Below are 72089 nucleotides of genomic sequence, written 5' to 3' on the forward strand. Positions count from 1 at the left end.
CAGGGGCAACCAACGAATGCATAAAGAAGTGGAACAACAAATAGATGTTTCTCTTCCTCACCTTCCCTCTCTCTCTAAAATGAATAATTTAAAAAATATATTTTCTTAACCAAAGGTCAAATGTATTGTCTTCTAAGTATTATTCTAGGTATTTTTTAGATTTTACATTTAGGCTATGATCAATTTTGAGTTGTGGTAACCTTTGTGATTATACAATTTGAGGCCCTCCTAAGTTAAATTAAAAGTCTTAATTTAATTATATCTAAAAACTCCATTTTGTTTTGTAAGGTAAAATATTCACAGGATTCAGGGACTAGAACACGGGCATCTTTGGAAGAGGTGTTATTATTCTGCCGACTACAAATAGATTTTTGTAAGAAAATATTTTTGGATTTTTTAATTTTATACACGTGACCTCCATGTAGCTCTAAAACAGCTTAACATGGGGAAAATCTTGGGGATAAAAGACCGAGCACTCAATGAAGCTTTACCACCAATACCTCGCCCAGTTTGTAGAGGAAAGAGCCTGGTCTTTGGAGTAACTGGGATTTGGATTTGAATCCCCAATTTTTCCATTACTCACTGAACAACAATGGACAATTTTCTCTCTACTTTCAGGTTTTTCACTTAATAATAGGGTAGCGATGCTTATCCAGTAGGGTTCTTTTGAGGACTGAAAAGATGATGGAGGTTAAATGCCTAGATAGCACTTGGCACATAAAATGTACGACAATTTACATTTCTCTCAGAAACCTTTGCTTCCGTTAGACTATATTTTCCTGGACCAAGAACATGATTTATTTATTCCTGATGCTTATGCTATCGGTTTATGTGCACTGAAATCATTAATCTTTATGTTAATATCATGGCTAAGCATATATTCGGAGAGAGGTTAGGAGTTGTAGAGCCCTAGGTCTAAATGTCAGTATGTGTTGCCCTGTGAGATCAGGTTGTTTGTTTACGCCCCAGTGTTTCCATCTCCTGAGTGAGGAGGGTACTAGGACCTCCCTACCTCACGGAGTTTCTGTGAGGATAATGGAAGTGCATGCGACGGGCTTATCACTGGCCTGAGCACATAGGCATCCTGTCCTGGGTGGGTAGGCTTTGGGGTGCAGTAATTAATTTGGCCTTTAGAGGGAGCTCCACGTAAATGAGAATCCCGTGAGGCCCACGACTAGCTACGTGATGCTTGTTTCCTTGGATTCTGTTTTTAGCAAAACTGCTCAGGAGTGATTTAAATTGCACAGATTCGCAGCCAAGTGACATTATATATGCATCTTTAAAAATCTGAAGCAGAACATTAATTTAGTTTTATTCTGGGTTAACAACAATAATCTGAATTATTTTATGAAATGCTCTTACAGTCTTTGGCAAGATGAGAAAATTTAAATAATCTCAATTACAGAGTATCTTTCAGTGGCTGACCAAGACTGTAAACCCCATAATTTACAAATATATTTTTGGCATATATATTTAGATTACACTGAAATAGCCAGCACAGCGATCATTTTTGAATCTTAACAAGCCATAGCCTTTCAAAGAAATTAATTCTTCCTGTGACAAAGATTGCTGAGGCAATAAACTATAAATGGTTTCACAGAAACAAATTCAACTAGAAGAAAGCTACAACTTTGCAAATAACCCAGAGCAGCCTTAAACTTATTTTTGGCTTTGAAAAACGGAAATATAAAACGAGAAAGATATCACACTAAACAGTAAAACCGGAATGAAATATTAATGAGTTTAAAAGAAGATACACACAGCAAGAAATAAGATAATGTAGCTCGGGCCCACGTGGCTCAGTTGGTTGGAGCGTTTTCCCATAAACCGAAGAGCTTGGTGTTAGACCTGGTTTTCGGGTTTGATACCCAGTTGGGAGGCAACCAGTTGATAATTCTCTCTCACATCCATGCTTTTCTCTCCCTTCCTCTCTCTCTGAAAGCAATGAAACGATGTCCTCAGGGGAGGGTACAATAAGAAACAGGATAATGTCGTTTTAAAACATTTCTCCTAAAGAAGTATTCAATTTTTAAAGCCACTATCTGTGAACTCTTTTTTAAAACAAAGGAAGGAAATAATTTCTTACCTGTGACACTGTGAAACTGTATTTCACTGTGAACATACATTTGCAACAGTTCGGGAAATTTTCCTTAGCACGATGAAGCACGCTCCTCAGCCTGGCCTCGTACATGATATGTAACCACTCAGGAGCTTCATTTCTCTAATATGACTTTTTCCTTAATTCAAGCCAGCATTGTCCAGTCTAAGAGCACCATGAATCACTGGCCTCCTTTCCACCAGATCCCTCCACCTTTGCCACGCCACTGGTCCACTCCCTTAATCATTAAGCCCTCTGGACAATTGGGTTCTGGTTGGCGTCAAACTACCTTAAGAACAAAGCCTCGGGCCTGTTGATCCAGGCAACAGAGTTTCAGTCAAGTTAAAGATAACCTCTTGACCTTAGTTTTGTTTCAGCCCCAGGCCCAGGGAGGAGGAAGGCCCTACAAATCACATCCCTGGGAAACCAGGCAGAATGATGCCATGGCTGGTATTAGCTACTCCCTTCCCTGGCCCCGAGCAGTCGGTAGAGACTAACTCCCTTAGTTGTCATGATTATTAATTTTTCCCCTATAAACGCACCCCCTAGAAGCCATAAGGAAGCCAGGTTTTAGAGCATTATGTTATTGGTGTCCCCAGGCTTGCCCTCATTAAATAGACCTTCACTTTCCTGTAAACTCCTTATTGGACTTTGATGCATGCATTTCCCTAACACGCTTTGCATTTTCAAAATCTCCACGTGGTTTGCTTGTGATGCCTCCTGGTGAAGATTCCATTCTCTCCACCCTTGTTTGTTGCTCTTTGGGCAGTGCTCAAATATTCCATTTTCTTAATAATTCTCCCCAAACGATCCTTCCACCCCTTCCCAGTACATTTAATTCCTTATCATGTTTCTTCAAATACATGTTCTGTTCTAGTTACTAGTTCATGGTCTTGTCTCCATGACTGAAATTTGAACTTCATGTGAGAAGAGGTTTATTTACTTCAGTGTTCTCAGACCCTCCCAGGGTGGCCATAGTGTGTTAGGAAATTATGTTGAGTTTTGTAGGCCTAAGTACACAGGGCTGCCATGTATCCATGGGCAGCTTTAAGTCTGTGAGATGAGGCCACCTGATGATGAATTAAGCACACACAGGACTAAGAGACCATTTGTCCTCTCTTTTCAGAAATAAAAAGTTGCTCATTATTATGTTCATTACCAGAAAATCCAATTAAAAATGATTTTTAACATTTTATTTATTTTTATTGAATTTATTGGGTGACATTGATTAATAAAATTAAAATTTTCCGATATATAATTCTACAATACGTCATCTGTATATTGTATTGTGTGTTTACCACCCCAAGGGTTTTTAATGTCTAAGGCAAAAGCAGAACAAGTTAAAATGACACCTCTGTTCAAGCCTCTCATTAGTCCTACTCGGGAAATCTTAGGTACAGAGAAAATATACCCACACAGTAGATGTGGAGGTGCATTGGACAAACCCCAGTTGCTAAAACTTCCGTATCCACTTCTCTTTGCTGTCTGGTGTCCACACAGAAGCCAGAGCAATTTCTCCATATGAAAAAAGAAGTCAGACCATATTATTTACCTGCTTAAGGCTCTCTGATGGCTTCTCAGTCCACTTAGAATAAAAGTCACACCCTTTTCTTCAACCTGCAGGCCCCACGGAGTCTGTGTTCTACCGACCTCACCTGTTGTTTCTCACCATGTTCTGCACGATTCACAAGCTGCAGTCACACTCTCCCTCCTTTTCTTACCTGAAGGCACATGTCTAGTCCCACTTCCAGCTTTAGAAGAAGCTTCTCTCCTGGAGAAGAGACATGCTGCCTTAGTGTTTGGGTCAACACTAAAGGCACTTCCTCAGCCTTCCCTGATGGCTGAACTAAATGACTCCTCAAATCTTTCAAGTATATCGTCTTGCTTTATCTTTATTATAGCGTTCAGCACGATCTGACTGCTTCTTGCTATTTGTTTATTTTCTGCCCCTCTCCACTAGATGGGTATAATTCTTAAAAAAAAAAACAAAAAAAAAAACAACTTTGTTCATCTCTCCCTACCCAGAGGCAAATAGGAGCTCAAAAACATTTCTTGAAAGAAGAATCAATAAATGTACTACAAAAAATCATAGTTTCAGGGATAACTACTCATTCCTTTTCATCTTTTGCCCTGGTATTTTCAAAAAATATTTCTTGAACAACTCTGGGTTAAGAACGCATTCAGGCAATGTATCTTAAATGCTTAGAAAAATTGTTGATTCATTGAAAGGACTGGCACCTTGAGTAAAAGTTGAAAAGACTCTTGGTTCTGAGGTATCCAAAGACAGGTGTGTGGATTCTGCTAGAACCAAGCAGGCATAAAGAATACACCAATTTTTCCCTGGAGTTTGGCTGACAACTAGATCAAAGAAGAGGTAAGAGGGAAGTAAGGTCAAGAAACGCTTTTCATTTTTCTTTGTAAGATGAAAGAAACAATTACATTTCTTTTAAAAATGGTATAGCGACAAAGATCATATTAATTAGTTGGAATTATCAACTAATTAATATGGTATTATCATGGAAACTTAAGATTTTTTATATCTAAGCTGCTGTGAATTACTCAGAGAAAAATTATATCTGCAGTAGGAAATGTTAGTATGTAATTAGTGTCATAATTAGGGTGAGATTGTTAGATATTTATGGAGTGAGGGGTCAGAAAGAGTTGAGTATATCAGGTGAAACTGAACAAGTGAAAAATGCACCCTGGATAAGTTTGGCGTACAGTACAAAGTACACTACTGTATTTATCCCAGACACATTGGGCCCTATGGATTGGGCCCATCCTGCTTCTCGCGGCTCTAGTAGTAAGAACCTGGGAACAATCCCTTTGCTGCCTGGGTTTATTCATTTTTAATATGACGAGAATATATGCATCACCTCTAAGGTCTCTAACAGGTCTGAAAACTTTATAATTAGTTGGAATGTTGCAGGGATTAAAAGTAAAATGCACTGAAAGCAGTAGGAAAGTGTACAAATGGGGTCTGTGAAAGCAAAATTTGTTTACTTCAAATATCTGACTGGTTGGCCTTATGTGCCACTCGGAAAGTGCATTTTATCTTTCAAAGTAGAGTAAATCAATGAACAAATATCACTGATAGGACATGCCTAGCAATTTAAGATCACAAAACACTTCCTGGTAGAATTATACATTTTGTGAATGGGAGGGACCAAAAAAATATATGATCTGATGTAGCTTTTCTTAACTGTGGAATGCAAATATTATGGGATGTTAATACATATTCTGTTACAAATTAGTTCTTTGGTTGAACCATTGCACACTGTATTTAATCAAGAGATTGTTGAATCTTATGGGTATATTAAAGGTCCTGAGAAAATCATCAGTAAACAAACCCAATTAACGTTCATCATTCATTCAACAAATGTTGATTATGCACCTACTATGTGCCGGGTTCTGTCAGAAGTACTTGGGCTATATAAATGTCAAAGAATCTTGTCCTCCTGGGGCTTACCGACTGGAGAATTTAGATGAGGAATAAACAATAAACATAAGACTAATTTATGAAATATAATAGAAAACATAAATGCCATGAAAAACGTTAGAGGAGTGTGAGAGGTATGAAGAAACTATTGTAGGGATCAAATAAGACTCCATTCAGTATTTCAGAGGGCCATCAAAAGAGGCCCTGTGGAGGAGATGACATTTGAACAAAGACTTGGCAAAGGCGAGGGAATTATATAAGTAGATAGTTGGGAGAACAGCATTTCCGTGAGAGAGAACGGCCAGTGCTAAGGCAAGAGCAGAGCTGATTGGTGTTCAGGTAGATGTGAGGGGGCTATTGTGGCAGAAGTAGAGGGAGCAAAGGGGTGGTCCCAGGAGTAGTGCTGACAGAGGGTGGGTCCGGAAGACTTATGAGCCATTTAAGGCTCTTGGCTTTTTCTCTAAGTGAAATGGGGAGCCACTGTAAGGTTTTGACCAGAGAAATAACTTGGCTTTACTTAAGCAGTAAAAAGATGGTTTTGACTGCTCTACGGAGAATAGACTATAGCATTGCAAGGACAAAGCAAGGGAACCCATTCGGCCCCTATTGCAGTAATCCACCCAAAGGGTGGTTGTGATCTCCAGGAGCCGGATAGCAGTGGGGATGGTGAACATGGCAAGAGTTTTGCATGTAGAGCTGAGAAAATTTTCAGATTATGTGTTGGGCATGAAAGAGAGAGAGAGAGGTATCGAAGATGTCTTCCAGGCTGTGAGCCTGAGGAACTCAAAGGGTGAACTTTCCATCTGCTAAGATGGAAAAGCTATGTGTGGAGCTTTTGAGGAAAGATCAGGGATTCAGTGTTGGATTTGGAATCTTCCATAGACATAAAAGTGGGGATGCTGGAAAGGCAGTTAACATATGAGCTAGAAGTTCAGGGGGGAGATCTGAGCTGGAGACACAAACTGGAAGCAATCAACATGGCAGTTATATTTAAAGACACGATCCTTGAAAAGGCCACCAAGGTTATGTCAGTAGAAAATAGAAATGGACAGAAGAGCAAGCCTTGGGGCCTCCAACATCCCACGACTGGGAAGAAGGGGAAGAACCAGCAAAGGAGGCTGAGGAGGAGCCAAGAAGATAGGAGGTGAACCAGGAGGAGGTGGTGGCCTCCTGGAAGATGACTGGTGACACTACACCTAGGAGGTGGAGGTCACAGCTGTGTCGGATGCTCCTGGCAGATCAAGTCAGGAGAAGATTGAGAATTGAACATAGATTTAGCAAAGTGGGTCAATGGCAACCTTGACAAGTGTAATTGTGGAAGACTGATGGAGTCAAAAACCTTTATGAAATGGGTTTAGGAGAAAATAAGAAGAGGAATTATTGGAGATGATAAGTATAGCACCTCTTCCAAGGATCCTGGCTGCAAATGGTATAGCAGAGAAGGTGGGGCGAAAGGAGATCCAAGGGTAATTTTTTTTCTTTTTAGATGGAAGAAATTGTCATGTCCTTGTATGCTTATGACAATGATCCAGAAGAGATGTAAGTGGGAGAAGTGGTAGAAGTCTAGGAATGTCCATTTATGATCATGGAACTCTTTTCTCTTCCTCCCCAGGTGAAACATGACACTTACTAATATACACAAGTGCCATAGAACACTTAGAAACACTTTAGCAAGGTACAAACTATGTTCAGAGAGATGCAATGGCTAGTCCTAGACTGAAGGGGTCCATTTGCCTGCACACAGCAAAGCCCAATAAGACAAGAAAGTAAGGATTTAGTGTTTGAGGTGATAGTGTTTCCTGGAGTCAGAGGTAAGCTCATGCTCACAGATCTGACTCTCCTTTGGCTTCCAGGGAATGGATTACACAGGGAAAGAAATCATTCATCATGGTAACTAAAGGACTTAGGATCATGGTCTGTACTGATTGGCTGGTAATTGATCACTGCATCTGGTCCCGATGTCAGCCATGGAGTCATTGTGTCTGATTTCACAAGGGATTTTTTCAGTGGGATCATTATGCTTTCCTAGGTCTAGAGCTAAAACACAACGGAGGCCAAGATGTTATCTTCAGTTTGATGGAAAATTCTGTCTCTGCAGATTCAGGACCTTGTTCCTAAGACTACAAGGTCAAACAGAGGCCTGTAAAACTCAAGGCTACCAGTCACAATCAATAGAGTGGGGGTGGGGACTCAAGAGGGCAGGCCTGGCTGAGGCCCACAGGTGTGTCTAAATCCACCTGGGACCCTCTGACCCTTTTTGGCTGTCACTCTTGTTGTGTGTCGTAGGAGGCGGCTGGGCACTCATGGCAGCACTCCGAGGATTTAAACAGGAGCAGTTTGTTATAAGGACCCTGGCGCTGTCCTTCAGAAACCAAAAAAGACTCGATCTTTTGTCAACATAATCAAGACATTGGCTCTATGTTGTCTTGCCTTTTTGTGTGTGTGTGTGTTTTTGGACACCGATCTTTCAGAGAAAATGCGGTTTTCCCAGCTCAGATAAAGGTCTTTTGTTGTTCATTAAACAATTCATTCATGTGTTCGTTTATTCTTTTCTTTCATTATATACCTTCGGAATGTAACACTGTGTAAGCTCTAGCTTTACAGGTAGGCAGACTCCCCCCAAATTTTTGAGGGAATGAGAAAGTTAGTTTGGCTTAGCGGGGGTAGTTAACTGTCAGTCTGCAGGATAAGAGGAGAGCAGGGGTACCATTCATACTCCAGAGCATCCAGCAAGACCCCGACCAGACCGAACAGACATCAGCCAGAGACCTCAGGCACCATGTGGAGATCTCAGATCTCCAGTGTCCTGGAGACCCCTCGCTACACCTGGCATGGCACTGACTTTTAGTTTTGGGAAGTGGGTAGATTCAGAGGATCCTAGATGTGAGGGGAGAGGACACATTAGCAGTCAGTAGGAAAACATTTACATATGTAAACAATTGCCATTGCTCTACAGGTCGTGAGAGAGAAACATCAGCCCTGAGGGAGAGGAGGCTTATGAATGAACACTTTGGTCACTGTGGGAAAAAGCCTTACATTGTTCATTGATTTTGACCCACTCACCCCCTAAAAGTGCCTCTTAGAGCAGTTCTCAATGCTTCCTCTTCTTTAGAGTCACCTGGTGAACTTTTAAAAAATATTGCTAGTTTTTAAAAATTATTTGAAAATATAACAGGGGCACATGGTTTAAAAAATAAATGAGTTGTGCAGAGGCGAGAAAGGGCACAGTTCAGTCTCCTGTCCCATAGTTCTGCCCCCAGCACCGGGCCTCAGGAGAGGTCACTTTTGACTGTTTCAAATTAAGTTTCCCAGTGGTTACAAATATGCAGGGCACTCCAGGGCACTCCTTGCTAGGGGCCGATCTAGTAGATCTCTTCTGGGCTTGGGAATCTGAGGTTTTTCAAGTCCTGATATGACCCTTTTGTTCAGCCAGAGTCAGAACTAATGTATCAGAAGGAGGAGGGAATGGATAATAATGAAGTTGTGTGTTCGTCATAAAAATCTTTGCTCCAATAGCACGGCCATGCTTGGTGGAATTTTACAACCTGCAAAATTCTCTTCACTCGGAAAACATCTTACCTTGCTTCCTTTCCTCTTCTATTTTCACATCTTTTTCATTCCTTTTCTATTTGTGTTATTATAAGCCTCTTTTTTTGTGTGTCCTAGAGCTTATCTGTCCACTGCACTCATACATTCTCTTCTTTTTACTCACATTTGGGAAGTTCAATAAATTGCTGTCTTCCATCATTGTCAAAAGAAAATGGACAAAGTGAAAGGTCATTTCAATTGTAGAGAGCAGAGTCCTCAAAAAAGATGATCAGAATTTGCTGAGAAAATATATAATCTGCTGATCAATTAACAGGATGTGTGTTTTCAATAGTTGAAAACTCAGCATATTGATTTAACATAACAATTTATATTTAGCAAAAATACTCATCATCCTCAGGAACATAAAATCTCCACACTTCTTTCTGTTTGCCAAAGCATTAACTGCATCTCCACTTGTTTGTGATCAGGATAATGCTGTATTTTCAAATAAAAATGTCTTCTGTAGGATGCACTACATCACCAGGAGTATTACATAATAGAGACAAAAACACACATTCAAAACAGAACGTGGCTTCTGCCAGACTGCTTGCTAATAATTTTCTCTCCTTATGCCAAGCCTCTGAGCATCGTGTGCCTAACACAGGTAGCCAGCAAGACGGTCTGGGTAACTGGAGCATCCCGGTCAGTTTGGTCTATTGTACAAAAACGATTCTCATTTGAGTCACGTCTGAATATTTTCTCAATTTTGGAGCAGTGTTTGTAGAAGACTTTAAGTTTAATCACTGTTTCCTTCAGTGAAATCAGGAGAAATCTCTCCTCTCCATTTTTACTAAGGGATCTATTCCTAAGAATCTACACCAGACAAAAACAGATGGAGGGAAATATTCAAGTAAAACACTATATATTTTTCCTCCTCAGTCAATTTCTTTGTTTCACAATTTAACAGCAGATTTTTCTGGCCCCCGGGATGCGGAGGCTTGGACTTGTATCAGCTCCTCTGTTCCCTGGATCCCTCCTGTTACCAGCTCCTGAACACTGCGGCTCCAGCCCCACCGATTGCTCCTTTCAAACATCTTAAACAATAAGAAACTGGTAATTGAAAATGTTAAAGTACTACTTATAATATTGTTGAAACCATCACATACTAAGGGATCTATTTCCCAGAAGGTACACAATATTGTTCCGCTGAAAATGACAAAAACAGTGCTAAGATAAATGTTGAAAATCCTAAGTAAACAGAATCTTCCCTACGTGGATGGGAAAGATTCTGCCCCTCTTTTGTGCCTTGGATTTTTCAGTGGTGCAGTGCTAGACGCAGAGGCAATGACAGGTAGTGAGTGGCATTCTGAAAAGAATAAGCATGTTCTTATAAGCCATGCCCAGGCTTGGCCCATTAAAGTCCCCGATGTGTGATCTGCCACAAGCTTTTCCCTTGCACCGCCTGGATTTTGACACCAAGGGTAGCCTTGGACCTAAGCACCGAGTAATAGCGCTTCCACCAACCTGGGTCTTTAAAAGGCTGCATGGGAAGACCCCCACACCACCTGCTCTGCCTCCCACCAGCATGCCGGCACTACCGTTGTACTGTAAATATAAGAAAGTAACTTCTTCTATTTGAACAATTGTATCTTTGCAATCTACTGGTTTATGGCAGTTTGCTTAGCTTCAAATATACAGGTTTTTTTCCTTCCTTTTTTTTTTGCTCACAGTGTGGCTTGTAAATTATTTTGAAACTTGGTGATACATGCTTCTTAGAATTAATGTCATAGACAGCTTATTCTCCCTGATGGCACGCCTACATAAATTTGTAGATATGACATCGCTAGTGATAATTAGATATTATTAGTCTGCATGCCACTCTTAGAATGTTATTCCTTCTTTCCCATTAGTATCATATAAGCTACAATTTTCAATTCCAGAGAAATGTAAAATATATACATGAAATCTTTAATCTAAGGAAAATATCAAGTTGATGAGCAAAATGATCTGAGTAGCTATAAAAGAGATCTTAGTGTGGAACAAATGTTTTCATTGGTTTTTGTTTGTTGTTTTCATTTGGTGGAAATAAAACATGTGCCTTTAATAAACTGTCATCAACACATGTTGTACACAAAATACAATGTTTCATAATTGCTTTTTTTCCTCTTTTTATTCAGAACTAGACTACAAGGTAAGAAAAAAGACACACAAACACAGAAACAGCTACCATGTTCCTGATACTGTGCACAAGGTCTTTTTTCAGGCAGGTTAAATAACCTTGAAATTTTGTCCTTGCAAAACTTTCATCAGATCCATTTACTGTACATATAGTTAGCCACACTACTGGGCAATATGAGCAGCACCTTTAGTTATTTTCTAGAAGAAATGATAACTCTACCTTGACATCACACTCACTGTAAAACAGGACATATATTTGTAAATGGCCTCATTGTAGCATTGGCCAATTTCTTTTTTATGATATTCAATATGATACTTCATTACGAATGCCCTGTGGTCAGATTATTTCAAAGCTTCCCTATAAAAACAAATATTTAATTTTGTAAAAGTATAATGGGAACATCGGGGATTTATTAAAAGCTCCTTTGACCTTTCACTTATTTTCTTTGTCTACTCCCGAAGGCGGAGTGCTATAGGAGAAAGTATGCTGACCTGGATGTCACAAAGCTGAGGGTTCATATCCTGGCTCGGCTAATTACCGCATGCGGACTCCTGACTACCCTAAGCCTCATTTCTTCCCAGTCTCAAACCTCTGAGGCTGCCAACGAGGAGCTAATATGTATAAAGTGCCTAGTATATAGTTCCTTTATTTCCTTGGGCTCTAGGATGATTCTTATTGATTGAATTAATATGATTTCTCTCTGAGTTGCATAGCAAATCAACTTGGCAGGATTATCGTGTGCTCCAGACACAATATCACTCAGAACATTTGTCCTTTGGATCTAGCTCATGTTTTATTTAAAGAGCAGGCAAAATTTCTTGATGAACTTCAATGTGTGGAATCTCAATATTAAAATATATTCAAATTCATCATTTTGTAGCAAAGGCAGTCTAATTTAAAAATCGTCTCCTAGCATTCAGCGACACACTACATTTAGCCACAGTCACCTCTTTGGGACCGATGAGTAGTGGTGTCACTCGTCTGAGCCGAAGGCGTCCTTGAGTCTCTGTAGCTACAAATCAAAAAACTTCAATACACGCCAGGACAATAAATGCAGTAGAGGAGGAATTTTCTGGATAGTTTACTCAAAGCAATACATTTATCTTCCATTTCCCTTTCCTTTCCTCCAAGTACTTAAAACTTATGTTTGTAAGAAGATACGGACATATATGGAAGCCAAGCTTGGGCAGAAAAGGGCAAGCCAAGCTTGGTGTGGTGCCGTCTGCCACACACCTCCGCTTCCTCATTTTCCCTTCAGTCTTCAATGCCCTGGGAACTGGTTTGGATACTATTTTGTTTAAACTGTGTAACACTTTTATGTTTCACTAAATAGGCATAATTGATTAAATCGGGGGCATTCTGCTGCCCCTCTCCCCTTCCTGGAGATTGGGAGGGGAGTAGTAAATACCCTCTGCTCACAAGGTTGGCTTCACTGGCAACCAGCCCGCATCCTAAAATCCTTTCCAAAAGTCACCTTATTAACATAAGAACCACCTTTAAGCTCTCATCACTTAGGAAATTTGAAGGGTTTGGGGAGCTGTGAGCCAGGAACTGTGGAAGAAAACCAGATATGTGTGAGAAATAAATATTTGGTCATCCGAGTGGCCTACTGTATATTTTCTCCTAGGTCACAATAATGAAGTCAGAAAGCTGGACCACGGGGAGCCATATCTGGAACCTAATTGAGTGATGACTGCGCATGTGCCAGAGGGTCTTGAATTTGAGCGGGATTCAAATTCTGAGACTCCATGGTTGCCGCCCTCAGGAAGAAGTGGAATGTGCTCTATATACATGGGACAAACACGGTGTCTGTAGTGCGGGGGGCACCTCACGGTGCCCACGCCTGTTGCCTCCTCCATACTCCTGCTCTCCTTTCTTCCTGACCAACAGTACCCCAGTGTTGTTGTCTGGTGCTACAGCTGTTCTCACGGCTGGTTGGGTTGTACGTTGGTCTTAAAATCTTTGGTAACTAAACTGGCATTGTTTGTAGAGCTGAACATAGGCATACCCTCAGAGCCAACAACTTCATTCCTGTGCTTTGGAGTAACTTTTGCATAAATATACCTGCAAAGATGTGTAGAAAGTTTGTAGCATTGTTGTTTGTAGAGGCAGAAAACACTGGAAACAACCCCAACATTATTAATAGAAGAATGAATCAATGCATTATGGAATATTTATACAATAGAAAATTACCCACCACTAAAAGTTGATGAACTACAGCTATGTGAAAAAATACCGATGAAGAGATAAAAATATGAAGAGAATGTTGAGTAAAAAAGAAGAAACCAAGTTGCTAAAGATTTCATACTTTAAGATATGGAACCACAAAAGGCCCCACATAGCAACAGTGATCCTGAGAAAGAGGAGCAAAGTTGGACTCAGTCTCGCTGACCTCACACTGTACTGTAAAGTAATCACACCAGCATGGTACTGGCACAAAAACAGACACACAGATCAGGGGACCAGAATAGACAGCCCAGAAATAAACCCACACCTTTATAGTCAATATTCAACAGAGGAAGTAAGCACATAGAATGGGCTAAGGATAGTTTATTCAAAAAATGGTATTGCAAAAATTGGACACATATGTGAAATGAAACTAGACCACCTCCTTACACCACACACAAGAATAAGTTCAAAATGGATTAATGACTTAAATGTTAGATGTGAAACCATAAAAATCCTAGAAGAACACATGGGCAGTAAAATCTTGGATATTGCTTATAGAAATGTTTTATTGTCTATATCTCCCCAGGCAAGGGAAACAAAAGAAAAAAATAAGTGGGACTGCATCAAATTAAAAGTTTTTGCACAGCAAAGGAAACCATCAACAAATTGAAAAGACAGCCCACAGACTGGGAGAACGTATTTGCTAATACATCTGATAAGTGTTAATATCCAAAATTTATAAAGAACTTACAAAACTCAACACCAAAACAAAAACAAATGACCCAATTAAAAATTGACAAAGGACCTGAATAGATACTTCTCCTACAAGGACATACAGATAGCCTATAGACATAAGAAAAGATGTTGAATGTCACTAATTATCAGAGAAATGTAAGATAAAACCATAATGAAATTTCACCTCGCACCTGTCAGAATGGCTATCATCAATAAATCAATAAACAACAAGTGCTGGCAAGGATGTGGAGAAAGGGGAACCCTTTTGCACTGTTGGTGGGAATGTGAGATACCTCAAAACATTAAAAATAGATCTGTCTCTCAACCCAGCAATTTCACGTCTGGGAAAATATCCAAAGTAATCCAAAATACTAATTCAAAAGAACTTAAGCACCCCTACCTATGTTCACTGCAGCGTTATTTACAATCAGCAAGATATGGAAGCAGCCCACGTGTCCATCGGTAGATGAGTGGATAAAATAACTATGGGACATTTACACAGTGAAATTCTACTGGGCCATAAAAACGAAGAAAGTTTTTATCCTTTGGAACAGCATGGATGGACCCAGAAGCATTATACTAAGTGAAATAAGCCAGTCAGAGGAAGACAAATACCATATGATTTCACTTATGTGTGAAATCTAATGAACAAACTAAACTAACAAGGAAAATGGGGACAGACTCATAGATGGAGAGCAGGATGACAACTGAGAGGGCAGAGGTTAGGGGGTGGATGGATTGAGCAAAAGGAAGAAGGACTCATGGACATGGACCACAGTGTGGTGATTGCTGGGGGGGGGGGGTGGGTATAAAAGGACTAAATGGTAATGAAAAATACAACAAAGACTAAATTTTTTAAAATTTACAAAAAGATACCATACTATCATACAAAAAAAGCAAGCAAATTTATACGATATATTGTTCAGGTATACATGCCTAGGTGATTATATTTTTTTAAAAAAAGCAATGGCATTATTAGCACAGAATTTAGGTGGCCGTTAAACTCTGTGGAATAGAGGGAAGGGATAGGAATGGGCACACAGGTGGCCTGCCTGTGTGTAAGGTGTGACAGTAAAGTTCAAGTTCTTGAATGGTTTGGCTTTGTGCTTTTAAACTTATATACATAAGTCTCTATATATGTGTGAGTGTGCATATATATCTCACAACTCATATATATATGAATATATGTATATTCATATGGTATGTGTCAGCTATGACTCAATAATGAGGACACGCTTTAGGTACTGGTATAGAACAGTGTCTAAGGCAGGAGATGTGCACAGTAGCTATTTCATGGTTTGCACGGGACGGTCATGGTGACGCCAGTGGTCCTGGTATAACTGCTGATTGCATCACCTTCACCCTCAAATTGGCCTGATCGCAATGATAAATTATATGTTTATGCTACAGTTAAGTAACAAAACACAAGATGCAAAATAATGTTTATCTCCTGCTTCAGTTTATATAAGATGAACTATTCAAAAAACATATAACTTATGTTTTATGTTTTTAAATATATATATATATATATGACATATGCATTTAAAGAACAGACAAAAGAACCAGTGGAAGCCGCATTTTGAAAAGAGGGTCCTTTTGAAACAAAATACTTGGGAAATAGGCATTTGGCAAATGGATAACAGCAGATGCCTGCAGAGCAGAATCAGGTGGTTGAAGGTAGGGAAGAGAGACTTACTTTTCTCTGTAAACCTTTTGTCCTATTAGAATTTTGTGCCTTATCCACATATCACTTATTTAAAAAAGCAATTTAAGACAACAAAATTCATTTCCAATGTAATATGAGTCACGCCATGATAGTTATTACCATGATAGCTTTCATTTATTGGGCTCTTCCATTGTATGAAGCACGGTTCTAAACGCTGTATATACGTTAGGTTAATTCTCACATCAAACCTGAGAGGGTACATAATGCTACTATTAGCTGTGTGACTTGGGAAAGTTACCATGGTTTTCCTGCAAAGAATATTTCTATTTTATCCTATTTATACGATTCTTATTCTTGCTTATTCTGTGATGTCCTCATATATTAAATGTTGAATGTTTGCTGAGTTAGTAGCTATAGTAGTAAGTGTTCTGGATTCAAAGTCCTGAGCATTTTTTCTTGCCCAGCTAAACTTACTACCTATGCAAACCTCAGCAAGCCACTTTGGCTCTCTGAGAGACCCTGGTTTTTTCATTATAGAATAGAAACAATGTTTACCTTCTCATTTTATAGGCTGACTGTAGGATCAAAGGAAGGCATACAAATGGAGATAGGCTGCGAACCGGAGTGCACCGTGAAAATACGAGTTACTATTATTATTAATGACTGAGTGTACACTTCAGTCAGGAAAGTCATAGATCAATAAAGATATAACTGACGACAATTTAAAAAAACATTTTTTTTGCTTTCAGCACAAGTGACATTTCCTCATTGCTTGTTACTTTATATAGTTGATAGTTTTATGCATAGCAACAGCCTGGAATGGATCAGCAAGAACATAATGAACATACTTTAAGCAGGAAATGTCAAAGGATCTATGTCTCTTGTGGGCTAAGCCTCGATTAATTCAGGAGGTGATTTTCTCAGTTGAAGAAAAAGCCAATGACCTTAGACTTTTCTTGTACATCAATACATTTGACATTTGTTGCTAAAATGCTTAGATAAGCCATATTTGTGGCTTTTTCTTTTTTAAGAGAGCCCTGGAAATATTATACAGTATTTATTTAGCTTTATTCTTTTGTCTTCTGCATAATTTGGGAGCAGCCTCTATTCTTCCTCCAACTCCACCTCTTCCTCCTCCTTTTTTCTTCTTCCTTTTTTCCTCTTCCTCCTGGTCCTCCTCCTCCTTCTCCTCCTTCACCAACATCTTTTTTTTTTTAAGGAACAAAACAACTACAGTAATTCCCTCCCCACCCTGTTATTCACAGGGTATGTGTTCCAAGGCCCCAGTGGATGCCTGAGACTGCACACAGTATGAATATATATGTGTGTGTGTAATGGTGTGTGTGCATGTATACAATGGTGTGTGTAGAAATTAGAGAAATGAGGGGACAGACAAAATTTATAGCTTTGTTGTTTTTACAGCTTTGTAAAGGTACCTGGCAGACTTGCCTATAGTTTAGTTTATTTTCGTTTTCTTGGCTCTTACAATAGTTGAAACTCAGAAACATCTTCTAGAGACTTTTATCTCATTGGTGAAAAATAATTCACACAATTCATAACACCAACGGGCTCACACAGCTCTGTTTTTTTTTCACAGAAATTTTATTTTTCTCTCCCTAATATCCTGTCCTCCCCGAGTCTTGCATGTAGCCTTTTACCTTCCTGTGAGTGCAGCTTCCCAAGGGGGAAGGAATGGTTGAAACTGTGGGGGAAGATATGCACTGCAACCCACGCGAAAACCTTTATTAGTTTCTACCCAGAGATTGAAAAAATGCCAACTAAGATATGTAATCCTATTTTCTTAGCAGAAGCAGGAGCATAAAGCAAGAAGGTGAGCAATGCTTAGTACACCTGCAGCCTGTTGGAATTCAACATTTCCTCTTATGTAGTGGTTTCACTGTTCCCACTTTGCTCTGACCCTGTACCCAGAGCTCATTGTTTCAGTCGGCAGGAGCCTGCTAGGCAGCAAATTCTGAGTGTGGGTTTTGGATCTCTACTTGAGATCCCTTGGGAATCTTGAGGCCAGAGAGTTTAACTGCTCAGCAAAAGGAACCACAAATTTCCCCTACCCAAAATAAATAAACAATAACAAAACCAAGGCAAAACTTCAAGCAATAATAGTAGCAACAATTAAAACAAAATGGGCAAAAGCATGTTTGTTGTAATGGAAAAAAAATACTTTTTTTAAAAAGATTTTATTTATTTATTTTTAGAGTCCCAGGAAAGGAAGGAGAGAGGGAGAGAAATATCAATGTATGGTTGCCTCTCGTGCATCCCCTGCCAGGACCTGGCCTGCAACCCAGGCATGTGCCCCAATTGGGAATTGAACCGCGGCCGTTTGGTCCGCAGGCGCATGCTCAATCCACTGAGCTACACCAGCCAGGGCAGGAATTACTTTTTTTATTTTGGGGTTTTTTAACAGATTTTATTTATTTATTTATTTATTTATTTATAAATGTTTTATTTATTTATTTTAGACAGAGGGGAAGGGAGCGAGAAAGAGAGGGAGAGAAACATCAATGTATAGTTGTTTCTCGCACATCCCCCACTGGGGACCTGACCTGGACTGCAACCCAGGCATGTGCCTTGACTGGAAATTGAACCGTCAACCCTTGGGTTCTCAGGCTGGCACTCAGTCCACTGAGCCACAACATCCAGGCCTAGATTTTATTTATTTTTATAAATAAATAAATTTATGTATATATTATATAATATATATTAAAGATTTTATTTCTTTTTGGAGAGAGGGGAAGGGAAGGAGAAAAAGAGGAAGAAAAACATTAATGTGTGGTTGCCTCTCACATGCCCCCAACTCAGGCATGCACCCTGACTGAGAATCGAACCAATGAGCCTTTGTTTCCCAGGCCCATGCTCAGTCCACTGAGCCACACCAGTCAAGGTGAAAGAAGTTCCACTGAAAGTCAGAAAATCTGGATTTAATTGCCTACAACAAGTACTCCCCAGCCACGGGATCGTAAATTCTCTAGTGTCTTACTTCAAATCAGTTCATTTGGAGTACTTGCCTATTTCTCTGTACTCCTTGTGCAGATCGAACAAAGGTGTACCTCAGGGGTCAGTAAACTTTCTCTATAAAGGACCAGAGAGTAAATGTTTTAGGTTGTATGGGTGACTACGGTCTTTGCTGCAACTATCCGACTCTGCACCTATAGGACAGAAACAGTCACAAACAATATATACACCAATGAGTATGTGTCTGTGTTAAAAACAAAACAAAACTATATTCATAAACATTAAACTTTTTATAGATTTCACATTTCAAAAAATTCTAGTCTTTTGCCTTTTTCTCCAAACATTTAAAAATGTAAAAAACATTCTTCGCTCCCGGCCATACCCAACCAAGTGCCGCCCTGGATTTCACTCACAGGCTGTAATTTGCCGACCCCGGTGTACATTAAACCACTCGATAAACTTATGTGTGTGTAAGCAGCTGCTAACTCACGTAAGATCACTGTAGAATATCTGAGAGACGTCTCAGTTCCAGACTGGCTCCCCTCTGTCCCCCCACACTGGGCAAGATGACTGCTGGCCTTCTCCGCAGTAATACTTCTCCGCAGTATTTCAGTGTTGTCCCCAAGATCATTTAAGAGGGGTCTTTTATTTTTTGAAAAAATTATCCAGGTGGGTGATGTTGGTTAATAAGCTCACACTGGTTTCAGGGGTTCATCTCCATGATACATGATCTGTACACTGCATTGTGTCCGCCACCCAAAGTGACGTCCCCTTCTGTCTCCAAGTATTTGATCCCCTTTACCCTTTAGTACCCCTCACCCCTCCTTCTGGTAACCACTATACTGGTGTCTGTGTCTGTGAGTTTTAATTTTATAGTCCACACATGGTCAAAACCATATGGTTCTTAGCTTTTTTTTTTTGACTCAGTCATTTCCCTTAGCATAATATTCTCAAGCTCTATCCATGGTGGCACAAATGACAGGATTTAATCTTTTCTTAAGGCTGAGCAGTGTTCCATTGTGTGTGGAAGATGCAGCACATGAATAATACTGCAATGAACATTCAGGTGCATATATCTTTGCAAATAACTGTTTTCGAGTTATTTTGGGTAGATACTCAGAAGAGAGATTGCTGGATCACATTTTAACTGTGTTCTTCATTTTTTGAGTAACCACTAAACTTATAGATCTTGGTTTTAGAGAACATTTTATAAATTTTGCCCCAAAGGTGGGAGAACTAAAGGCAAAAGTAAATGAATGGGACAATAGCAAACTAAAAAGCTTTTGCACGGCAGAAGAAACCACCAACAAAACAAAAAGCAACCAACTGAATGGGAGATATTTGCAGATATCTGACCAGGGGTTAATACTCCAAAATATATAAGGAACTCCTACAATACAACACCAAACAGACCATCCAGTTAAAAGATGGGCAGAGGACCTGAGCAGACACTTCCCCCAAGAAGACATACAAATGGTCAATAGGTATGTGTAAAGATGTTCAACTTCATTAGCTATGGGGAAATGCAAATCAAAACTGCAATGAGAAGACCACCTCACACCTGTTAGCATGGCTATTACCAACAAAACAGGTAAAGTGTTAAGGGGTTGTGGAGAAAAAGGAACTCTCATTCACTGCTGGTGGCATATAAATTGGTACAGCCACCAAGGTTATACTTTTAAAGGGAGCTACTGGCAATAGGAACTGGCAGATATTTTCTTCTGTTTAAAAAATCATGGGAATTCCCAGTTGTATTCTCTATGGAAATTATTTTTGTATGATCAAGTGTTATAATAAAAAGGCAAAGTAACAAATAGCTTTCCCACTACCATTAACTAAAGAATTAAAAAAAAACAACTTTAATGGTCCTAATTACCAAAATTGACTTATCGTTGGCTTTCTAATCAGTACTATACTTGAGAATTATTCATTTCAGGGTCTTTCTATAACCTATCAAGAAACATGAGAAAATAATTTGAAATATTCTTCTTGAATACTATTATAGTCTTTTTGTATCATATTTCATGCTTATTTGAATTAATACAATTAAGTTTATATTTTCTACCAAGGTTATAATGAATTTGAAGGTATGTATATGTACCTTTTTAAATCTATCCAAATAATTATTTTTAGCTTTTGCTGAAAGGAAAACAACATTCTACTTAGTACCAAATAAAACATAAAGTTAGTCAATGATATTAAGGTTTCTATGAATATTTAATGTTATATTTGAAATATAAGTAAGTATGTTTCCCTCCCTCTTCTACCATAAAGCACACACATTTGACCAATGGGGAAGTTCAGGTCCGAGTTAGTAAGAAATAGCTCAAGGTCACACAGATTGTTAGTGGCAGATCTAAAGGCAGAACTCGTGTTTCCTGAACTCTTCATTTTATCTATATCTAAATGCCTTACATGGTAACTCAAAACCGAGTGCAGGAGAAAAAGGCATTGAGAGAGAGAGAGAGAAAGAGAGAGAGAGAAAGGTAGAGAGACAGAGGACAAAGCTAACATTTATTGAAAACACTATGTAACAGGTACTTGTATATATGGTTATCTATTTTTATCCTTATAAGCATCCTCTAAGGTGCTAAATTACTATAGCTATCTTATTGTTGTGGAAACTGAGGCTTGGTTGTAGGGAGAGGTAGTAGAATTAAATAAATAGCTGAAGAAATATCCTCTTCTCTCACACTTACCTGGAGCTGTATACTCAGAGGGTGGCCCTGTGAACAGCTCAGATACTGTTCTAATTATATTCATGTCTGTTTACATTCAGAATGGGGTACGATGAAGGTGTCAGCTGAACCATTATATATTTTGACCTTTAACAAAAACAGTTTTATATGCCTCCACCATCTGATAGGCGTGATGCAAAGTACTGCTTAGCAGGCTTCCACTATGACATCCAGGGCACACTGACATACAGCCCTCATAGTGGAGCTGATGATTCCAAGCGGAATACCCAAGCAGCTCAGATAGAGCAGAGCAAGGGTCAAGCCAATCTCCTGGCATTAGTGAGGTGGGCTGAAAGGCCAAGTGCACCAAAAAAGCAACACTGGGTCTCAGGGGCCTTGCTGGTCATAGTTCCTGTCTTAGAAGACGGGCCGCTAATGGCAGAGCCAGATAATTCTTAGCAAGCCCCTCCTAAGTGCGGTCTTGACAGAATGCAGCTATTGGCAGGAGTGTGAGAGGCAGCAAATGCTTGTGGCTTGTTCTTGCTCTGACTGCAACATTAACTTGCCTTAACCTTTTACTTGGCTGAGTGCCTGACTCTCCTTAGAAGAGATGCAATTATGCCCTTGCCCTTTTTCAAAATTCTCTCCATGTCACTTTGTAGCGTGACCGCAGCAATGTCACACCCGATGACGGGGGTCTGATATGAGTCCTAGCCAAGGGTGTCATTACCTGGAGAGGGTACAGAAATGTAACTGTATACCGCTGCCACCCCAAAAGTGATTACTGGTTCGACACTCAAGCCAAGCTGCAGGGCAGAACAGAAAGTGATGACTTGTCCACTCAGGGGTTTCCCAGGTCAGTTAGAGGGGCCTCTGAGGATGGCCCTGTTCTCTCCCTCACAGCTCCCGTACGGCAGCTCCTCATTCCCAAAATGCAGGGAAAACCCAGGGGTCTGTCTCACTCTGTCTCTCTGTCTTCACATCCCTATGTTTTTGTCTCTCCCTCTTATTCTCCCTCCCTCTAAATACTATGAGACCCTTTTATGAAAAGAAAGTCACCTGTTTAGAGCCTTTTCTGGAAGTTTTTAATCAGTCTTTACTCGTATAGGGTCCTTGGTGAGAGGTTTTGATCTGTGTATTACATTTTACCACAGCTGAACACTTTTTTACTGTATTTTCTCCTTTGTCTGAGATTCTCATTGAACTAATTCACCTTATTTTTGCTTCTGTTCCTCATCCATCAGTCCATTCCCCCCTCCATCCGTAAACATTTTCAGCTTAGCGGATACACGTCAGGTTCTGGGAATGAGAAGCCGTGTGATGCAGTGGTTAACAGCATGGTTATTGGAGCCAGAAGCCTGGGCTCCAGTCCAGGATTATCCACTTACTAAATATTACTTTGGGTTTTCTAATTTCTCTTCAGCTCAGTTCTCCCATCATTTAAACAGAATCTACCTCAAAGAGTTGTCACAATTAAATGAAATGATATCAAAAGACCTGCACAGAGGTGAGCACAGTAAGTATTCAATAATGTGAACTCTTCTTAGTAGTGATCTATGAAAATTGTTCATGGTGTCCTTTTAAATGAGAGCCATGAGAATAGTTCTACAGCTAGGCCATGCTTGAAGCAAAGATGCTTTCCTTGTTTTATTGGAGGATGTTCTAACAGCTAAACTGGCCCTCTTATTCTCCAGGAAAATCACGTGGACCTGCAACTGATTGCCTCACATCCCAGGTCTCTGATGACAGAAACCTCAGACAAAAGAATGTCACCCTCTTCTTATTTTCCTCTCTACCCTGCAAATTATATGCAGCCCTAAAGCTCTTCCAGACTGGGTAACTGAGTTCTTTCTTCTCTAGTTAATCCTTACGTGAGGACATTCATAATACCAACCAAACCCTCCAAAAGTTAGGCCATTCCTTTATGACATGCACATTCAGGATTTCTTCTAAAACATACAAATAACTTGGATCTTGAAAAAAAATGAGTCCGTCATCATTCCCATCGAATCACAACACACAGCAGGCCTAGCAGGAGAGCCTGGCGCCTTCCTGTCGGGCTTTCTGTAAGAAACGGCAGTAAACAGCCTGCTCTACCCAATGCAATCCCCCCTACACTCCTGAACTGGTCAGGATCCAATCGGAAATGTTTGGAGATGATTCACCAGGGAGTGTTTCATTTCTCCTGCTACTAACACCAACAAAGAAGGTCGGTAGAATGGGCACCATCTTCAATAGGGCTTGAGAGAGGAGCTCGCTGTGCCCCACAGAGGAAAGCCTCTGCCCACAGATCAACTCGGTGGACACTCCTGTCCTGCCCGTCTCTCTAAGCATGCCAGACAGATTAAAAAGTCAGAGATGATTTTTTATTAAAAAATAAAAGTACATTGTACACTCGGACAGGATAAGTGTCCTCCAACATAAAGGAAAATATCCCCAGCTATTTCATACATGTTCCTAAGGATGAGTGGCTGAGGGTCATGAATAGGCCAAAAACCTTTCAGAGCAAATCATGTAGGGTCATTTTCTCTCGTTTCTTCATCTTTTTCTCCTCTTGAGAGAGCATTTAGGGATTGGAATTCAGTCCCGTGAGTAGAGCCTGTGTTGATGACATCGTCAGTGGCCTGAGTGACAGTGTTTGCCTTCTCACTATCGTCCTCCTTCAGGCCTCGCCCCGGTGTTACTGCCCTCTGTACACGTCCCTCCCCACAATGCACTCAGTGGTCCCGGTCCTTTTCCTTCGTTTTATTTATCATCAACTCTAACTATTCTCATATTTTATTATTTGACTCATATCACTGTATCCTCCTTTAGATTAAAACTTGGGGATAGAGAGCTCCTGGTTTTGTTTATCCTACCTTTGCATTCTATCGCCTAGTAAAATCTCTAGAATAGACTAAAGCAGTCAGTAAAGTTGACTGAATAAATGCAAGACCCCATAAGAATAAATTTCCTTCAAATTATATTTTTATTTTGCCCTACCACAACTATCTTTTAGATATTGCTTCATCTCCACCTAGTCCTATTTCTCATGGAATGAAACTGCCCCAGGGGTCTGGCTGAATCCTGATTACACCCTTCCTCTCCCATTGAAAAGTCTAAGAAACCATCCCTTCCCCCCTCATTGTAACACTCCCCTGTGCTCTGCCTCAAGTGAGCCCAGGTAAAGCAGGTGCTATGAGTCAGCCACAATGAATGCAAACCCCAAGCAGTTAAAGGCAAGGAGCTGCATTATAGACAATTCTGAAAACTGTTAGCTTCTAAAGCACTAAAAATCCTCTCCTGAAGTTCAGTTATTCAAATATAAATGTAAGCATGAGATGGTTTGCATAGTATTAGAATGTTTTAAATAAAGTGAACTGCAATAGTCACTATTTTTGTGGTTTTATAAGTAATATAAATGTAGCAATAGACTATTGACATTTGAACTAGATATCTGTGCTTTAGATTACTTGGGCATAACTGTGAAGGTCACCAGAAAGTATTCACTCTTAACTTGGATAAGAATGACTACCCATATGGTGTTTTGAGGAATAAATAAATATACAGCAACACCTAGCACTCAAAGCAGATATGCAAGGCACTTCTCAAGTGAAAGGTCCAATTCTCTGACCAACTTCTTTATTTCAATTAATGAAGTCTGTATCTGAATTCTTGAATCTGAGTTCTGTTTTTTAAATATGTCCAATTAATAATTTTATTTAAAAATTTTTATTGTTGTTCAAGTACAGTCATCTCCATTTTCCCCATCACATCCTCCCACCTAACCAATCCCCACTTCCCACCCCTTGAACCTGCCCTCTTTGGTTTTGTCCATGTGTCCTTTACACAAGTTCCTTGATGGCCCTTTCCCTTTTCCCCCTATTATCCCTCTGCACCCTCCCCTCTGGTCACTGTCCGTTTGTTCTTTATCTCAATGTCTCTGGTTCTATTTTGCTTGGTTGTTTGTTTTGTTGACTAGGTTCCACTTATAGGTGAGATTTTCTCTTTCACTGTCTGGCTTATTTCACTTAGCATAAATCTCTCCAGTTCTATCCAAGCTGTCACAAAGGGTAGGGGCTCCTTCTTTCTTTCTGCTACATAGTATTCCATTGTGTAAATGTACCAGTTTTGGGGGGGGGGGTGCCTGAGTTCTTGAATTGGGAAGTTATAACAACTTTCAGAGTAATCCCACAGGCAGATATAGATCTCCTGACCATTTATAGTCTCAGAATTCAACACTAATTCTTCCACCTGGTAACATTATAGGTTTCTGATCACTTAAACATGCTTTCACGCACTCAGTTTAACATGACAGTATATAGAGAAAGAAGGCGAAATAGTTATCAGAAAGGTGCCATATACATTCCTTCTGTTCTGAGGAGGGGTTGCTTTGAGCTTAAGATGGAGAAAACTCCTCACCCTTCTGCACGCATGACAAAGTGAGTTAAGGCAAAAGGTCATGTGGCTGCCTCATCCTGCCCTTCAAAGAGACAGAACATGTTTCTATGCTGAGCTTGATCTTTAGGCTCTGCTGGTGAAGGTCATGTCTGTCCCCCACTACATTCACATTAGTGGTCAACTTTATCTGCTTGATCTTGGAAATGCCTATGTGGTACCACCTCTCAGCTTCTTCCTTCACTCATCTAGTTCCTCATTTTGTTGGCCACTTCCTATTGCTTCCCAGCCAGCTGTCCTGATCCACTTTTCCTATTGAGTCTCTACTCCACCATCTGCGTTCTCTTTCTNGTGCCTGAGTTCTTGAATTGGGAAGTTATAACAACTTTCAGAGTAATCCCACAGGCAGATATAGATCTCCTGACCATTTATAGTCTCAGAATTAAACACTAATTCTTCCACCTAGTAACATTATAGGTTTCTGATCACTTAAACATGCTTTCACGCACTCAGTTTAACATGACAGTATATAGAGAAAGAAGGCGAAATAGTTATCAGAAAGGTGCCATATACATTCCTTCTGTTCTGAGGAGAGGTTGCTTTGAGCTTAAGATGGAGAAAACTCCTCACCCTTCTGCACGCATGACAAAGTGAGTTAAGGCAAAAGGTTATGTGGCTGCCTCATCCTGCCCTTCAAAGAGACAGAACATGTTTCTATGCTGAGCTTGATCTTTAGGCTCTGCTGGTGAAGGTCATGTCTGCCCCCCACTACATTCACATTAGTGGTCAACTTTATCTGCTTGATCTTGGAAATGCCTATGTGGTACCACCTCACAGCTTCTTCCTTCACTCATCTAGTTCCTCATTTTGTTGGCCACTTCCTATTGCTTCCCAGCCAGCTGTCCTGATCCACTTTTCCTATTGAGTCTCTACTCCACCATCTGAGTTCTCTCTAAAACTGAATTCTGTTTACACCTTAATTTTTTTCAACATTTCCTTCATTGTCCATAGAATTTCAATGTATATAACCATGACATATAGTTGTCTCCTTCCCCAATTTTCACCATTTGCTCCTACAATATAACTGTTTACAGCTTTCATCCTTCATGTAAACCTCACCTCCCTCCCTTCCCCCATCACAAATTTTCTCAAGGACCACCTTGCTAGCAGGTTTGGGAGAGATTAAAGGTGAGTCAGTGTATACCAGAACCTGCGCTTCTGCTACTGTAGCAACTATCTGCTGCTCTTCAGTCTGGTGCAGACCTTCAGCTGCTCCCCTGAAGATCACGGACGTCTGGAACAACCCCCCTTCTCAAGTGCTGGCGCCTCTCCATGTGGGCTGCGGCAGTGGGGAAAGTCTCAGGGGCCTGCCCTTCTCTTCTTCTCCGCCCCATCCTTAAATTCCCTGTGGCTCCACTAATATGAGGATGTTACATATGGCTAACTTGTATGAGAGATTTGAAGGCGTGGAGAGAGCACATACAGAATAATGAGAAACAGGGAACAGCTTAATATCATCAAACACGTAACATCAACGATCTTCCAACTCCTTCAGCCATCTTTACCACCAGGAATTTGTCAATGAGCATGCTTTTCCTTCTGAAGCCTCTTGCCACTCTCCTGGGCCCCCTTCCTCTGCTCTGCTCTCCCTCTATCCTCTTCCTCACTGCCTGTGACCTACCCCCAAGTTCCTCATTGTTCATCATACAGAGTCATTTTACTTTCCACTCGCTTTCCCAAGGAGGAGGAGGGGGTCCAGCGTGTGAGCAAAGAGCTACAAAGTGGGCCCACTTTGAGTTACAAAAGAAAAATGCCTTTTTAAAAACCAATATGGTTTACCTCGGTGAGAAAATAAATTAGTAACTTTTTACTAAACTGTTTTCCTACTGCAGTTGGGTAGAAGTCAACAATAAACCAACTCCTAAGAAAAATATAGGCCTCTTGGCAAATGAGAATATTTGATTATTAAACAGATTATATTTTTCCTCTGATGTATCATCTGACACAAAAACTAAACTTATAAAAGCCCCAAATGAAGAGGAAGGAAAACTGATGAAGTATCGTTCAGCACAAACAATGCCGTCTAGCTGCTGGATAAATTATTCATGGTAGCTATTTATATGGTGTAATTCCTATACTTACCTGACAAAGTGCTGACGAGCTCTTCTTTCTACTATATTTTCCTCAGTCAACTTATTCAGGTCTGAGAAAACAGGTAAGAGAACAGTGAACTCTCTCTTCTTAGAAATTATTTAGATTGTGCTTGTTATTCTAAGTTCTAGACCCCCCAAATTAAATTATTATATTTACAGGAAGGAAGAGCCTCATCTACTTGGCTCCTTTAAAGGGCGAGAGTATAAATGGAATTAGGGGGCAAAGTGGGTCATCCAGCCCTGCTGTATGATTTCACGAACCCCTGAATCATAGGCCTGGCAGGGACCTGGCGGTCCACCTCCCTGCTCTCAGCATGAAGACATGAGCTGTACCAGCCCAACCACTGGTCCCGCTTTTATGGCCCCAGTGAGCAGTTCCCTCATTTTGCCTCATGACTCACTCCACTGTAATAACCCAGGATATCAGGACAGGCTTCCTGATGGGAAACTGAATTCTTCGTATTGCTTTCTTATCTTCTTGTATTAACCCAGGCAGGTCAAGAGAATGAATTCATTATTTGCTTGTTTTCTCCAATTAAGATTTATTTTACTTTGATTTGGGGTTTCAAAACTTTTTCACAGTCACGGAATAGTTAAGCACATGGGCAAAAATCCTACCTCAACAACTTACTTGCTGTGTGACCTTGGGGCAACACAGATTCATGGTCAGATGTCTCAGTTTCATCGTCAGTGACACGGAGGTAATGATAGTAGGGTTCTTAGGATTAAATTAATTAGGTCATATCTGGAAAACCCTTTTAATCAATGTTAGTATATAATAAGTGTTACAGAAATGTATGTTAAAGAGTAAAAAGCACATTTAGAAGATACAAAAAACAGTTAAAAAACAACAAAACACACCAATTCCCGTAACCTTGCTTTAGAGATAACTTCACATTTTAATGTTGTCTTCTTATCTTGCGTATTTATAAATCACTTACAGAGCCCGTAATTTGGATGGTGCTAGATTTGAGAAAAGGTTCTGTATCATCAACTTCTTCACTTAATGTTACTTTATGAGCATTTTCCATATCCTTAAAAATATCTGAAAATTATGTTTAGTGGTTTTACAGCCATCCATTTAATGACCCATTTCAATGATCTCCTTATTGTTGAGCTATGAGATTATCTGCAGTATTTCACGCGTTTGGCTAATACAGCAATAAATATCTTTGTAAGCAAACTTTCACCCATCTTCTTGAATATTTCTATTCTAAGCCTTTCTGAAGTACAATATTGGAATAAAGGATATTTTGAAAATACCTGGTACATACTAATAATTTGTGTTCCAGAAAGAAATGTATCAACTGATGCTCCCATGAAGAAATATATATAAGATAGTATCTCTCAAGACAACATTAAAATTGTTTTTTAAGGAAAAATGTTCCCTATGATAAAAATTATGAATCAAAATTTTTAATTTGAGTTTTTGATTTCTAGTGAATGTTCCACATATCATCTGTTAAAAACTAGTGAGTTTTTATTGAGTTACTCCTTACCCTTTGGCTGTGCAAGTAGAATTCATTATTCTTTGATGTTTTCCCTTGGGTTGTAATTTCTAACTTGAATCTACTTCATGGCTGTCCTTTGGAGGGTTTTTTCCACCTTTGATTTGGTTCTTTCCTTAACCTATAAACCAGAATAACAGGCTACTTACATTTGGCATAATAGAAAAATTTATCATGTTTCTACTTATCAAGTGGCCAGTACAAGTTAGTGCCCTGGAAGTACCATGGAGGGCCTTGCCCTGGCTGGTGTAGCTCAGTGGATTGAGCGCGGGCCTGCAAACCACACCCAAGTACCATGGAGGTAAGAGAGGGTTCTTGCTCTCCCCAAGTTTAAAGTCTAAATGGAAAGAAAACTCAAATGCATGAAACAATTAGTGATCAATATAAAGCAAGCTACACTTAGTGAATTGTGGAATACAGATACTAAGTGCTATGATCATTTAAAGAAGGGAGAGATCAATGATGATGTCAGTGAGGTTGGCCTTGGCAGATGGAAGGACAGGCAGTTCAGGTGAAAAGAACTATGAAGTAAATGACAGCCTTGTCCAGACATAAAGAAAGTGGATTTTTGTGTCTGACTTGAGTGGGAAATCTCAGCTCCACCATTTGTAGGCTTTAATCTTAAGCAACTATATAAACCAGTCAAACTCTGGGTTTGAATTTCAGCTCTGCCACTTACAAGCTGTGTGACAAAGTTAGTAATTTAACAATGCCTACGGTAAACCTATGTGCTCACGAACAATAATAGAATAACCAGAGTACTTATCTCACAGGATCGTGGTGGGGATTAAATGAGTAAATGTGAAAGTGGGGCCTGGCCCATTGCAAGCACCCAATAATCAATAGCTTTTATCATTGGCATCAATTTAGTAAATTACTCGTTAACATGAGGCACTAATGATTCTCTACCAGTACAGATAGCTGTGGGTGGTTTAATTGAAAACTGAATAGATTCATCTTACAAAGGAGAGAAATAGACTGGAATTGCAGGTTTTCTCTCATATCATAATGTGCATTTTATATTTTGAAATGGAATGCTTGGCTCTTCCCTCAAGGTCAATGTATTGTTCCTTACAGTCCAGACCCATAGACCTCCCTTGCTTTGGACTTGAGAGCATGATGCTTCTGTGCCAGGCTCAAAGTCAGCTCTGATTTTTTAAAATCATTTTTAATTTTTTAATTACAGTTGACATACAATGTTATATTCGTTTCAGGTTTACAACCCAGTGATTAGACATTACATAACTTACAAAGTGATTACCCTGATAAATCTCATACCCATCTTATACTCATACATAGTTATTAGAATATTATTAACTGAATTTCCTATGCTGTAATTTACATTCCCATGATTATTCTGTAACTACCAATTTGTACTTCTAAATTCCTCCACCTTCTTTACCTGTCCTTCCCTACCCCACTTCCATGTGGCAACCATCAAAATGTTCTGTATCTATGAGTCTGTTTCTGTTCTGCTTGTTCATTTATTTTGTTTTTTTTAGAGTCAATACTTGATATATGTATATTTACTGCCATTTTATTGTTCATATTTTTAACATTTTTTCTTCTTCTTAAAGAAGACCCTTTAACATTTCATGTGATATTAATTTGATGGTGATGAATGCCTTTGGCTTTCTCTTGTCTGGGAAACTGTTTATCTGTCCTTCGATTCTAAATGGCAGCTTTGTTGGGTAGAGTAACCTTGGTTGTAGGTCCTTGCTTTTCAAAGCACCTTGAATATTTCTTGCCCACCCCTCTGTCCTGCAAAATTTGTTGACAAATTAGCTGACAGATCTTATTGGTGCTCCCTCGCAGTTAACTAACTGCTTTTTACTTGCTGTTTTTAAGATTTTCTTTTTGTCATTAACCTTTGGCACTTTAATTATGATGTGTCTTGGTGTGGACCTCTTTGGGTTCATCTGGTTTGGGATTCTCTGTGCTTCCTGGACTTGTATGTCTATTTTTTTCACCAGGTTAGGGAAGACATTTTTAAGATCAAATTCAATACTTGCACATCCTAAATAAAATATGTAATTAGCTGTTCTAAAAATGGTAATGTTAATGAAGTGGTAATTAAATAAAAGAGTTAATTAAATTACCAATTAAATACAGAAGTGCTTTATTAGCAACACTAAAGAAGATGAAGGGATTTAGAAAAATCAAAACAGAGTGAAGAAGTTTTTATATATACATCCCCCCTTTTTTAAAGAGTTTATTTATTTATCTTTAGAGGGGCAGGGGAGGACAGAGGGAGAGAAACATCAATGTATGGTTGCCTCACATGTGTCCCCTGATGGGAACCAACCTGCAACCCAGGCATGTGCCCTGACTGGGAATCGAACCGCTATCCTTTGATTCACAGGCCCGTGCTCAATCCACTGAGCTACACCAGCCAGGGCTACTGGCTACACCCCTTCTTTGACACTCCCCCCTTCATAAGGTAGAGCCTAGTTCTTCTCCTCTATTGTGGGCTGGACCTAGTGACTACTTAGGGTACAATACAAGTTACAGTGCTTGACTTCTGAAACTTGGCTATAAAAAACTTTGCAACAACCTTCTTACTATCTAGCATCACTCTTTCTAGGGGAACCCAAAGCCATGTTTTGAAGAAGTCCAGGAAGCCCTGTGCAGAGGTTCACGTGGTGAGGAATCAAGGTCTTCTGCGAACGAGCGCCAGCACAAACATGCCAGCTGTGTGAGTGAGCATCTCAGAATGGAACCCCCCACCGCAGTTGAACCTTAAAATCCTACCACCACAACCAGTAGCTTGACTGCAACTTTATGAGAGACCCCAAGCCAAGGCCATGTAGCCACCCTGGCCCCAAATTCCTCACTCACAGAAGCCATGAGATAATAAAAGTTTATTTTTGTTTTAAGCCATTTAATCTGGGGTGATCTGCTAATTCAGCAATATATAAACATCAATTGAATATGATGTAAACTGAGATTTTATCATGCAATACTTAACCTAACTCACTTGAGGAAAAACAAGCCTTAACCTCAGTTAATAAGAGGAAAACTTTGGTAAGCAGAGATGAAGAAAATAGCTATGAAAAGCAAATACCGAACAGAAAATGGACTACAAGCATATCCTGCATTTTGGCAGAGACTGGTTAGCTATTCATCAAACCCTTTTCTTCTTTTTCCTGGATGTACTGGTAGACTACATTTCCCAGCCTCCCTTGCAGTTAGATGTAGCAATAAGATTGAGTGCTAACTGAATGTGAAGACATCTGTGCTGTCTCTTTTTCTGTCTGCTGGCTAAATGTTGACAAGCAGAGTGGGCTTAGAAGCCACACGATGAAGATGACAGAGCCTCTGTCAGGCTAGACTCCTGACTGACTGTGGAGCAGATAGCTCCCTAGACTGGGCTGATAGAGAATGACATCCTCAATGTGGCTTCAGAGTTCTTCTTGAGCACCATAGTAGCCAGTGTCCCCCAGAGAAACAAAACTAATGGGGGGAGAGAGAGAAAGGACGGGAGGGAAGGGAAGGGAAGGGAAGGGATAGAGGGCAGGAGGACATGGATGCTCTATCTTAAACAGAGAGCAAATCCACCTTGAATCTACCTTGCTGTTACCGAGGCCCTCCACCTCTTAGGTGATGCCCACCCACACTGGTAAGGGCAATTTTCTTTACTCAGTCTTCCCATTCAAAAGCAAATCTCCTCTAGAAATATCCTTTTAGACACGTCCAGACATAGTGTTTTACCAACTATATGGGCATCACTTAGCACAGTCAAGTTGACACATAAAATTAACCATCAGCTTTATCCACCCACCAGATTGGGGAGGAAATTGAATAAAGGCACAAAGATTACTTCAGATAGGAAGTGACACACGTCACTTTGCTCACATTCCATTGGCAAAAATTGGTCCTTTGGTCCCACCTACATGACAAGGGAGCCTGGAAATGAGTCTCTAGTGGTGCCATTGGCTGCCTAGCAACAACTCTACACAAAGGAACTGGGGCATGATCTTTGGGGGCTCTGCCATGGTCTATCCCTTCTCACACAGAGCATGCTCAACTCCCAAGGGGGTGACTCAAAGATCTATCCACATATTGCCTCCAGCTCCAAGTCCAAGACCTCTGGGATGTGCAGTCTTCTTCACAAGGTCTGGATGTCTCTTTCTGCAATCTGAAAAACTATGAATGAAAACACAACTTATACCTCACATACAATATGAAATGATAGAATGGGGACATGAAAACCACAAGACATCACGTTGATCAACAGAAATGCTGAAATTGTCAGGCAGGCATTATTCAGTCCTATTGTCCGGGGGTGAGGGGTGGAATACATTCCTTGACTAGCCTCTGTTCTTCTTTTTAGAAGAAACTGACTTGTTCCCTGTTCCTCAAGGTTCCTGTTCAAAGCTCTAGGATTTCTTCCTTGTCTTATATTCCCTGTGGCCTCGTCTAAAATAGATATTCAAAAGTATGCCCTCCTTGAAGCCTGTTCAAATTTTAGGCTTGCTTCCTACTAGTAAAAGTTTTGGGGCCCAAATGTTGTTTTTAAGGCTCAAATAGTCAAGGCTTCTTAGGCAATGAGATTCCTTCCAAAAGTTGGGCTTCTGTACTACTAGCTTTCATCAGTTTCATGTGCCAATAACCATACTCAAAACTGTCCTGCCTGCAGCCTGAATTGTCTCTTCTCATGTTGACCCCTGGCCTCTCTTTAATGATGTCACTTTTGAGATTATCCAAATCAGCTGTGCTCCTAATGTCCCCTTTCACATGGGCTGTTTCAATAGTGAAACTTGTCTCTCGACGTCTTAGCCTCTATTCCTGTTTGGATCTAGCATCATGGGTCTTTCCCAACTGCCTCTCATTCTGTTTGCAAGGAGGGAATTCATTCCTAAGCTCAACATTTGTATGAGCTGATCGAAGGCAGGTCCTGGCTCTGCGCTCTTCCTTCCCGGGTGCTCTGATTTCCCCGCTGTGGATCTACGGCAGCAGGGCCATCTAAGCATGAAGGAAAAATGAGTTCAATTTTGGCAACTGTCCTTAATGTCATCTGTAGTCCAGCATGGTTAATTTTGAAAATTTGGCAGAATTTGGGCAAGTTAAATAAAACTCAAATGTAAATTTTGTAAGCACACAAACTCCCTGGTCTGGATAAATGGCAGTGTTACCAAGTAGAATCATTTCAGTTAAACACTATGGATATATATTATTCATATATATATTTTGGCAATCTTCATATATGTATGTATGTAGGTAGGTATGTTTATATATATGTGTATATATATATAAAGATTTTCAACCAAATAAAAGGATTTTGTTAGACTTCTCTATGACCAAAATCTTCTATTGAAAAGATAACTTTCTGCCACAGAGCACGCTAATGATTGCAGCTATGGCCATTCAAGGTCTGGAAGATTAGGGTATGAGATATTAGCACATCATAACTCACAATTAAGCAAAAGATAGTTTATATCACATACAGGGAAATATAATTTTCTTTCTTGGACATACCTATGATGGTGGGAATGAGAGACCTCCAGGTGAATGGTTTCCACATTGATGATGATGGTGATGATGATGGCCCAACTGAGCTATTTGCCAGCCAGTAGCACTTAGTCATACCTGAGTTCCCAAAGTACTTTCCAAAACCCAGGTTCTGTAGTTAACAAAGCAATCCACTTAAGATAATGAGTGATCTAATTAATGCTAGAATACCAGAGAGGATTCTCTCTCCTCCTTTGTTTCATTTATCTTAAGGTTCCTCAGCAAAGGAAACAGTATTATCCCTATTTCACAGATGGAGAAACCATGGCTCAGAGGGGTTGACATGAGCGGAAGAGCCGGCATTGAGATTTCAAGTCATTTGTCTCCTGGTTCAGAAGCCCCTACTGCGCCTGGTGTTGTGAAGAGTAAGCAAGACACTATGTGGAAGCAGAATGTCTGGCGCATAGTAAGCATTCAAACGAGACTTTCTTTCCATCTTTGGGTTCCTTACATAAATCCTATGAGAACTATTGTGCACGTAGGACGAATAACTACATTTTCTTTTCTGCTCCAAGGAAAATTGTCAGCAGAAGCTTATCTGAACCTAAGTGGGGGCAGTGTGTAGGACGGCTGTGAGTTTTGATAGATTTAATTTGGTTTTATATTTTGAGAAATGGCCATATTACCCAAAAGCAAAATATTGGTTTGATTTCTTTATCGAGTTTACTTCTCAAATCTCTTGACTATTATTTTATTTTATGAAATGATAAATACAAAATAAAATAGGTAGTATAATTTTTTTTGCAAGCAGGGTAATACTCTTTCTAACCTGGAATAGATATGTTTGGGGTGAAGCCGTCCTAGGCTTTAACCCTTTCTCCACTGCTATTAGTTGTATAACTCTGGCTAGTCATCTAATATTCCTTAGCTTTAGTTTTTCATCTTTAAAATGCAGATAATAATACTGGTCTTGCAGGCAGGCTGTGAGAACTAAATGAGTAAGGTATAAATTGGATAATACAGAGTAAGGGCTTACGCGAGTACTTCCTTCTAAAGGCATTGGTATTGGCTTATTTTAACCTCCTAATTTTTATAATAAAATAATACAACAAAATCATATAGCTTATCTTAAGGAAAATTGCAATCATTTTCCTATTTATGTGCTTTTTTAAAAAAAGATTTTATTTTATTTCAGAAAGGGTAAGGGAGGGATAGAGAGAGAGAGAAACATCAATGACTTTTAAGGGTCAGGTAGCAAAAGACTAGAAATGTAGCTCATTCTGAATAATCAGAGGTGGTTTAAAAAAAAGTCTAGAAAAAATATGTATTTAGAAAACTAGATCTCATTTCTTTAGAGTAGATAATGTTGATCCAATTTTTGTTTTAAATAAATGGAGCAATATTTGGGCCTCACTTCAAATTGTCCCTTTAGAATTCTCAACCTTAATGGCACTTATACATAATAAGGATACCATTTCTCTTAATAATACAGATTATGATGTGCCCCTCAAATGAAAATGGAAATCGATATTAGATTAGAAGAAGTTTAAGAGCAGGGCATAGCTACTTTGGTATCTATTTCACGCTGAAAGGCTTTCCAGATTTTTAGTTGTGTTGTTTAAAATATTTATGCATTTTTCCACATCATTCAAATCTTAGTCTAAGTTCAATACTAAGCAATTTACAGAAAGCCAAATTGCTTTGACTATTTCATATAAAGTGAAAAACCTTTATAATTTACATTGTTCAATGATAGACAGCAAGAAGAATCTTATACATGAATCAGGGGTAAATATTACTTTTATTTTTTTGAAACATAATTTCAATATAATTTAAAAAGACCAAAGGAGCATCACAAATTCAGATTTAAATCAAAGTTAACACAATAAAACATCTTAATGGTTTTATGTTAAAATGATGTAACACACTTGCTATTAACATGTAAGTCATCAAATGCCCTAAGAAAAATGCCCATAACCTTTATAACTGCCCTTTTACAATAGCAAATAACACATAATCAACATGGAGTTGTTTTTTCCTGCTTTGACAAGAAAAGGAAAATTATAAGCACAACAAAAAGCACAAAATAAAAACTCAGTCTACCATCTGACAACAAGCTATCTTTGCTCTCTTGTGCCACAAGCGCTCGGAGGCTGACCAGGAAGTGGGACAGCGGCTGTGGGAGGGTGAGGCTGGCTGTTCCAGAAACATGGGAGACTGACTAAAACTTGGATCAAAGGAAAATACTGTCTTCTTCCTGTATTTCCCTGAAATAAAATAACAGTTCATGGTAATTTCTAAATATGCCCGACTCTATGACCTTGAACTTGAGAGGTTAAAAAAAAGTGTCACACATTTGTGGGGTGCTGAAGAACCAAGACATATCTATGCAATTATGGCATCTCATTCAGAGGTTGATTCCAAATTCCTCATTCATGGCCCGTGAAACACTTCTCTTGTCCTTAAAGCCAACATTAAGGCATGCCAAGTTTCCTATAAGAAAACCAATCTAACGATAGCTTTAGATATTACAGTTCTGTAGTGATAAAATATTCTCCTAAGACATACATAGACTCAAGTGTACAGAAACTTGCATACTAACAAACACAAACCACAGGAACACTCTTAACTATGAGCCACGGATTTTTGAAATCAATTTTATATATTTAAAATAACTTCTCTTTACAGTGCCAGTGCAAGAGTCAGGCAAATTATTTCCCAAAGCTTATGCTCATAAAAGTTGGAAGGAGAGAGTATTATAAAGTTCTGTGAACCAGAAAATGATATAGCTGAAAATCAGCTGAAGGACAATGTGTTAGTTCTTATGAATTCTTTTATACTGGGAAAAGCCAGTGAGACTTCATTATAATTCTTCTCATTATAGTCATTCTTTATGTCCAATTCTTGGAAAGGTTAAACCCCATTACAGAGAACTGCAAGGATTTGTCTCATTCCTTTGTCAGAGTGGAAGATAGTAGGTAGTATTAAATCTTGCCGGGGAGGTGAACCACTGCTGAGGTTGTGAATCTCTTTTGTCAGACCACATCATTGCGGTAGCAGTAATTGCTACAATGGAATCTGACCTTCAGGTGGAAAAACCTTCTCCTTTCAGTTATAGAGAACATTTTTTCTTTAACTTTAGATGATTAATCCAGGTGAGGTTTTGCATGTGCCTGTCACATCTGAAAGATGAAGGCTGAAATGTTCAAGTGCTCTTGCCTAACATTTTTACTTGTCACAGAAAAGTAATGAAATGTAGAGTCGCTTGGCTTCAGACTCTTAATTCCCAATATTCAACTGGCATTAATGCTCACTCATTCATTTATTCTTACACCTGGAGGCAAAGGTAAGGCACAAATAAATTTGGAAGGGCAGTCTCTTTGTCTAAATTTGCACCTTGAAGGACTTGTTCCAGCACTGGTCCAACTTGGACCCTAAAACAAATAAGTATGAGAGGGATGGACTCAGATTATTTTAAGCAGAGAGTAAAGCAGGTGAAACTGATATCAAGGCAGTAGCTAGGGGGCAGAGCCAAGGGGCGCAGCGGCCGTGGGTAACAGCACCCACAGGCACCAAGAACTTCGTGGGTCCACGCTGTCCTGTGTTCCTCTAACCTGTAAGTCAGCTGTGAAATGGCAAGTCTCGGGAAAAAACATTCCCCTTCTGAGAGGGCCAGTACGTCGTATGACATGGTCTGCTTCAGGAGCTCCAAGTGGCTGGAAAGGACATAGAACGTCTCACAGAAAACACTTCCACTCTGCCGCAGACAGTTTTAGGGGCCCTAAAAAGGGACAGTTTATTGAAGTCATTAAGAGAATTAAACTGTCCATCAGCAGCGCATAGAGGTGGAGAAAGATGGCTTTCTTTCTGATACTCACTTCATTGGGCTGCACTGTTGAACAATTAGGAAAGTGACTCTGAGTTTGGTTTTCTAAAACCTGAAACATAAGTTAAAGATCTAAACGACAAGCCTTTGAGAAAAGAGTTCTGTTTTACCAGGAGCTCACAATAAAAACTCTTATAGATAACAACCAGCACCATATTGAAGAGACAGATATAAGGTCATAAATCTCCATGAAGGATTCTAGATCAGCACCATAGCTATGGTCTGTTCAATGTCTGTAAAGTTTATCGCCTGACCTTGCTAAAGTACTTCCAAATACATGTTTCAAGGCGCTCAAAACCCTCTGTATCCGATTGGAAACCACATGTCTAAAGATAAGGTCTTTCAGTTGCCTGCGTTTCCATCCCTTTACATTCCAGGGACCTTCACCTTGAATTCAGGCACTGACAGGACAGCCTAAATGCAGCTTGGAAAGAGCCACCCAGAGGATTTTCTGAATGGGCTTCCTTGATCTGACAGTCTGCCTTCCTATGACTAGAACCTTAAAATAAAGGCTGAAATAGGCATTTACTTGCTACATTTCCATTTTAAAATTTTAAGAAAGAAATGTGTTCTGACTTGTTAAATCTTTTTCCCTCTGAATATTTTCTTGTCCTAATCTCTCTGGCCTAATCTCATTACACACACGCCTCCTTTACATCACATCAGAACTGTATATCGTTTGGCGGCACCGCAAAATTTATTAAATGCTTCCAAATGAAGAGCTGAAAAGCTTTAGTTTTTCTCCTTTATCATCAGTTTTACAGAACTGAAAAAACATCCCAACACTTGATTCTTAAATTTGTCTGAAAATAAGATGAAAATCAACCCACACAATTAATTCAGTTTAGTTTGTGATTTGGCAAAATTAATCTTGTTCATCAATAAATAAAAACCAAACTCTGCGGATCCCACTTAGCTTCTACGAATAAACATGGGGTTTTAAAATGTGTTAAAAGAAAAAAAACAGCTCCGACCTACTCACCCAGCCAAGCCATACATCACACCCTGATTGCCTCAGCATCAACCAAAGAGGGCCCTCAAGCAGGCTAGAACTTGACAGTTGATAAACCTTTAGAACATGAAATTTATACCGCTGGTAAGCTGGCCTCAACACAAACCGCAAAATGAGACTCACGATACAACAAAGAATTTGTTCAAAAAGCACAAAGAAGCAGCAACAGAAAACAGAAATCGTCTGTACATTGTCCCAATTCCTTCTGAATCAATAACGGTCTGTCCTATGGCTTTATCTAGCTTCCTCTGATGGCCATATATTTCTCATTTTTACCTAATAGCTCCTTCCCATAGCCATCCTCTCTATTTTTACTAGTCTCTGATCTTCCCTTTTGTGTTTCCCCTTAACCCTTAGTAACACACTGCATACTCATCACATCTACCTCTGACACCCACAAGAGCTCATTCACATAGATATCCTGACTCACACACTCTGCCAGCCATAGTCACCCACATATTCCACCATCCATAATAACAACAAACACTTCAAACATTAGAATTAGGCATTACAATCTACAAAGAAATCGCTTTCTCACTGCCCCGGGCCTGCCCTCCCACCCCAATTCCCAGCTCCAGTCCTCTTTGAGAATGACCCCACTGATCACCGTAACTCAGTAATGGAAGTTACAACAGACCCTCCAGCACGGAGTTAGAAACACCTCTGGGAACAGTTGCAGAATACAAGATGTTTCTGAGGCTGCATTTCCTAACCCCTTCCTGAACCATTACCCTAGGGAGATGGTGTGTTAGTGCAGACACTGGATGTCTTGCAGATTGTGGCCACATTGCCCATCAAGTCTCTCATAGAGCTTCCTGAGGCCAGAGCTAGTTACTGAAGGCCTGGATCTAAGGAGCTTAGCAGGAGGCCTGGAGCACTGGGATGAGGGGTGCAGTTCCCACTGAATCATTCAGTGTATTTAATATCTCCTGCCCCGCCCCCCTTAATTCGTTGGCTCTGGTCTTAAGGACTGCTGCCATCTCTGGGCAATAGCCTGCTGCGTGAACTAGAGCAAGTGGTGCAGGCTTCTAGGCACAGTCTGCAGGTCTAGCTGCAATTGTATCAGAAGTTTTCTCCAAACAACAACAAAAAGTCACGTGGGGTGTTCCTGAGCCAGTCATGACTCAGACCTGCCTCATGTTTGCATGTCTGGAGGTACATTAAAAATGTCTCACGCTTCACCTCTCTCATGTGAGAATCGGGACAGACTTCAAGAGCATGAGTAACCAGTATCGCAGCTAAACCAGGAGCAGACAATGAAATTTCTATCAGCAACTAACTTGACTTCCTCTAGAAAATGGGCATGTGACCCTGGCTGATACCTGGCACTTCCATTATGGGTTAAATTCAGATTGGCCTTATAACGATTTATATAACTTTCTTTCCCTAGAAAGTCTATTCTAATGACTCAGTTACCACTTGTGAGTACAGGAATAATTTTAAGTACAACAAGCAATTTTATAGGTTTTCAAATAATCGGTATCCTCAAGTTTTAAAACATTTAAAAGCAAAATCCTGTATTTTAGCAAGTAGCCAAATTATAGAAAGAAAAAAATTTAGTAAGAAAATGGATAATAACTGTTGAGAATGAAATACAAGCCTTATATGTGATTAGTGCTTAAGTTCTTTTTCACCAAACAGGTGACTATAATCTATGTGTGGGAACTCCTAGTGTCCTAAGAACAATATCCTGTATCTTGTCAAAGAAATCCTTTGTGCATCGGGCTGCTGGAAATACTTGGCTACTTAAGTAGAAACTGATTACAGATGAATCCGTCTCAGCTCCTCAGGTGTAGCCGGCTGTGGCTTCCTAGCGCAGCTCACATGGCTTTCTTCTAAAGAAAGAATACATGGAGAATGAAACACTCACAGGCTGTTGGTTTGGGGCATAAACTTTTCTTGCCAGGCAAACAAACTGCGCTGTTAATTTGAAGAAATGTGGTTTGTTTTTTGTTGGTTTGTTTTCTCATACAAAATACCAAGACAGACTCTCTGGGAGTTCACAACCAGAATTAACTCTGAATAGCCAGAGCATCTTCCTCTACCAAGGACAGTTCCAGGGTGTTTTCATGAGTGCTGGTTTTCATCCTGAAGCTGAAAGACCCATAGAGTTTTGCAGACTCTTTGGAAGAGGCAAACCTGTTGCGACTATACAGCTCTCCTTTCCACATAGACATCATGAGCAGACAGGACAGAACAACACCCCCAAGAGTAAGCAGGCAGAGCCCGGCAATCACACACCGGTCCAGGTGGGCCCCCAGCCTGGCGCTCTCCTTCTCCAGGCGTTCCATCTCCCGGGCTGCCACGGTGTTGGGATCCACAGTCACTTCCCGTGGGACAATATAAGAGATGATCACCAGCAAGATGCCAGTGACCAAGAACAAGATGGCGCTGATGAAGCCATAGTCTACTGACTTCCCTGAAGATGTGGCTTCTGAACTTGTATCATCTTCATCGTCAGATATCAAGGAAATGGCAGCCTCGTGGGACCACTCATTGGAATTTCCCCAGTCAAGGTCTCCCGGGTGATTACTCCCTTTTGCTGAAGGGGAGCTCTGCTCCAAGTTAACATTCTCATCCACATAGGTGAAAGAAGTTTCCAGTTCCTGGCTGCAGCAATTGCAGACTTTCCGTTCTGCTACTTGTGCGTTCCCTGAGGTGAGAGGTCCTGGTGGGAAGGAGTCTGGCTGAATAACACTGTCTTGCAGAGAGGAGGTGGATGATGGAGAAGGGCGAAGTTTACAGCCTTCCATCTCGGCTGCTCCTGGTGTCGATGTACAACGTCTCTGGCAGCAGAGAGCAGCTTTGGAGGCTGCCGCATCTGCCTGGCCAGCGGGAGACCCTCCTGAACTCCAGCCCACAGCATCACACGAAGCTGCCTGGCTGTTCTTCCGAGCAAGATGGTGGAGTTCCATCGGGGCTACTCAGACATCCCCCAGCAGCTTCCAGAAATTCTGCCAATCACATCAAAAAACACTCAAGCACCAGGAGGGCTGCTGGGGAGGCCCCCATCTCCTTAGCTGTCACAGTATTGACACTGCAACCCCAGGTCCTCCTAAAGGGGTAAGAGAAAGGAGAGGACACCTAGTGTCAAGAGAGTGTGAAAAGGGCAAATCCTCTGACTTATCACAGGGATTAACACTAGGAAACTTAGCTCAGGGTAGAAAAGGTGCGTGGAGGAAGTAGCAGTGTCTCTGAAGAAGGCATTGCCGTCACCAAGCCAAATATATCCAAGGACTCACACATTTCTGTGACAGGATTTCTCAATGAAAAAGCAGGTTTCCTGTATAGAGACAAACGAGAAAGACAGGGAACTTTTTTAGCAGAACTGCTGATTTTCTGGAGAACCTGGGGAACCTGGGGAAGCACAGACTTCTCAATGATTCAGTTAAATAAGTGTTTACACTCTCTTTAGTTCAGAACAGATTCTAATACAGATTCGTTTCAGAGCATCACCACGGTGAATGTATATGTCACTATCAGTTGGGGTTTCCTGGAGCTGGGGCTTAGCATTCTGACTGCGCAGCTCGGAAGTGGGTGAAAGAAGGCAGGCTTAAAATCAGCCACCCCTCCTAACCTGACACTGCCAACGTCCGATGACCCTAGTCACCCAGCCCTGTATTTGTAAGACCCTAAGCTTGTTCATTGTACTTCCATTCTTAGCCCATCCCCTTGCTACTACAGGAAGGCAGCATGTTCTAGACCCAGAAGTGTGTAGACAACATACTTCATTTACTGTGTGATCCCTGCAGATACTATGGGCCAACCCACTGCTACACACACACACACACACACACACACACACACACACACCTGCCTGCTCCAGGGCAGGTCAGCTACTCCTTCCTGCTCACTGAGTGAGCGTGAGTCTGAGCTCCTCTCCTTCTGCACGCTTTGCTAACACAGGTGCACAGGACACTGGCCATCCAGAAACTTTACAAACCCAATCTAGAAGTAAAATGACAATAGAAGACACATTAACCCACAGAGTCAGGGTTCTGTAGAGTCAAACAGGGGAGAAACTGTCTCTGAGGTTACCTCTGGAACTTTGTATCCATGACATCTCCTCATCCAACTGCAGCAAGGGACCTTCCTGGGACAGAACTATGAAGCTGAGCAGAAAACCATCTGCCTGTCTTTCTCTGCCTCTGACATCTTTCTGAGGATAAAAAATCCACTTTCCACTATCACCAAGGAAAGAGGTTTCAAACAAGAGCACTTTTTATTTGATTCCAAGCCCAGGATAGTAACTCCCATAAACCACAGGTGAGGCTTTTGGGTTTGCTATGATTTACAACCCACAGCTCCAAGAGCTGGTAACACACACAGAAGCGCAGCTAAGGCTCACCTAAGGTCAACAGGGCAACTCACTTAAAATATGGGAGAGGGAATCCACATGTTTTCTGCTATATATCAGTATTTTTTTATTAACCCACTTTCCTCCCATGATTGGAGTTTCTCTGCATCTAAAACAAAACCAACGAACCATACACCAATTGCAAGAAAACCGTAACTGAACCAGAGCTTTCCTTTAGCAAGTGGACAGATCTCTGCTGCAGGATCCTTCAATGAACGAAGCGATGGTATCGGTTTGATTACTGAAATGAGAAATCTCACAGGTCCCTTAGACACTGGGAGCTCTGATTAACCTTTTACACGATTAACTCATCACACTGGACTACTTCGGATTAAATCATAAAATCGGCAAAGTCCCTTAGGGGACTTGGAATTTTTCATACAGAGGGAGAGAAATCGCTACTTAATTCCCTGGTCCTACGTTGATCTTTCCTTCAAAGAGAGACTCCGCTCGTTCCGTCGGCGATACACTGGCTGCCTGGTGGATCCTCTGCAGCTCCGTGATCCGGGGCTTCCACCCTGGATGGAGAATAGATAATCCCAGGGGGCCAGCTAAATCTAGCCTTCCGACCCCTCCCTCTCTTCTTTCGGGTTTAAGAGCGCAGGTGATAAAATTGCACATCAAAGCGAGGGGACAGCACTTTTCCTCCTCCGTCTGCTATCGATTAAGGGCAAGAATAGCCGCACTGGAACTAACTGACCCGGGCGAGGCTGGTCTGGAGAGGAGGACCGCGGGATCCGTCCTGCGAGCACCGTTGCCCCGCAAGCACTGGGCAGCGGTTCCCTGGCGGCATCAATCAATCCATTCCGGGTGAACTCCTGCGCTCTCGGGAGGCACCAGGAGTCCGGCTGCGTTCGCTGAGTAGAGACCTGAGGCTGGGCAGGCACCTTGGGCAGGAGTGGGGGCGCGCTCCCCTGCTCCTCGGGGCTCCCGGGGTCTCGCCCTCGCCCCTGCGACCCTTCCACGCTCACTCTCAACCACTCACCTCCTGCCTTCGCCACCCAGTGCGGCTGGAGGACCGCGCGCTTGGCCCCGCAGGGCTCCTCGGGGAAGTCCGCGATCGCCGCCCTGGCACTTTTGCCACCGCACGCCACTGAGCTCCGCGCGGTGGGCAGCGCCCGCCGTGCAGCGGGCGGGGAGGGGCGGGGAGGGGCGGGGCGGGGCAGGGCGGGCGCTCCCTTTGCTGAGCATCCCGGGAGATGTAGTCCCGGGCGGGGGTGCGGTGGGGGCTCCCTGCCTCCCTGCCTCCCAGCCTCCCTGCCTCCCTGCCTCCCTGCCTCCCTCTGCTCTGTTCCCTCTGCCACATCCTCCTTTCTGCCTTTCCCTGTACTTCCACACTCCTGCCTCGCACTTGAGAAGAAAGCTCTGGCTCCTGAGCTCCAGGTGGGGTGCCCCAGGCTCAGGTGTTGCCACAGGATTATGGGGGAAGGCGTCTATATTTTAGTTTCCCACTGTTTGCCGGGCAGTAGGCATATCTTGTCTTACTTAATAGTCTGAGCAAATCTTCGAAGTGGGTTTCATTAATCCTCATTTTACAGACGAGGAAGGAGAATTAGAGGAATTAAGTGTCTCATCCAGGGTTACAAAGACAATAAATAGTAGCGAACAGTGTATCCAGGAAACTGTTGCTGAAGTCATTGCCTTGCCCACAAAATCAGGAGAAATGAGGTTATGGAGGATAGGAGCTTGTTCTGTTCACTATGCATCCCCTGTGCAGAGGGCCCGGTATTGTCGAATTGCGAACAATACTGATACAAAATACAATGAACATAAATAGTACTTACGCCAGACTCTGCTAATCAGTTTAGGAACAGGTACCCCTGCTTTTTGAAGGTCCACTTAATGACACTTTGATTTTATGAAAGACCTGCCCTTAGCGTCTGTTTTCACTAACTGAAAGGAACCTGACTTTTATAAAAAGGCGAAAAGGCAGGATAGTGGTTGCCATTTGTTTGCAGCAAGCAGCTATAAAGGCAGTTCGCCCTGGTAAGTGAAACAACGTTGTGCAAGTATTATTTCTACTTTATGTAGATGCTCTGTTTATCATAACATTCCTTTGACTATGTTAGTGTTAGCTTAGGTTTTAGGTTTTATTTGGTAGGTTGTTTTGGAAGTCTGGAAATACTAAAAAAAAATTCCCGTGTAAATTAATGGTAATTGCTTCTTCACTTTATGCCATTTCAGTTTATGAGAGGTTTCGTAAGAACGCTCTACTTTTCCCTGGTGGGTTAGGGTGGGTGCACCTGTACTAATTAACTCACTTATTGGTCACAATTAATTTTTAAAGTCCTGTAAAAATCCTTAGTTTCACAGGAGAGAAAGCTGAGTTATGGGGAATCTGAGTAATTTGTGGAAAGTCATACAGCTAGTACTCAGCGGAGGTGGGTCATGAACCTCAAACTGAACCAATAGAAGGACAAGCAGAAGGAAGAAGAGAGAGGAATGGGAATAAAGGAAATCTGGAGGTTGAAGCTTTTGAGTGTGCCTCCCAGGATAGGACAGAGGAACTTCTTGGGGTCATCAGCCTCTTTTTAACCAGAGTAGACTGCCGCATCAGAGGAAATGTGTGGTTTGTGGATCATCTCCTAGTTTTCAGCATCACCTTTGCGAGGTTATAGGACTATTGATTGCTTCACGCTAAGGGGAGCAAGAGAAGGATGATAATATTTATAACACTGTGCTCTTTGTGAATGGCTCACGTAAATTCTGTGGTTGCTTGCTTTCAAGTGATAAATCAATCTTCTATAATGATGATTTTTTTTTAGTTTTCCTTTATATTCATCGATTTCACAATCTCATAGTTGCAGCAACTTCACAATCCAGCTTCTTTAAAATCTTTTCCCCCCTGTGTCTCTCTTTTAGCAAGTCAGGCCCATTTACTGTTAAGCATGATACATATTACCGTTTCTGCGCCTTTGCTCATTACACTGTTCCCCAGGGAGAATGTCCTTCCTCCATTTCCCTGTTCTCTCCACCATTCAAGGACTATCTCACTAAGTCACGTTTACAGAGCTGTCGTCTGTTCTTAGTACTATACGCCTACATTTAAAAGGGAGCACAAAGACACCATAGGGTACCTAGAAGAAAGCCAGTAAGAAGCTGAAGAAACTTGAAGTTACGTTGGACAAAGAAACGCTGAAGGAACTTGGGGTATTTGGCCAGAAGAAGAGACTTAGAAGAGACAAAAATTAGCTTTAAATCATCTGAAGTTTGGAACATAGAAGAGACATTTTCTATCATGATTAAAAAGGATAAAAGCAGAACCAATGACAAAAGTAGTATTTTATTCGTTTTCATTATTATCTTTAATTCTGATACCAGCTCTATAAGGAATCCAGCGTTACGGTGCCCATTCAACAGTGTAAAAATCGAGGATTCAAATGCTGTCCTCTGTTTCCTAAAGTATGAGAACTGATAACTAGCAGAGCCAAGATTCTAACTTGGGCCTGTCTGACTCCAGAACCTGGATCTCTTCACTACCGTGCTGCACTAGCAATGTTTCGTCGCCCTTTCCACAGCAGAGCATACATCCTCAGGAGGTGATAATATTTATTGCCCTGGGATAAACCCAGGAGGTTGCTCATGCTCACAGTCCTGGTGCTGTGGCTACTTCAGGCCTGAAAGGATGGCTTGGGGGGCCAAGGGAAGGAATCAGCCAGCAGATCTGTGATGCACTGGAACCCCTGAGGAGGCCCAACACAGGTAAGCTAATTTGGGCCAGAGTATGAGGAAGAAGTTCTTGTACTCCTTATATTCCAAGTTCTTAGAGTTCAAGTTCTGGATAGCGCTATCACATCTAATAAGGAGGCTAAATTGGGGCTGAGCATAAGGAAGAAGTCCCAAGTTCTCTTTCAAGAGCTTGGAATGGGATGTCTCATGAGAGTGAATTCTGTATTACTGGAGAAGATAAAAAAGAAGAGCCATTCATTAGTGATGCAGTAGAAGGGATTCATCTTGGATTAGAGGACGTTTGTAGTTTGCCTGCTGTTAGCTCTTTCACGAAGCCCTTGTCCTCCAAGCCAGCTCCCAAAGAGTCTGCCTCTGATGAACTTTGCTAGGACTTGTCAGCACCGATTTTTTAAACTGTTTGTCAGCCACCACCTTGTGACTTGACTTGTACATCTAGGTGACTACTGCATATTGTTTAATTTCTCACACATTTGCTACACAAATGTGTAATAGCAATTGTGAGCTCCTTAAAGTCAGTTTTCATGTGTTAAATGTCATATTTCCTCCTGTAGGTAGTGCACTGTTTCTATTGAATAGAGTGAAGAAAATGACAAGACTGAACTGATACTAGAGATGATTATTTACCCACGTTATTTTCTCTTATTTCCTGTTTCTGTCAGGGGTGTCCAACCATGGGCTACATGCAGCTCAGGATGGCTATGAATGCCTCACAACACAAAATCATAAATTTACTTTAAAAAATTTTTTTGCTCATCAGTTTTTGTTAGTGTTTGTGTATTTAACACGTGGCCCAGGACTCTCTTCTTCTTCCTGTGTGGCCCAGCGATGCCAAAAGGTTGGACACCCAGTGTGCATAATATACTTCCCTGTCTACATATTCTTGAGCTTTAAAAATATCAATTCCATGACAACATACTACAAAATATCCTTCAAGATCTTGCAGAAAAAGAATAAATGTGAGCTGATTAAGCTCCTGAAAAGAAAGCTCTGCAAAAAAAAAAAAAACCACTTGCTGAAATAACTTTATCTCTTTCTCTTGTAAGTCCATGTCTAAAACTTCCCTCAAAATCTGACCCAAAGACCTTTCCAAGAGCCTTTCTTGTTTAACATCCCCGAAATCATTTTACTTTTCTAACTGACATTCTACTGTCATAACGTATTTCTTTTATGCTCTCACTTTACATCTATGGAAGTATTCTGTGCATATTTTATACTGCTGCTGCTATGTGGTCTCTCTTCCAAGATAAAACTTAAGCTGCTTGAGAACCAATATATTCTTTCTGTAACTTTAAATCATGGGCATGAAATGCTAAAACACACAGGCAACAGTGGTTCCTCATCCTGTGCTTACAAAATGATTGACACTAGTACAATGATGGTATTGAAGTGTATGTGATGATGTTGAGCCTACATAATTTTCAATATGTCTCATTTTTTCCTGGTATGTTTTGTGAGAGGTGGGAGGAACAATCATGATTAACATTAAGTTAATCAATGGAAAAAGAGTCTGAGTCTGAGTCTGAGAAGTACATTTATCATGTGAATCAGAGATAGTCTAGGGACGTTTACTAATCATTTTCTTATAATGATGATGGAGGATGCTTTTCGGTTTTCTCTCTTCACCATAATAATAAGGATTGATTGTCAATAAATATCCTTGGTAGATTTCGAGTTATCAGGAGAGGTTAGGCTGTGGGGAGGGGAGAAAATCATTCTTATAATTGGCTGGTTACAAGTTCTGTCATGTAATAGGAATGGGTACAAGGAATAGGACTCCCTTTGTGCCCCAAGCTGGCTCTTCTAAATGATGGAAGAAAGCTAAAATAACTGAAATTTAGAGTAATGAAGACCTCATTTACTATCAAAATTTTAGGAACAAAAAGCACATTGCCAGGTAGACACATTATATAAATAAATAAAGTGGCTGGATTCAGACAATAGGGGTGAGGAAAGACTGGCCAAACTAAGAACAAGTGCTTTCCCTAAAGTGTCCCCTAACTGCACTACCTAATTTTTGTCTGGAGTGAATTCAGACATAATGAAAGTCAGATATCCCAATTTTATTCAAAAATTCAAAGTATCTTACATTTAATTTTTTAAAAAATTTAAATTTGTTTAGTTCAAAAAGAACAGAACTATAGGAAACATTCATGTACAGTAAAAGCAGACTAGGTGATTTATATAAAATATATATTGCTTATTATGATTTAAAATATCACAGATGGGAAGAAGCAAAAAGAGAAGATGGCTCAAAATTTTCCTGTGCAAAATGGATTTTCATGTTGTCCACATTTATTGTAGATATGTAGATAGATATTTCAGGATAGATTCAGGTGGGTTTTTTGGTTTGTTTGCATTTTGTTTGTTTTGGTTTGATTTGAGTTTTGTATGTTTGTAATTTAGAAAGCTAAAACTTTGCATAAATAATATATTTTGTAAAATCACCAGTGGGATCTGAGGAAGCACCCTGTGGTCAAACACATTGATATCTTTTTCAACAAAAAGCATGGATATGGATATTTGCACTAGTTTGGATAACAAAAGAGTGTTAGCCAGCTTTCATAAGTTCTGAGTTGGTTTTGCAGCAAAATAAGCTTACTACAAATTAATAAAAACCTTTTAGTTTTAAAAGTTTATTGGGTTTCAGATCATAAGTCAGTGGTCATGGTCCTACATAACCCTTGCTTTTACCTTCTCACCAGACCCTTATGGTCATGAGGAGGCCCGGTCATGTCTTTGTGGTTAAATGCAGTGCCATTGTTTGGCCTGGGATGGACTCAGCTGGGGTGGCTTGTCTCTGTTCTGTGGCGGTGTCCCATCTTTCAGCTGACCAGACCAGGCTAGTTCACAGGGGCAGCAGGTTTCCAAGAGAGGGCAGGGAAGCATCTAAAGCTCAAAGCCAGCCCACCGTTATTTCTAAGGCATTATTTTGTTAAATTAAATCACTAACCTAACTGAGGTTCAAGGGATTAGGAGAATTGACTCTGCCGCTTGATGTGAAGACCTGCAAAGTCACATTACTAGGGATGTAGAGCAATTAGGACCATAAAAATTTTTTTCATTGATTTGAGAGAAAGAGAGGGAAAGGGGATGCAGAGAGAGAGAGAGAGAGAGAGAGAGAGAGAGAGAGAGAGATTGGTTTGTTTTACTTATGCACTCATTGGTTGATTCTTGTATGTGCCCTGACAGAGGAACAAATCCACAACCGCAGTATATCTGGATGACACTCTAACCAACTGAGCGACCCGGCCAGGGCACAATTAGAACTATATTTGCAATTAAGTTTCCATTATCATAAACCGATGAGTCTAAACTTAAAGTGGGAATGGGTGGAGAACTAATGCTGTCTAGATCAATCACATATTCATTGATTGCTCTACCAGTGTCAATTTCCCACCATTCTCTTCTGCAGCGATACCTGGATTTCCCTCTAGATTACCATCTTTCCCTGTTGTGCAGCACCTTGGCGGTTTGGAGGCAATTGACGCTACCCTCTGCTCAAAGTCGCAAACCAATTAATTCTAATCGTATCCCCTTAGGCTATAGCAATTGGTTAAGGGAAAAGAAGGAACCAGTCCTAAGCCAGACAAACATGGCACTCCTTTAGACACAGTTGCCTGAAAAAAATCAACGTCAAGTGCAAACTTTTGGTCAATGGTTGAGGAGGGAGGAAGCATGTAGTCCCTGTTTCTGCTTAGAACTGCAAAGTAAGTTAGCCTGAAAAAGCTGACGCACAGCAGGAGGGAAGAGACTCAAGAATCACAAATAGAATGAAAGTCAGAGTTAAACTGAGCTGAATTTTCTCTTCCTTGGAGCTTCTTGATAACTGGAGTCAACAAACTGCCAGATTTAGTTGGGTTTTCTGATATCTATGAAAGCATCCAAATGTGACATATTTTCATGCATTTTTCTATCTCATTAGACTCCTTGAGGTATCTACCTCAAGGAGGTTTAATTTATCTCAGACTCCCAGGTTTGAAAATAGCGCTTGTTTCATCATAGGTGTAAAATTAGTGTCTGGTTAAGAACCCTGTATAATCTGAAACCTGCTATAACATAGTTTTCCTGTATGAATGAAGTAGAAACAATATCTATAAATCAGGAGACAAAAGGCAGTAAGCACACACCAACTTATAGAGCTCATTCATATTTATATTGAATATATACATCAATTGATAAATGAAAAACTTAACCATAAAATCTATCATCCCATGTAGCTGTTTGCTAAAGTTATATCTAAAACAAAAGCTACAAATAAATGCTTTTTTAAAGAAAAATTAAATACACACACACACACACGCACACACACACACACACACACACAATACCCTTAACCAAAAGGAAGGAATTGTTTCAGAACAGGCAATTTAATAATTTTTATGGTTAATGGGTTTTAGAGTAAGAATAAGGAAAGGAAAATCGGCACCAGCAGAACTGAACAGGTTCGTCATGAAATACCATGCACATGGCTGTCCCACGAACAGCGTTCTTCTTTTGTAAAATGTACGAGCAAGCTAAGCCTAATCACCCAAGTCCTTAATAACGTTTGACTTCAGTGTGCCTGGTAAAGGGAATTTGGCTATCGGGCAAAGGTCGTTGCGCAACGTAACTAGAACGGATGCTTCACTAAAAGCCGTGTGGAGTGTTAGTTCTGTGAGGCAGAGCCAGAGCCCTGACACAGTAAGAATTCTGTGTTCCTTTGATCGTAATGGGAATTAGAATGTAATGTGTGTCTCAGCCTGCAAGATAAAACCCATCATTTTAAAAATCGAGACAATCAACTTCAAGCAGCCGTAGAAATGAAGGCTAAATATTAGGAAAAAACACTGTAATGAACTGTAAAATATGTAATGAAAGTCTGTCACTGTGAAGAATCAATGTCACTGTCACATCTGCTAAGCTATGACATCCATCTATCAAAAATACATTAGAAATAATTAAGTGGATCATTACAGTATTACTCTATCTCCCTCTCACTGTGGGGGCAGACTAACTCATTAGCAAATTCTGTTAACCCCAAAGAGTTCTCATTGGGTTTTATGCATATTTCTTAAGTTATATCAGATGACACTATTACATGACTTTCTTCAAGATTTATGACTAGAATAATAAGAACAGGTGCTGTCTTCAGATAACACCAAGGAAAATGAAATTTCAAATTTCAAATACAGGGCAACTTAATTTGTCTACCATTTGTTTAGCTGTAGTTGGGATTTTTCTGGATTATGTTGCAGTCTGCACATCACATTTATCGCTTCACACATTTAGTGAAATTGATTGCGCGCACCCTCTGGTCAGGCACTATGCTGAATGCTGGGAATTCAGACAGAAGGGCACACAATCAACATTTCTATTTTCAAGTTTGTCCCAACCGAATGCAGGCTAGCTTGTAAAAGGAAACATCTCCCTGATCTTTTCCTCCAACCTAAAAGTGTCAAAGAAGAACCAGTGTTTAGTCTGCAAGCAATTGTTCTTGCGCATTAACTATCTCGGAGCTCACTCACCTCCTCACAGGATGCCTTAAACTTCTCCAGAACTTAACCCAGTGGCTCCGCTGAATCCCATTAGACACCTGGCATTCTGCTTAGTGCAATGTGCTGATGGTCTTCAGTAACCTGAGAAGTTCCTCTCCCCACGTCTTGTCAACAACATCGAAGATCCAAATTCTCTTGAGGGAGCGAAGGGAAGGAACTACCTGAAAATCAACAGAAATTGGATGTCCATGGGTTTTTGAGCTAAACCAAAAGGGAAATAGTTGGTACATGCTGTCATAGCAATGGTAACTAAATGAGGGACTCCAAAGTAATTCTTCCACCTAGCTGTGAATTAATGGTGAAAGACACTGTCACAGGTCTTTTATCCTCATAAATATTTTACAGTGCATGAGCAGATATGCCTGCTATTTCTCTTTTAATTGAGCTAAGAGAATTCGGTCACTGGAGTGGGTTAGCACGTCCAACAGCCTCAAGGGAGTTCCCTACTATCTCTGCTACCCCCCCAAAAGCTGACTTTCAGTGGTTTGACTATTGGGGGAAGGGGAAGTTGATTTCAAATTAATGCCTATTTTTGGATGTTTGCATAAATGTGGATGATGTTTTTAAAAGAATCTTATGTTCGGGAGATAAAATGATTTATATTTGGAAATGCATGATCTAGAAACATGTAGGTGACATTGCCATGAATCTCAGACCTGGAATCTCTTCTTTCTTACTCCTAGAAAATAAATTGAAGATGAATTTTTACAGCCCTCTCTTGAATCACTTAGGTGCTGAGGAGCTTTAGTCTTGCTTCAGCGCTCCCACAGTCCTCTGCACGTGTCTCTGCAATCACATTTACCACATTATTTGACAGTTTCAGTTCCCATTTTCCCCACCAAAATGCTAGCGCCTGTAGAACAGGGAATATGGTTTATTCATCACAATATCCCCAATGCTTAGCATCATGTGAAAAAAAAAACGTCAAAGCATATTGAATAAGAAAGGGAGGAAGAGTGGGGGCATGGTACGAGGGGGGATAAGAGAGAGGAAATATTGAGGAGAGGAATATAATAATATGTGGAAATATTTTAATAATGTGATGGGAGACGGTTAGCAACTCTCCACTGTAACATCTTTGTGGTAAAAATCATCATGTTTCTTAAAACCTTACTATGGTAGATTTGTCAAAGAATAAAAAACAGTCTGGGGTAGAAAACAACTGTAGTAAGCTCAACAAGGTTATTTATTATGAAGTCTCAAAAATACCATAAAAATAACCATATGAGTTGGGCTATTACTATTTAACTCAACATTTATATTTCTTTTTTTTAAATTTTATTTATTTATCTTTTAGAGGGGAAGGGAAGGAGAGAGGGAGAGAAATATCAATGTATGGTTGCCTTTGGTGTGTCCCTTGCCGGGAACTGGCCTGCAGCCCAGGCATGTACCCTGACTGGGAATCGAACCGCAATCGTCTGGTTCTCAGGCCCGCGCTCAATCCACTGAGCTCCACCAGCCGGGCGACATTTATATTTCTTGTGCGGAAGACACATGGTCACAAGTTTTCTTCAACCTGNAACTGTAGTAAGCTCAACAAGGTTATTTATTATGAAGTCTCAAAAATACCATAAAAATAACCATATGAGTTGGGCTATTACTATTTAACTCAACATTTATATTTCTTTTTTTTAAATTTTATTTATTTATCTTTTAGAGGGGAAGGGAAGGAGAGAGGGAGAGAAATATCAATGTATGGTTGCCTTTGGTGTGTCCCTTGCCGGGAACTGGCCTGCAACCCAGGCATGTACCCTGACTGGGAATCGAACCGCAATCGTCTGGTTCGCAGGCCCGCGCTCAATCCACTGAGCTCCACCAGCCGTGGCAACATTTATATTTCTTGTGCGGAAGACACATAGTCACAAGTTTTTTTCAACCTGACCGAAAGGTAGGATTTTTACCCATGAATCTGAGTGGGGCTGTGTCCTGTTACTAACCAATTAAATGCAGCAGCGATGACATTGAGTGGCTTTGGGAGCTAGGCCAAAATGGTCATGCAGCTTCTGTCCTGTTTGCTGGATAGAACCCTTGGAGCCCTGAGCCTCTAGTCAAGGGGCCTGACTCCTCTGAACCTAAATATGTAAAGCTGTGTGGATGTGCTCGGTGGGCATCCCAAGTGACCTGCTAGCAAAGAGCTCCCATCAACTGTTCTCCTGCGAGTGAGTCGTTTGGGAGAGTCGGGCCCAGTGAACCTTCGTATAAATGCAGCGCAGACATGGACTCCAACTGCCCAAGAGGCTCCAAGCAAGACATGCCCAGCTGAGGCCTTCTTAAATTTTGACCACAGAATTGTGAGTAAATTAAAATAGTCATTTTTTATCAGCTTGGGTATTAGCATATTATTTTTACACAGCGAATATTAGCCAGAACATTTCCATTCATGGAACCTCTAAATCAACACTTACTTAAAGCTCATAAGACCATGTTGAATAGCATTTCTCAGATGTAAAAAGCAAGTTTAAAAGAATTTTGATTTAAATTTTTTGAAAAAAAAAACCTGAATCTAAATAGTTTTGATTCGTGAAGGAGAAAAGCTGAATAAAGGGGTATATTGGTCATGGATATATCTTAAAAAGTTTGAAATAGTTGAATATTTGGCACAGGGTTTATTGACTTAAGGAAGCAAACTGGGATAAACTTTTGATGAGCCCCACTAAACTGGGGGCTCATCTTATCTTTAAACATTTGTAAGACTCATAATAATAGTGACAGTAAGACACATGTGATGGATAAGCAAGGTGGGGCGGGGGGACAGGAAAACTTCACAAGGGAAAAGAAAGCCGGGAAATATTTTACATAAAAATCAATTTCATTCAATCAAAATCAATTTCAAGCTATTTCATCCATCAAGCAGAGATTCTATAAGTAATGTAAAGCAGGGATTCCTGATGGTAATCATTAAGGAATGATTCTGGTACCAATACTTTAAAAGACACCTACAGTCCCAAAGAGGAGAGGTTAGCCCTCAAAAGGAGGGCCTGCTCAACTTTTAAGCTCCGCAAAGTCTTCCTGTTGTCTTAAGAATGGCTAAGGCTTTTTCCTTTTTTATTGCTTTAGCAGTTTAATACAGAGAATGTGGCCCTTACAGACACTGAAAAAAAAAAAAAACCTCTCCTTGGCAATCCTGGATCTTAAATGTCTTCTGAAGTTCGAAGTACCACACAATATAGTGAATTCTAGAAGTGAATGAAGCATGGCTCTTTCCTTCTGGGGAGAACATTAATTGTGAAAAGGAAAGTTCAGGACATTTGGCTTATGTGAATTGGCAGAAAGCTAAAGTTCTCTGGGGAAATTTTAGTGTATTGCAATAATTATAACTGTCATAGCTCAGATTTTGCTCATGTCATGTACTAAGAAATGACATTGCAAAGATATTCAAAGCACTCTGGAGCTTTTGGCTTCTTCAGTCTTTCTTGCTATCTATTTCTCACGTTTCTTTGGGCTATCCTCTTAACTTTTTTCAGTTTTGTTCCCTGAGGTTTTGAAAATAAAATTTTATATTTTTTTAATTTTATTTTTTCAAAGTATTATATGTAGAGAAATCTTTGCAAAAAAAGTAACGGTAGTGTTAAAATACATAAATATGAAATTCCCTCAATCCCCTGGTCTTACTTCCAAAGGACAACTGCTTTTTTAGCTTGTATTCTAGATATTTACCTTCATAATTCAAAAAGTATGCATATACTACATTTTCTTTCTTCACCAACAAAAATGTTCTATTATGGTATAGGAGGATCTCACTCACAATTTTTCCTCTCTTCCCTGAACTATCACCCCCTCTCAGTATACAGGAGCCTCCCCTTATTTACAGAGGATTAGTTCAAAGACCCACAATGAATGCCTGAAACTATGGATGATCCTGAACTCTGCATATGTATACAAGGTCTATCCAGAAAAAATCCAGCCGTTGTTAATATAACAAGAATGGTTTGCACAACATCCATGTAACCTGGCACCCAAGGAGAGTGGACTGGAATGTACATGTGTGAACAATGACAACTTCACTGTACTAGTCAGTGGGAACAGTAGACAGTATTGGGTAAGCAGGTGCACTGTGGGTCCATTATATTCAAAATAACTGAGCAAGTAGAGCTTAATTTTGCATTAAGCTTGAACATTTCTCCACATAAACTATTTGGATGATTCAGTAGGCCACAGTTATGGGCAACTGGTGATTGGCCGCTTCATCACAATACAACTGCTCATGCATCATGTCTCATGCAGAGTTTTTCTGGCAAAACATCAAATCACCTAGGGGACTCGGCCCCCCTGCAGCCCAGATTTGGTGCCCTGTGACTTCTGGCTTTTCCCACAACTAAAATTACCTTTGAAAGGGAAGAGATTTCAGACTGTAGATGAGATTCAGGAAAATACAACAGGGCAGCTGATGGTAATTGGGAGAAATGTGTGAGGTCCAAAGGTGCCTTACTTTCAAGGAGACTGAGACGTGACTGTCCTATGTACAATGTTTCTTGTTTCTTGTATCTTCTTCAATAAACATCTCTATTTTTCATATTAGATGGCTGGATACCTTCTCAAAAGATCTCATACTATGTCTTCTTCCCATATCATAGACATACATGTCTATGATAAAGTTTAATTTATAAATTAGGCATGGTAAGATATAACAGCAACAATTATAAAATAGAACAGTTCTAACAATATACTGCCATAAAAGTGATGTGAATGTATTCTTGCTCTCAAAACAAAGTTGTATTCTTTGTTTTGAGCAAAAATGTATTCTTGCGCTCAAAGTTTATGGTGCTGTACACACAATGTCAATATGCTGGACAAAGGGACGATTTCTGTTCCGGGCGGGCGGGAGCAGGATGGCTTGAGATTCCATCAGGTTACTTAGAAGTATGCTCAATTTAAACGTTAAATTGTTTATCTCCAGAATTTTTCACTTAATATTTTAAGCAGCTGATATCTGGTAATTGAAATTGAGGAAAGCAAAACCACAAGTAAAGGGGGACTACTGTATTTCAATTTTTAGTTTAAAGGATATTCAGTGTTTTCACTGTTTTGACTACATAAGTGTTGTTTATGCTGTACCAGGTAAAATACTATGATGCTTTTGATTTCTTATGTAATTCGTTTCCCCAGTAGCTACTGAATTCTTAAAATCTTGTTTGTTTATTTTTCACTTAGTCTGTCTTTGAAGTTCTGACTAAGCTTTCTTCAGTTTCCAATAGCTCTTTAAACTGCCTCTCAGTACAATTTTCTCGACAAACATGTCAGATGAGTTATTAGTTACAGGTACTTTCCAGGAAACAATTTGAATGCTATGATCTGAACAATTTGCTTCCTTAGCCAAATAAACGTGTTTTATTTTTTCCTGGATTTTTTATTTTCATCTTTAGAATTGTCTTTGCTTCTCCCCCATATCTCTTGTATATTTTTTTAGTTTACGTTCAGCTGTAAATAAAAAGTAAAAGAAAAGAAAAAAAAGGAAAACTTTTTTTAAAAAGTGAAAATAATTGCTTAAGTAATGAAAGGTCGTTTGTGTGTGTGTGTGTGTGTGTGTGTGTGTATGTGTGTGTAAGAAAAACCTAGTAGTAGACAGTCTGGGTTTCTGCTGTGGCTTCACATGTATCTAGTGCCCAGGACCCTATTTTGCTCTGCTGCCTTACTTAGTATGTTGCTTCATCATAGATCCAAGAGCGTGTACAATGGAATATTGTATACTCAGCCATGAAAAAGAATAAAATATTACCATGTAGAACAGCGTGGTTGGACCTGGTCGGTATTATGCTAAGTGAAATAAGTCAGACAGAAAAAGACAAATACTGTGTGATTTCACTTATGTATGGAATGTAAAGAACAGAATAAACAAACAAAATGGAAACCGACTCGTAGATGCAGAGAACAGTCTGATGGTTGCCAGAGGGGAGGGTTTGGGGGGCTGGGTGAGAAAGTGAAGGGACTAAGAAGCACGAATTAGTAGTTACAGAAGAGTCACAGGGATGCAAAGCACAGCATAGGGAAGGGTATAGTCAATAATACTGTGATAAATCCTTATGGTGCCAGGTGGGTACTCAACAATGTCAAGGGGACCACTTTGTAAAGTATGTGAGTGTCTAACCACTAAGTTGTACACCTGAAACTAGAACAAAGTAATGTTGAATGTGAACTGTAACTAAAAATAAAATTTAGAAAACCACTTTTTTCCTTTTCTTGACAAAACCTAGTTCCTTGGCTATGTCATTTTAGGAAATAATTATTTTAGGAAATAAATTCTTTTATCTGAGTTTCAGCATCCCCATCTAAAGTTGGGCATTGTATTATCAAATAAAAAAATAATGATATTGGAAGGCAACTACCACACCTGCCATAATCAGCCTCATTGGACGGGAGTGGGAGGAAACAGGAATGTACAGAAGGAGAAGTCACACCCTGAGGTAGGCTGAGTGACATCTTCCAGCCAACTCAGGGGAAGCTTGGGAGCTTATATAGCTCATCAGAGATGTCCCTTTGGAGTCCTAATAGCTGGACCTTTATGTCCTTTCCTCTGTCAGTCATTAGATAAGAGTCCCTCTGGGAAGCAAATGGTCTTGCGTGAAGCAGATGGTCTTTAGCTACAGCAATCTCTGAAGAGGCTGACAGCTGTGTTTGACAGCCCTACCTACCTATGTTTTATCCTACAAAAGAGCACCTCCATTATTATCACCAACCACCTGAGACTAGTGTCTTCAAACTATTTTAAAGTCTCGGTGGCTAAGGGAAACATGAATAGGCCTGCTTGAGTGCAAGTTCAAAGCTGGATCATTGAGCGAATACAAAGTAGTACTGACGGGGCCTATCTCAGAGTATCCCTAAGCTCTTTGGGTGTTGTAGAAATGTACGACAAGATCTGCATCGCCTTTTTGTGAGTATTTAAGAATGCATGCTTTTAATACCATCACTTCAAATCTCTTGGCTGTTCTGAACACTGGAGTTTCCTCCCTGGCAACCAGAAGACAAACTTGATTCTAATTTTAGTATCTTCCTAACAAAAGGCCCATGTTTCCATCCTAGCCAAATCCTTTCTTGATATGTTTAGGGAGGGCCCCTTTGATGCCTTTATATTCCTGCACATGCACAGCCATGCACACGTGTATAATGAAGTGTCTTCACCACATGCTCTACAAAGCCTGGCCACATACCCAAATCCTTCATGCTGTCCAGATGTTTCCAGGGGTCACCATCCAAGTGTCATTGTCCACTTTTCCCGGTGTTATGAATCTAGGTCTTGTTTCTATTTGCTTGATACGCCATTGCCCAAATTCTCCCATTAATTCTGTTTCCTCCAACATGACAGAAAATATCAGTTGATGGGAGAAAAGAAATTTTGAATATTTATAATCCCCAACTCTTTCACCTCCTAAATTGGCTGGGTCCTAAAGAAGACCCTCCTGATTATTCAGAGGCTTAGTAAATGAAGATATTAATAAAGATGGTGAATGAGAAATAAACAGAGAAGAATTATTCTAATAGACTTTTCCAGTTTTGCAGATGAAAGGGTCCCAGGCACCACTGTCCTACGGGAAGAGTATATCATGTCTGTGGGCTTCAGAAAGGATGGCCCCCTGAGTAATAGCCCTGGATATATAGCTCGTGTTGCTAGGGAAGAGGTAAATAAACATTCATGAGAACCAACGGTCCTTTTAAACTTCAGACACTACTCTGAGGGAACGTTTTATGGCTGGAAAGGAAATCAAGGCCCTGAAAGAAAATTCATGAGGGAAGAAGTCTGAACTGGTGACTTAGGTTCAGTATCTAGACTTGTCTGTGTGTTTCTGGCAAGGGCTGTGCAAGGTCCAGGGTTCTAGTGATTGAACTACCATCTTGGAACCCAAATCATGGGCACCACTATGATCTTTTCAAAGCTGGAACCAATTAGGGAATCACTGAAGCACAGGATTTTGTGGAACCTATGTTCAACATCTACAATGTCCTCTACAGCGTTGTGGTAGAGGCAAAGCGATGTTGGCAGAAAGCTGGGCTCTCCTGGCCAACTGATCTGATTTTTATGTTTTCTATGCTTAAAGTCTGAAAAAAAAATAGACTCTTTTGCAACAATTAAAGTGTAAAAATTCTTAAATAAACTAAGGACGTGATGTAGCTTCAAGGAGAAGACTCAGCTTCCTGCTTTTTTTAACTATTTGAAGACCGGATTTATTAATTTAAAAATCAAATAAATGTGACTGTGTGCACTGAATGTTCATGACCCCCATCCACCTCCCCACCACACACACACAACTTTCTTATGTTGTAGCCCTAATTCCCAGAGTGGCTGAACTTGGAGATGAAACTTTTTGGAGGTAATTAAGGTTAAATGAGATAATGAGGTCATAAAAGTTGAACCCTGATCTTACAGGATTCGTGTTCTTATAAGAGGAGACATGAGAGAAATCTCAATCTCTACGTCTCCCTCTGCCCCTCTACGTCTCTCTCTGCCCTCTCATTCCTTCCGCAGTGTGAAAGCACAGTGAAAAGCTGTCAAGTCAGGAAGGGAGCTCTCACCAGGAAACAAATTGGCCAGAATCTTGATCTTGGACTTCTGGCCTTCAGAATTGTGAGAAGATTAATTTCTGTTGTTTACGCCACCTAGTCAATAATATTTTGTTACAGTAGCCTGAGCCCAGTAATATGGTGATCATGTTGGCACTCCACACTAATTAAATAGTTCACAATATCACATGAAAATAATGAAGAACTTTTTCTTAATTGGTTAGAGGTATACTGTGAAGTTGAGCAGGAGTAACTGTATACAATATCACAAGCAGAAAATCAGAAGGTTATTTATAATGCTCCCAGACACTCAAATGAAAGTTAAAAATTCTGAGTCCCGGTTATACAGGTCAGTTTAATGTTGCATACAGTTGGCCATCTGTTACCTTTGGCTAACTAATACGACGTTTTGAAAGGTCAACCAGAAAACAGGTAGATTTCCCTTGTGGTCAGATTTTACCATACAAAATCCTGCAGTTATTTTTAAAACTCTATACCTCTCTGTGATGATATCCATGCATGACAATTTTTGTAAATGTCTTTTTTTATTAGGTAAATAAAAGGTAAATGGAATAGAAAGTCTATTGAAATGAATAGTCTCCAGTTCAATTCAAGAATGACTAAGTAACTAAAGTGCTATGATCATTTAAAGGGATGTAATGCTTCTACTCTAAGAGGTCATTAACACATCTATTACATTACGATTTTTTTCTTTGTAAATTAAGCTGGACTCTGTCTTTACTTACTAGCTAAAAAGGTCACTGTTAATGATGAGGACCCGCGCAGAGTGAGGGGACAAATGCCCCTCCCTCCAGATCCGCGCAGTGGTTCACTGATGTCTGAGCAACAGTACCTCCACTTCTCTCTCTCTTACCTTAGTGACACGCTGAGAAAACAGAAACACAGTGAAAAGATTTATGGAACTTGGGACAGGTTCTTATTTGTTTCCATAAGCACTAGAAGAAGACAGTTTTGATTCAGGTCTGATACCTTAGTTATTTGGAAATCTGAAGCACCCAAATGTATCTTTTGGCCAAGATATCAAAAACTGGGCTTTTTTTTTTCAGAAAAAGAAAAGCACTAACACATTCCTCTGGAAAACATGTAACTTGCTGAATTCTGTCTTTGTGGCAAGGTCCTAGATCTGAAGTCGAGTGAGTATCAGCTCGATTCTAGACTCCGCCGTAACTGCGTGACTTTGAATACAGTTTTCCTCTGTCTTTATAGTGTGGTAGGATGTAGTGAAGATTAAATGAGAACGTACGCAGGAAGAGGGTAGCACGGGGCTGGCACACAGTGGCCATTCAACACATTAGAGCCACTGCTATTGGGAAGATCCTATTGATGGTGCTGATGAGGGTAAGTTTGCTAAGGCAACAGCTGAAAGAGCTTCCGGCCTGTGTTTGTCATACTCACTCAACACTGATTCTCCAAATACTGCTGAAGCATCTACCATGCCTCTGACTTTGGGTTAGAGACCTGGTGTAGAGAAATGAGCAAAATGAGCCCTGGGTTCATTGTGCTTATAGACTGGTTGTGATGCAGATACTAAATGGAGAATCGGCACATAAATATAGAACTGCAAATAAGGATAAACTTTCTAACAGGAAATCCACAGTGCTACGGGGGAGTATGAAAGGGGAATGAAGACAAAGGGGTGCAGGAGGACCTCTCTGAGGAAACCCTGCTGAGACCTGAAGAAATGGAACATAACGACAAGCAAATGGTTTGCTGAAGAATACTCTGGGTGGTGGGGTTGTGTGGTGGGGAGCAGGTGCAGAGGCCTGGGTAGGAAAGAAATACATGCATTTAAAGAACTGCAAGCCCAACAAGGCAGAAATGTAGTTGAGGGGTGCAGAAAAGAGGTATGGCATGAGGAGGACTTGTCAAAAACTAGAGTTTTTCCTAAATGCAATAAAAGTCACTTTGAATAGAAGAGTGACATCATCTAGTTCACATGTTTTAAAAGACACTTCGACAGCTTTTTGGATAACAGAGTAGGGACACACAGGAGCAGAACAGGATGACGACCAGCTAAAACCTGGTGTATTATTCTGGGGAAGGTGTTGCAGCTTAAGGAGACACCATGGCGGAGGGGAGATGAGTGAATCTTTCATCTATATATTGTCTGGCATTATCTTATTATCATTATAATAATTATAAATATGATATGCACCTGAAGATGTATGTGTGCATATATGTATACATATCATCTTCATATGTGTATATACATCCTCAGCTATATACCGTATTTACAATAATGATAATACTATAATATGCCAAGCCATTTATTAAGCCCTCTCAAATGCATTGTCATTTAATGCTAAGAATCTCTTTATAACGTAGGTACTCTTTTATTAATCCTCATGTTTTTAAATCAATAAAACAAAAGTCAGAAAAGTTAAAATAGCTTGCTGCAGGCTACACAGATACAAAGCAGTGTTGCTAGGATCTAACCACATATACATATCTGGATTCTAAAACCCACATTTTTTTTTTAATTTATTTAACTTTTGTTCAAGTACAGTTTTCTTTCTTGTATTCCCAGCCCTGCACCCCCCCAGTGTTCCCCACCCCCCTCCCCTCTCCACCCCCCGTCTTAGTTATTGTCCATGTGTCTTTCATACTTATTGATGTGAGTCCACCACCTTTTACTCTGTGCTTCTCTCCCCTCTACCCTCTGGACCCTGTCAGCATGTTCTGTATTTCACTGTCTTTGGTTACATTTTGCTTGCTTGTAAAACCCACATTTTTAAGTATTATTCTGTTGTGTGCTTGCCAGTACATCTGATTTGGGACCTTTGTCTAGATCCTCTTCCTCCCCGAAGCTACCAGGGACTCCTTTCAGGTTTCGAGCCCTCGGGCTCTGGAGTGAGTGGGAGTGGAGGGGCAGTGGTTGTGCCAGGAGCATCCATCTGAGGCAGACAGATACAGCTGCAGCAGGTTGGAAATCGGCTGAATATCAGTTTCAGCAGCGGCTCCAGGAGCTTCCCTCGTGAGTCCTCTAGGGTTTCAGAGAAGGAGTCTCTCTGGCCAGTGGGAGGAGCCACCAAAGCTGGACATTAGGAAGAAATGGAGTGGTAATTGCTTTACACTGGGTGGAGCTGCACCTAATCAAGCAGAAGAGTTGGGATACGTGTTTTTAAAGGGACGTGGAAAATCACCAAAGCAGAAGTATTTTCATGAGAAAAGCAGGGTACGAAATCTGAGCGATATCAGGTGGTGTAGAGGATTCAGAGTCAATCACTAAGAGAATAAACTGGATTTAAATGAAGTATTAAGATCTTGACATAGTTGCTGAGAGGAAACGTGGAAAAACAGAGTCAATTACAGCAATAATTGATACCGATTAGGTGCATCATCCCACTTAATTCACCCTCATAATATCCCTTATTTACTGAGGCTCAAAGTTATCAAGAAAACTGCCTTGCATTACACAGTGAAGGAGGGATGGAGTCAGGACATTACATCTGTCTGCCTCCCATGTTGAACGCCAATATTAAATTTTCCTGTCACCAAGAGAAGGAAAGGGGCACGGATTTTGAATGAATCCTTTCTATGAGTCTTGTCTCTAACCCTAAAGGGGAAGGAAGCCCATAAAGAGAGGACAGGGGAGAGGGGGAAATGGGCTACCTGGACAGACTTTAGAATGACCTCTCTTTAGAAGACAACCACTGGGTTGAGAGATTAAACTGCGGGCTGCAACGCTTGACAAACGGTGCAGACAGATCCTCAAAGGCTGGATCTCTAGTGACAGAATGAGGTTTCTCAGGAGTTATTGCACCTACCAGACCAATGGTAGTACATTTTGAATCAGGCATGGGGAATAATAGGAGTGAAGAGATTTACACTAGAGCTTAGAACTATTACAATGTGTGAGATGCCATCAGCCAGAATTTAACTCATCACCATTTGGTAAAGGGAGCCTATTTCTAGTGAGAGAATATTTTATCAGAGACAGCAGGGACTTCCAGATCCAAGGCCGATGATGCTGTTTAAGGAGGAAGGCAGCGAGCTCCTGAGGTCTGTGACTTGCAATAGTCACAGAGCTAGTTGCTGGTTACAATGACAGCTGCCATTTATGGAGTAATTTCTATGCTCGGTACAGCTGTTCTAAGAGTTTCCCACACTTTAATGTCCTAGCACTCAATTCTCATAAAACCCCATATGCTAGGTGCTGTAATTATAATAATTGCCATTTGAGAGAGAAAATACAAGAAAGGTTAAGAAATTTGTCTGAAGTCATACCACTAGTAGGTATTAGAGGTAAGATCTGAGCCTAGGGGGTTGACTCTTCGGCTGGTGTGTTTAACCACTGTACTCTGTTATTTCTCTTAAGTACTAGTCTGTGTCTGCTTTTATCTTTACTAAGTGGCTATTTGGATTTGGGGGACACACATCTCATTCACTCTAACATTCTAGAATTCCTGAAGTGATTATGCAGAGTAGATCTTTTTTGAGACTCTCCTCAACTTGCCTGTATTAAAAAATGATTTTTAAGCATCACTGAAAATTCATTGACTCCGAGAAAACTTGTTAAAGCATTCTACAACAGGCCTTGTTCTTGTAGGAGACCAGTCTGTGGGGCATGGGCCCGGGCCCCAGTGGCAAACATTTGCTGCAAAGTAACTTTCTAAAATCCATGCTAAACCTTTCAAGGATGAGTGTAACCGGTTCAAGCACTTTTGCCCTTTTCATTTGCAAATATCCCTCTTCTGTGATGTGATTAGCAGCATTGGCTCCTTTGTTTTCTGTAAAAGGTAACCACCTAAAGCAAACCTGGGCACAGTTAATGAGGACCATCATGTAATGTGCTGAGACACCCAGTAAAGGCTGGTCAGGGTAAGGGCGGAGGCTTTTGCTCCCCTTGAGAGAAAAGACATGCTGTCCCTTTTCCTCCACAGGATTTGGTAGTCCGTGTGAGGTCTATTTCACCCGTAATAACGCGGATACTGTGGGCCAGTGTCCGCAGCAATTCTCGTATAAGTAAAAACAGATCCCAGACAGAAACTTAGGGAAAGTACTCATTACACAACTAAATACACAGAAACACATATTAAATTTCATTTGGAGCCCTGGCCGATGTAGCTCAGTGGATTGAGCGCAGGCCTGCGAACCAAATGATCGCGGTTCGATTCCCAGTCAGGGCACTGCCTGGGTTGCAGGCCAGTTCCCAGCAGGGGACTCAGGAGAGGCAACCTCGCATTGATATTTCTCTCCTTCTCTCCTTTCCTCTAAAGATAAATAAATAAAAATTCTTTTAAAAAAGTATTCTGTTTTTGGAATAAGACAGAGAAAAATATATCATATAATGCTTGATTTAGGGATTGTGCAACTATATTAACAGTAGTTCATTCCCCTGTTTTGGAACGGAAGGACCGGGGACTGGATCCCTGCAGCCTCTTTTAAGGCCACCTGGTTGATCCGATTCATGCATTCTGGGTTGACAGTGGAAAATATAAGGCTCACCTAAGCCAATGAGCTCAGAGATATGGACTGCTAAGTGCCAGGGTCGGAGTTGAGCAGCAGGAAGAAAAGGAATGGTTTTATGAAGACTAGTTTCCAAAATATAAAAATTATTATATTATGAAAATAGAACCAAGACATTTATTCACTTAAATTTGAAAAGTTCTAAGTAGATAATTCAAATTTCCCATTTATCCAGTCGATGAAAATTTATTTAATGCTTACTATGCCCTAGATGCTTGAAATTGCCATCATCTTCCTCTCCAGCCGTGGGTCATAGGTCTGCACTGAACAACTATAACAAAGGGCCAACAAGGTAAAACTGAATTTTACGATCGTCTTGGGTTATACTCCATAGTGGTATTTTTGAAGGTTTTTAGTTATTTATTTTTAGAGAGAGGGGAAGGGAGGGAGAGAGAGGGAGAAACATCAATGTGCAGCTGCCTCTCATGTGACCCTCACTGGGGACCTGGCCCACAGCCTAGGCATGTGCCCCGACCGGGAATCGAACCAGCAACCCTTTGATTGGCAGCCCATGCTCAGTCCACTGAACTATGCCAGCTAGGGCTCCATTAGTGGTATTTTTACTTAGCAATTTTATTTCTTGTCACTTTGTACCCCAGTCCCCACCTCATTGCCCATTCAACCTGTATACAAAGCGATGAAGGGAGATTAAGGGCAGGAATAGAGAGGCCAAGGTATTTCTGCTCCCATCTCGCTTACATCCTTTTCTTTTCTCACCTGGCACAGGCAGCACTATTTCCTGTCCTTTCTCCTTCAGGCTTAGAGGTGGTAACACCTTTCACTTTCCAGTAGTATGTGAACGCTACTACACCTTTTGCTGTTTCCGTACCTTCTGTTCACTCCTTACTCGACAGTCCTTTTTATTAGATTTGCTTCAAAAATCCCATCTGTGCGAGCCTTCCTGCCTGGACATCAGTTGATAAATACCTGCCCCTACATAGCTGAGATTAGAATTTATTTGCTATCAAGAATAAACAAAAAAAACCCACCTAAAGGAGTTTTACTATTTCAAAACAGATGTCTTTACCACTGAGCATGATGAGGTAAAACAGCTTAGACATTGCTGTAACTCACGTTTATATACATGTATCTGGGGATGGACACAGGGCATGGGCTATCGGTGACTGCCAAACAACGATTTGCCTGCTAGCTGTTATTCTCACGAGAGCTTTTAATTAACATACATTGTTTTGCACATGTGAGCCCTGCACACTCAAACCTGTCAGAGCAAGTACATCAAGACTTTCCCATAAGAGATCGAGTCACTCCTCCTCTTTGCCTGACAAGCAACCAGAAAGGAAATACCATATTTTATAGCTTAGCAGGAAAAAAAAACCAACAGACCTGCAATCTGCTGCTTCTCTCCCATATGGGTGACAATAATGCCATTGGAAGAATAAGTACTAATTAGCTAAAAGAAGAACTCAAAGTGCAATTGTTGAAGAGTTTAATTTTAGGGCAAACCAAGGTGCTTTCCTGATCCTGGTGAGATAGAAACATAAGGAAGCTCAGAATGTCTCACCTGCAAAATCTGGTCTCAAAAGAAACACTGGAGCAGTTATTTAGAGGAAATGCTAAGAAAGACTCTTAGTTAAAAATTAAGGAATTTGATTATTTATACACACCCTCATCTAAAAACAAAAGTAAAAATATTCAGAATAATATTTTAGCTAAATATTATTTAACTAAAGCTATTTTAGTTATCAAAATATATGTTAGCTTTAGGATTATTAAATATTTAAAACTTTATAAAACCTATTGTACAAATATATTCCTATGAATTGAACAGTGGGAGAGTTTATTTCTTCCTTGGTCAAATGGCTATATTGAAAGTCAGGTGAAGAGTATCTACAGAATATTTATTAAAATATTCTGATTATTTATTTTCTCCCTGCATGACTAGTAAACACATCTAGAAGAAAAACAATTACGTTTGCTCTTAGGATCATCATTTGCTAATCTAACCATTTGTAGTTCATTCCTTTTTTGAAGTTAGATAAGGAAGTCTCACACTTGGTTCCCAGAATTTTCTGTTGTGACACTCATATTACCTCTGGTTTCCTAATGCTACCACAAAAATAATCTCATTTGCAGTGTATTTTAGTACCTTAAGTTATAATTTGCTTGCTTCAGGAGACAAACTCATTTTGAGATTATGTACTATTTTATTGCAAACAATGTACTTATCTTTGATTGAATTCCCTTTTCCCCAGCATTATTGGGTCCAACCTTTTGTGATCTGATGCTCTTTATTACAGGCATGGAAAACACAATCAAGACAAATAAAAACAAAAACAAAGTAAGAGTTGAATAGCTGAGCATTCCCTTTATCCTGGTGATTTTGATTCCTCCTGACTGTCTGCCTTGGGCTTCAATTAATCCATAAGTACAAAAGACCAGACTTTTAGAAAATAAGATTTCAGCCTCTCTTCTCCTGCTTTTGGTAAAGTAATTTTGATAGAATAAGACTGACTCAACCACATTTATCCTTAAATTCAGAATATAAGTTTTTGAGATAGTTTATTCTTATAACAAAAATATGTTCCACCTGATATCAATCTTCTTAAAAGGCCGGCCTAATGTATGTATGTATGTATTTAATATCTACTTAGATTCCCTCTCTTTTGATAAAATATTGTATTTATTTAATTTTTAGAGAGAGAGGAAGGGAGGGACAAAGAGGGAAAAGAGACACCAATGTGTCAGAGAGATATTGACCAGCTGCCTCTCACATGCTCTCAACTGAGGACCTGGTGCGAAACCCAGGCATGTGCCCTGACTGGGTATTGAACCAGTGACCCTTCTGTCTGCAGGCCAGCACTCAATCACCGAGCCACACCAGCCAGGGCTGGCCTAATGTGTTTTAACACAAGCAACCCCTGATGCTAATGTGTGTGATATTTTCTGAACTAAATACAGTCTGTTAGTTGACATCATTATCTTAGGTGATCAGTGTGATAGAACTGGCAGTCATTCTGAAAAAGGATTCTTACATTAAAAATCTCACTGAAAAAAACTGCTTCTTACTAGCTATTCAACAGGATAACTACATTAATAAAAGATGAAAATTCCTTATTACAATTTTGTGTGATTATAATCTTCAAGTTCTAAATAAACTCTAGGTGAGCCCAAGAGGAATTGTACTTACCTGTCTGATTAAGGGAGAAATATGCTTGATTATTTAATGATCAACACCTTTTTTTCTGTCCTTTTCTAAGAAAGTTATTTTGGGTTCAGGTGAGAATGATCATTTCTTCCTTAAACTTACTCTCAGCATCAATGTTGCACCTGATCTATAAAATATTTACCTGGAAAAGTGCAAAATGAGACCCTTTAGAATTTCATGAGTGACCTTAGGAAGTTAAAAAGTGTCCTGTAGTGCATGATTCTTCTGAGAGAGGTTTTTCTTCTAAATATATATCAATGTACAGGGCAGGACAAAAGTAACTTTATAGCTTTTCAAATGGAATATAGTGCGATAATAAATAATGCAAGAATGAACTATGTTTTGCATACTCACAACTATAAACCTGCTTTTGCCCACCCTGTATACGACTTCCAGAATAGCCCAATATAGTCAGCCGAGTGTTCAAGAAGTAACGAGAAGAAGAGGAAAAAATGCTAGTGAATTTGTGAAATTATAGCTAAGAAATAATCTTAGAGAAAATTAGAATTAATATCTCATTATTTAATAAATATCTTCTCTAGACATCAAAAGAAATGATAGGCTCTAATACAAAGATCAATATAAATTTAAGATTAGGAAATAGGTTTACCCATTTATGACTTCTGTGAAAAAACTGTAAAAACACAAATCCCATTTGATGACTTCTTAGGATACTTACCTATTTACCCCAATGTATTCCTCTTATAGATGGTAATGTTTTATATATTAAGAATTGAGTGACTCAGTTTTTCAAGATAATATCAGTTACCCAAAAGTTTAAAAGATCCACCAATAGATTCATTATATTAGAAATAATTTAAAATTTATTCTTAGTGGTACATTCATTCTTACTATTTATCCTAATCAATACACCATAATTAATACATTGAGCATAGTTCTATCCAGAATTAGTTCTTGATGCGAGCCCCGGCTCCTGGGGTCCACGACATTGTGAATGAGATACGATCAATTCACATGGACCACTGAGTCCTGTGGAGGAAAAGGGATGGCATGGCTTCTCTCTCAAGAGGAGAAAAAACCTCAGCCCTTGCCTTTACTAGCTTGTATTGCTTTTCTGGTCACATTATATAATGGTTCTCATTTACTATGCACAGGTTCTCTTTAGGTGGTTACCTTTTACCAAAAACAAAGGAGAGAATGCCACTAATTACCACAAGCAGAAGGATGTTTGCAAATGCAAAGGGAAAAATGGCTGAACTGGTTACACTACATACTGGGGAGGTTTAGCACAGACTTTAGGAAGTTACGTACAGTAAGCACTTGCTACCTCAATTCAGAGTAAGGGAGTTTTAGCAAAAAGCAAATGTCAAAGCAGGCTAGGAACAATGCAGACCTGATTCTCCACGGGAGAAACTATTCGTGGGCATGGGTCCTGTGCATCTCCGAGTGGGAGCTGGGTCCACACCATACAGAACGGTCTCTTACAGGTTCTATCTTCAAAAAAGAGAAATCCTTTATATATTCAAATTATAAACCTATTAATCTACTC

The 72089-nt window shown here is 40.2% G+C and overlaps 1 protein-coding gene across 1 annotated transcript; it reads right to left on the minus strand.

The window, feature by feature from the left end:
* Window positions 1-36804: 36804 nt before the first annotated feature.
* TMEM74 (transmembrane protein 74) lies at window positions 36805-45306 on the minus strand. Its single transcript, XM_037048401.1, has 2 exons — window positions 45192-45306; window positions 36805-43132 (listed from the first exon to the last, which is right to left on the minus strand). Exon 2 carries the CDS (start codon window positions 42762-42764, stop codon window positions 41862-41864), a length of 903 nt encoding a protein of 300 aa, XP_036904296.1. The 5' UTR covers window positions 42765-43132; window positions 45192-45306; the 3' UTR covers window positions 36805-41861.
* Between the last annotated feature and the right edge of the window lie 26783 nt (window positions 45307-72089).

The sequence above is a fragment of the Sturnira hondurensis genome, unplaced genomic scaffold, assembly GCF_014824575.4.
Source record: "Sturnira hondurensis isolate 20B ecotype Veracruz unplaced genomic scaffold, ASM1482457v3 Scaffold0006413, whole genome shotgun sequence".
Classification (NCBI taxonomy): domain Eukaryota; kingdom Metazoa; phylum Chordata; class Mammalia; order Chiroptera; family Phyllostomidae; genus Sturnira; species Sturnira hondurensis.

Coding starts and splice junctions, on each gene's coding strand:
- TMEM74 (XM_037048401.1), bottom strand. CDS start 42,764: ATGGAACTCCACCATCTTGCTCGGAAGAACAGCCAGGCAGCTTCGTGT.